The sequence below is a fragment of the Silurus meridionalis genome, chromosome 3, assembly GCF_014805685.1.
Source record: "Silurus meridionalis isolate SWU-2019-XX chromosome 3, ASM1480568v1, whole genome shotgun sequence".
NCBI classification, from domain to species: Eukaryota; Metazoa; Chordata; class Actinopteri; order Siluriformes; family Siluridae; genus Silurus; species Silurus meridionalis.
In genome coordinates, this window is record NC_060886.1 from 31,467,194 (window position 1) to 31,528,861 (window position 61,668).

The 61,668-nt window shown below is 41.2% G+C and overlaps 7 protein-coding genes across 11 annotated transcripts in view; 4 read left to right on the forward strand and 3 right to left on the reverse strand.

Annotated features, from left to right (window-relative positions):
• The window catches only part of gpc6b (glypican 6b), a 20,829-nt gene extending 19,394 nt beyond the window's left edge, over positions 1 to 1,435 (reverse strand). Inside the window, exon 1 of the mRNA XM_046840087.1 lies at positions 1,290 to 1,435. The gene's annotated coding sequence lies outside the window, so the exon portion shown is untranslated. The remainder of the gene's footprint in view (positions 1 to 1,289) is intronic.
• Positions 1,436 to 4,008: 2,573 nt separating this feature from the next.
• Positions 4,009 to 9,427, reverse strand: slitrk5b (SLIT and NTRK-like family, member 5b). The gene is given in 3 exon segments (XM_046839822.1): positions 4,009 to 7,054; positions 7,057 to 8,552; positions 9,098 to 9,427. Coding segments are annotated over 2 exon segments (2,469 nt in total). The 5' UTR covers positions 8,510 to 8,552; positions 9,098 to 9,427; the 3' UTR covers positions 4,009 to 6,038.
• Positions 9,428 to 14,746: 5,319 nt separating this feature from the next.
• On the reverse strand, positions 14,747 to 24,075 carry cog3 (component of oligomeric golgi complex 3). The gene is made up of 23 exons (XM_046839811.1): positions 23,832 to 24,075; positions 22,747 to 22,893; positions 22,567 to 22,628; positions 22,024 to 22,189; positions 21,589 to 21,663; positions 21,261 to 21,353; positions 20,649 to 20,774; positions 20,079 to 20,159; positions 19,701 to 19,744; positions 19,205 to 19,331; positions 18,971 to 19,062; positions 18,548 to 18,687; positions 18,248 to 18,408; positions 18,009 to 18,108; positions 17,656 to 17,747; positions 17,458 to 17,547; positions 17,234 to 17,354; positions 16,718 to 16,806; positions 16,434 to 16,568; positions 15,906 to 15,981; positions 15,652 to 15,779; positions 15,429 to 15,527; positions 14,747 to 15,314 (listed from the first exon to the last, which is right to left on the reverse strand). The coding sequence occupies exons 1-23, from the start codon at positions 24,027 to 24,029 to the stop codon at positions 15,285 to 15,287; spliced, it is 2,472 nt and encodes an 823-aa protein (XP_046695767.1). The 5' UTR covers positions 24,030 to 24,075; the 3' UTR covers positions 14,747 to 15,284.
• A 4,278-nt stretch (positions 24,076 to 28,353) lies between these two features.
• On the forward strand, positions 28,354 to 47,512 carry frmpd4 (FERM and PDZ domain containing 4). Of its 5 annotated transcripts, none has more exons than XM_046839691.1 (17): positions 28,354 to 28,757; positions 33,283 to 33,384; positions 36,858 to 37,018; positions 37,126 to 37,258; positions 37,793 to 37,838; positions 37,996 to 38,100; positions 38,203 to 38,310; positions 38,588 to 38,719; positions 38,899 to 39,018; positions 39,629 to 39,765; positions 39,885 to 40,011; positions 40,223 to 40,312; positions 40,537 to 40,719; positions 41,357 to 41,477; positions 41,585 to 42,526; positions 43,070 to 44,170; positions 45,961 to 47,512. In XM_046839691.1, the coding sequence occupies exons 1-17, from the start codon at positions 28,717 to 28,719 to the stop codon at positions 45,963 to 45,965; spliced, it is 3,654 nt and encodes a 1,217-aa protein (XP_046695647.1). In that variant the 5' UTR covers positions 28,354 to 28,716; the 3' UTR covers positions 45,966 to 47,512. The 5 variants fall into 5 exon arrangements, with proteins under 5 accessions (XP_046695647.1, XP_046695655.1, XP_046695670.1 ...); XM_046839699.1 differs by having other exon boundaries at positions 28,356 to 28,757; positions 36,858 to 37,015; XM_046839714.1 differs by having other exon boundaries at positions 28,357 to 28,757; positions 37,126 to 37,228.
• Positions 47,513 to 47,648: 136 nt separating this feature from the next.
• Positions 47,649 to 51,788, forward strand: tlr7 (toll-like receptor 7). Its single transcript, XM_046839733.1, has 2 exons — positions 47,649 to 48,084; positions 48,243 to 51,788. Exons 1-2 carry the CDS (start codon positions 48,064 to 48,066, stop codon positions 51,417 to 51,419), a joined length of 3,198 nt encoding a protein of 1,065 aa, XP_046695689.1. The 5' UTR covers positions 47,649 to 48,063; the 3' UTR covers positions 51,420 to 51,788.
• Positions 51,789 to 52,432: 644 nt separating this feature from the next.
• Positions 52,433 to 56,150, forward strand: LOC124379406 (toll-like receptor 8). Its single transcript, XM_046839744.1, is given in 3 exon segments — positions 52,433 to 52,689; positions 52,861 to 53,119; positions 53,122 to 56,150. Coding segments are annotated over 3 exon segments (3,120 nt in total). The 5' UTR covers positions 52,433 to 52,686; the 3' UTR covers positions 55,980 to 56,150.
• A 1,328-nt stretch (positions 56,151 to 57,478) lies between these two features.
• Positions 57,479 to 59,117, forward strand: tmsb4x (thymosin beta 4 X-linked). The gene is made up of 3 exons (XM_046840634.1): positions 57,479 to 57,570; positions 58,303 to 58,413; positions 58,582 to 59,117. The coding sequence occupies exons 2-3, from the start codon at positions 58,314 to 58,316 to the stop codon at positions 58,614 to 58,616; spliced, it is 135 nt and encodes a 44-aa protein (XP_046696590.1). The 5' UTR covers positions 57,479 to 57,570; positions 58,303 to 58,313; the 3' UTR covers positions 58,617 to 59,117.
• Positions 59,118 to 61,668: the final 2,551 nt, after the last annotated feature.

Genomic DNA, 61,668 nt, shown 5'->3' on the forward strand with positions numbered 1-61,668 from the left:
GTTTACCAGTGGCTTGTGCAGCCCGCCTTGGGAGACCCGCGCATGCGCAGTCGATCCCACAGCGAGTGCGCACGATCAGTTCGCGCGACCGAAAAACCGCGCATGCGCAGCACCTCCCCCCCATTTACGCGCCCCCCCGCTCCCTCTCACCACCGAGCCTCACTCCAACATGGCGGCTCCAGAACCTGCGGTGTGTCCGGATCATAAACTCACCCTCAACACACACAAACACACACACTCGAATAGAGAGCGGCCCCGGGCGGCAAACCGGGACCCCGGGCCATGTCCAGTAAAAAAACACGCCAAAGGGACAAAGTGTTAACATGTCAAACAAGAAACAGTAAAACCGCGAACTGTTTCCACACACAAGCTCGATATCTGTAGCGCTTCAGCAGAACCCTGACTGTTCTCCACACTTCAGTCAGGAGCTGCGGGTTACTAATACTGATAGTGTAAATAAACAAAGCGAACAACCTGATGGTCGGAAAGTGAAAAACTCCGCACGCGCACACTACGGCAAAGCACCCACCCGGCCTGCGCGCGCACACCGCGCTCCACCACGCGCACACGGGAAAGTGGAGGAAAACCAGAAACCGCGCGCGCTGTGTGCGTGTCCGTGTGTGTATTAATAAATCCCGGGCTTTCTGTCGGGAAGAGAACCCGTGCGCGTGCCGGTGTGTGTATCGCTGTGCATTAGCCAGAGCGCTAACAGGTCTCGTGCGGCCTGTAAGCCCCCATGTGCTTCCAGTGCTTTGTTCTGCAGGCACTTACAAAACTCACACACACACACACACACACGGGAGATCGTAACAAGTCTGAAAAGTACAAACTTATAAACTTGACTACACTTCATTCTGCGTCCAGCGGGACTCAAAGGAGGATGCATGCGCCGGAGTTTTATTTATTCCTTTTTAATATCCCTGAAGTTGCTGCGCGCGTGCATTTAGTTCCTGGCCGAGAACGCGCCGCGCGATGAACCGGAGCACGCGCCCGCTCGCGCGTATACTTCTTAATAGTATTATTAGTAGTGGAAGTGGTCTCCTTTCCAAACCACACTCCCCGTGCCGCTATTTCCAACACACACACGCGGCGGCGTGTTTATGAAACGAAAGCGCGCATGAGCACCGGCTCACGCCGTTCGTCGCGTGCGCACACGTACACGAAACACACACGCGCGCGCGCACGAGCGGCGATGCCCGGCGCCTTTTACTACAACAGGTTTCACGTCAAACGCACGCGCCCGCCGAAGATCCACCATCTTTTACAGACACACACACACTGGTACTTACCGTCCGCACACGCGAGGTCCGACACTGCAGGAAGAGAAAACACAGCGCGTGAGAGCCGCGCGCGCACCACCGACAGTACCAGCAGCAGCGACTCTCTCCCACACCGCGTGCTTGAATGAAGGGCGGCGCCCGCGCGCACCAAAAGAAACTCCAACTACCTCATTAGCATAAATCAGGCCCGTGGACCAATCAGAACGCACCTCTTTACTATAACGTACAACAGCCACAAGGGCAAAACATCCGCTCCTGACGTCATCACCATAAGTCACAATAATATTAATAATAACAATTATTTAATACGACGATTATTACTAATAATAATAATAATTATTATTATTATAATGCAAAACAGACACAAAGTATATAACGATTGGAAACTACAAGAAAATGTTCGTTAGAAATGTATAAATAATTTTATTACTGTTTCCTGTATTAACTTTTACTCCATTTTAATGTTCAGAGTTTATTTTACACTTTTTGTATTTTTATTTTCATTCATAAATAATTGCAATATTACAGCCTTTACTCTGTAGTGTTTTAATTTAATTAAAAACATATTTATAAAAATGTAAATATGTATGTAAATATGTAAAAACGATTATTATTATTATTATTATTATTATTATTATTATTATTATTATTATTATTGTGTCAGTAAATAATATTTTGAAACCATTTTATATATAATTGAATTTTTTATTGTGTTATAATATTTTTATTATATTAGAGTAAGTGTTTGGAACTGAAGTGAACTGAACTGGAATTATTGTGTTTATTTATTTGATTATTTATTTGTTTGTTTAATATATTTTGTTACTTATTTCCCCACATAAATTATTCTATTTGTTTCAGCAGCTATTTTGTCTTGAACAGTTTACTTTGTGCACAAAAACAAAAAAATAATAAATCATTAATCAGACACACATAACATCAATATAATAATAATAATAATAATAATAATAATAATACTAATAATAGATCAAAACTAAACCCTCAGTTAAAAATATTAAACATTAATATATTGTAAATAATTATTTAGAATGTATTAATTAATTAATTAATTTATTTTATGTTCATAAATGATAATTTTCAGAATATTTTTTTGTAAAATGTAAACTTTACTGATGAAATATTGAATGTGACTTAATAAAATCATCCTACACTGATTATATACTTTAAATTCTTTATTTACGAGTTATATTATTTGATATTTCACGCACGTTTCAGCTGAATCTGTGTCTAATCCAGGTGATGTATATCGTAAGGAATGAAATGCCGGCTCTCATGCTGTTTATTCTGCTTATAAACACAGTGATTTGTCAACAATTCCATCTTTTAGTTCCTGTATGAAGGTCACAGTTTCTTCATGTTCAGCAGCACGTCACAGTGTGAACGCCTCTGAAACAGGATTCTCTGTCCCTTTATCATTTCTTCTTCTCCTTATTTAGGGAAAATCCAAGAAATGCAATCCTTCTGCAGACACAGAAGGCAGAGGAAACCGGAGCTGATCTGAGTGAGTCATTTGGGGTGTTTATAGCGTTGTGTTGAATCAGTCACGTGTAGGAAAAGCCTCACGTCGTAACCCGTCATTCACGTGACCTCTGTAAAGGAAGCTTCATCACATCACTGAAACGTGTCAGTCTGCGGTACGGTACGATCACCACAAAGCAGATCACCACTGTTCCTTCCTTGTAGCACTTTTGGTAGATTCTGACCACTGCAGACCAGGAACATCTCACAAGAGCTGCAGTTTTGGAGATGCTTTGACCCAGACGTCTAGACGTCACAGTTTATCAAACTTATTTAAATCCTTACGCCCATTTTTCCTGCTTCTAATATCAACTTTAAGAAAAAATGTTCACCTGCTGCCTAATAAATAAATCCACACACTAACAGGAGCCATGATGATGATCATCAGTGTTCTTCACTTCACCACTCAGAACGTTATAATGGTATAATGGTATAATGGTATACTTGATCGGAGTAAACTGGATACTACTCAGGACCAGTATATATCATGAGTAGATGGATCTGAGTATGATGAAAGGAGATCCAGTGTAGACTCTGTACTATTGGGATAAATATAAAGTAGATGATTGACTCCATGTTTATAAGTTCCAGTATGAGCTTATGCTCCTCTGGTAGTAAACCATCAGCTGAATGAATTCACAGATAATGGACAGGCCTTTAGCGTAGACCTGAATATTACATCTACAATCGATCTGAGTCTGAAGACCAAGAGAGTCTTGAGTATGGGGTCTAGTCTGGAACCAAGTCTGAGCTTGAAGTTCTGACTGAGATCCTGTGTGAACAATTGGGCCAGAAATAAAGCTGATGAAGTTCTTTATGGACTCGAGATTAACCTACAGATCAAAACGTTATGGTCTGGTCAATAAATGATGCCTGCACTCTTAAATTTCTCTTCATGTGCTTCCTGAATGCTGGAACCTGCTTCCTGTGTGTTCTCTCTAATCAGAGGACGATGCAGATTTTACACATCGAGCTCATGGAGCCGGTGGTCATGTGAGTCATCTCAGTTATATAATACTCATTCTCTTTCCTCCTGCCCCATCCTGCATCTTCAAACCCATCAGAACCAGCAAAGACTCATGGCTACACTTCAGCACTTCAACGTTCTTCAGAATCCACAGTCTGGTGCCGTCGTACGAGGAAGACATTCGAGCCACAAACCAGCGAGAAATAATTACAAACACTGGTTTGTCACCAACGCAACGACCAGTGAGAACTTTATTTTCCATTTATAAACAAATTTAAAGTTCACAGTGACAAAATAGTGATTTTCTTTTCTTTTTTATGATAATGATCATTTTCTGTTCATTTAGTTTTCATAATAAAAAAAAAAAAACACAGCACTGATCAACACTTCATCATTTAGAAACCAAAATAAACAACCAGCACAACTTTCATATACGATTCATATATTAAAACTCTGATATATAATAATAATGATATACTCTGAACTGTATATACAGTATATATGAAACATAAGTGCAGTGTTCAGGCGAATTAATAACACACACACACACACACACACACACACACACACACACACACTAACATAAAAAACATCACTGCTATTGTCATCATCTGCACATCATTTATCACTTCATACGAGGAAGAACCACTGAACCACAGAAAGCTGAAGGACCCGTATTTTAACCTCGTCGATGCTGTAAAGAGAAAAAAACTAAAACAAGAAATTATTAGTTATCAATAGTTTTTGCAAGAAATATTAATTGTCACAATACCTGTATTTAATTATAAAAATATTTCAATAAATAAATGGTCCATTAAAAAATAAATCACACCAAATTAAATACTGAGGAAATTAAAATGAGAATTAATTTTACACAAAAATGTAAAAAGAAAAGAAATGATTTCTAGTTTTTTGCTCAAGTAATAAAATGGCTATAATTTATAACTGTTTTAATCAGCAACATGTAATTTAAATCTTTAATACAAATAAATTAAATTTTATTGCAATTTCTTTAATTAGCAGTGAATAAAGAGCAGAAAGGGAAAGGAAGCGTATTGTTTTTTCGTTTTAAACCCTGAATAAACTCGAGCTTTGTGACGCGGAGCCTCGAAAACAATCGAATAAACACGATGATTAAAACTTTATACGGATTTGCAGTGACCTTTCTCTGTTAGAGGTCGAGTGCACACAACAAGCAACGTAATGCAGCTCCTGAAGTCACCGAGCTGAGTGGAGATGCAACCTGACGTATCATGTGTTCAGTGGAAATAAACAATTTTGCATAAAATTAAAAATGACCCGATACCTCGCGGTGAAACATGGTGGTGGATCGCTGATGCTTTGGTGGCCTGTTATTTGGAGGGTTTCTTAAAATTACAATAAACTCAGGACCTTCCAGCCTCAACCTTACAGGTAGGTGACTTCTGAAACACTTTCTGAAATGCCCACCAGATGTGCTGCATGGAGGAGAAAACCAAGATCAAAGAGTATTATATGAAGTAATAATAATAAAAATAATAATAATAATAATAATCAACAACAATAATAATAAAACTAAGAAAAAGGTAAAGAGCATAAAAAGATGACAAAGATGAAGAAAAAGAAAATAATAAAAATAAGGAGAAAGAGGAGATGAAGAAGAAGATGATGATGATGAAGAAGATGATTATGATGAAGAAGAATATCCTTAAATGGTGGTCTGAGGTGTCCAAGCACTATTTCTTCTTTTAAATTGCAAAAAATATATAAATAAATGATTTAAAGCATTTTGACTTCTGACTTTTCCACCCAGATGTGGTTCCTCCCCAAACTGTTACCTCAAAGTCAGAGGCACACAGATGTTTAAAATGGCTTTGGATGCAGGAGTCTTCATTTTCTCTTCACTGGCCACTGGGGGTGCTGTTTACAAAGAAAGAGTTCTTGGACTCCTCAGATTACAGATTGTGATTGTAAAAGGGGTTCAAACCCGTATTATTATTATTATTATTATTATTATTATTATTATTATTATTATTATTGTTGTTGTTGTTGTTGTTGTTGTTGTTGTTGTTGTTGTTGTTGATATTATTATTACTTCACAACTGTAAATTCAGAACTGGTGTTTTGTACATACATAGACTTGTCATACTTTAGGAAGATTATAAACTGGTCTAGATAATTTTTTGGTCTCAGATTCCTAGAAATTCTTCTCAGAAGCTCCGTCCATACCAGCCCAAACATACAAGTCCAAAACGAAGACGAGATGTTTCAAATTAGAACTGCGTGAATGTTGTCCTTTTCTCATGAACTTCCAGGTAGTCCGGTTCAAAATTCGGCTGTGCTTTTAACTCCCAGTATTCGCCCCTGTTGGGGTTCACGTACACTGTCGTTTGCTGGAGTCTTTCTGGATGCAAGTACTGATGCGTGAGGTCGTAATCAGGAGAATACTGAGTGGTGCTGTGTTTGCACGGTAAAACGGATCTACAGGAGCCTTGGTGGCCTCTTGCCAGGATGTCTCGATAAAAAAAGTTATCATCTGGTAAAGGAGAAGGTCTGGTACTTGTGCTAAAATCCGAGCCATTTACGATGCATCTCAGTTCCTCGTCTGAAGTATAAGATAAAGCATTCTGCTCATCATAATCCGGGTATCTCTCCTCCAGAACATCATCGGTGGTGCATTTGGACACCGGAAGAGGAGGAACATATTCATAAACGTGACCTGCTGAAGTCCTAACCTTTCCTGCTGGTCTGTCAACATATATGATATTAAAAGAACCAGAGTCTGTGTTTTTGTTCTTGTCCTTTTTATGACGTTTGATCTTGAACATAGTGAACAAACCGGCACTAATGAATACGCTCGCAATGAAAATAAGGAGCAGCGTGAGGATGAGCACCGAGAGAGGAACCGTGGAATCCGGTGAACTGTAATCCAGAGTCGTCTCCAAAGTAACTGTGCTGCCCGAAAAGGAGTCTTCTGATGGTGGAAGAAGAGAAGTTTGAGGGTTTAAATCAACTTCGCAAAGATCATTTGAATGAACTAGGCGTAAATTCACTGCAGTGAACTTTAGTGGAGATTCACAAATCACATCCTTCACCACGGTTCCAGAGCTGAGCCCTTCCAACCATTTCTTCATTTCCACAATTGAGCAAGAGCAATCCCAGGGGTTCTCAAACAGATCTATCTGAACTAATGATGTCAGATCTTCCAAAACACCACTGACCGGTATGTTCCTTAGGTGATTGTTGCGTAGATTCAACCGTGCCAGGTTTAAACCTCTAAAACTCCCACTGGTAAAGTTTTGAGAAGGTTATTATTGAGGAACAGAAGTTGAAGTTTGGGTAAATGCTCAAAAGTACCAGGTTCTATTTCTCGGATCACATTGTACTCCAAGTAGAGAAACTGAAGGCTCTCTAAGCCTGAGAACATATCATCACTGAGGCGCTCAATCAGGTTTCCATTCAAATAAAGTCTTCGTAAGTTCTGTAATTCCACAAACGCTTTGCTGTGAATGATAGATATCCGATTATTACCCAGGTGAAGAAGGTCCAATCCGGGAGTGTCCCGAAAGTCTGAACTGTGCACTGAGATAATATAATTTCCCGTAAGGTACATCTTCTTTGGGTTGTACGGTTTGGGATTCAGATCTGAGATACGCTCAATTTTCCTTTCTTGGCAGTTCACATTCAAGCCGAGGTCTGAAATTTGTAGATTGCAGGTGCATACGGTGGGACACTCAGGAGAAACTGGGGGTTTGGTCTGGTACGCCACCACTGGGCCATGATTTTGTGGTTTGCTCGATGAAACCCTCGCTGTCGGTTTGGTTCGCAGTTTCCCTGATTGGCGGCTGCTTTTTGTTGGCTGCGTGGATCGTATGATATTTGACAAAGCGATCGCCTCCGGTTCATGCAACGTTTCAGCACCCATTTCGTATTCAGCTACAGCTTTTCTCGGGCAGAGTTCCTGCTTGGAGATCACCTCAAGGTCTCTCCCGTGAAGACGGAACGGCGTTTCGCACACGATGTCTCCTACTAACGACGTATATGAGGTACTTTCCAGCCAGTCTTTGAGGCCAATAAGCTCGCAGGTGCAGTTCCAGGGATTCTCTTCAAGCTGTATTTCTACAATTTTGGATAAATGTTCAAGAAGTCCATTATAAGGCAGAATTTTAAGCTGGTTCCCTCTAAGATCCAGGTGGGTCAAAGGAACAGACTGAAAAACATTTCTGGGTAAAGAGTAAAGCAAGTTGTCATTCAGAATCAGGACGTCTAGACAGCAGAGCACATTGAGGGACTTGGGCTCAATGCGGCTGATGTAATTATAGTCGACCTGAAGGTACTCCAGATGTTCCAGACCGATAAACGTATCGTCCCTGAGCACTTCAATTTTGTTGTTGTTTAAGTGCAAGCGTTTTAGTCCACTAAGTCCGTTAAAAGCTCCGCTCTCGATTTCAGCTATATTGTTACTGCCCAGGTGCAAGATCCTGAGTCCCTCGTAACGTGAGAAATCGTCAAACTGAAGTTTCCTCAGCAGATTTCCTGTGAGAAACAGATTATGCGTGTCGAAGCGCAGGAAGCCGACTTCAGAAAGACTTACAATTCCTCGTCTCTCACAGCTGGTTGTGGAAACTCCATCTTTTTCTTCGCAGACGCACATCCTCTCGCAGACTTCCTCATAAATATCGAAATTCTGGCTAAAAGCGATAGATATGGTGATGAAAGATATCAGCAGGATGAAGACGTTCATGTTTAGCAGTGAGAGAGGTGACGATCTCTTCAGTATCGTCCACCTGTCAAACAACAGGGACAGAGAGACATTACAGATATTAGCTTTACCTCGTACAAAGTGCTGAAAACCCGTATGAGTTTTATTACAGACGGATCTGATTTAAAGCGACACTGCAGCTCTGTAAAGACGTACTGTTCTGGAAGCACCTTCTGACCAATCAGACGCAAGCTTTTACACAGACACTGTATTGTTTATTTCAATTCTTCTATCGTTTCTCACATTTCTATTGCCTTTATAAAAGTACAGTTTTAATATAATCTATATATCTCTAGATATATTTCACAATTCTCAAATGTTATAAACTTGTTTACGTATGAATCGTTGCTCACTGAATAATACAGATGTGAATGATACAGATGTGAATGATACAGATGTGAATTATAACACGGATAAAAAAGAGAAATATTGGTGAAGACACGCGTGTGAATTTCGACGCAACCCGAAAGCGTTCACTATGACCCATATCTCCTACATGCAAATTCCCTTTTTCCATGTGTAATTTTGGAGCTTTTCATGCCTCTGAGTAGGAAACGAGGATCTGCTTACCGCTGATGGAGAAATCCATGGAACGCTTGTTAATAAACCAGAACTGTTGATTCATAATGATGATGTGGATGATGAATCCAACAACATCTCTGATGTCCTTCTCCTCTCGCCTCTCCTCTCCTCTCCTCTCTCTCTCTCTCTCTCTCCTCACTCTATCTCTATTTCTCTTCTCACTCTCTCTGGCTCATCTTTCTCGTTTAATCCTCCCACTTCTTTCGTTCCTATTTTCTCTTCAAGTCAATTATTCGGAATATTTCTCTCTGTGATGTGTTTATGTAACAAGGCTGATTTACAAGAACAGGACATGAGCTGCAGTCTCTCTCTCTCTCTCTCTCTGTGTGTCTTACTGCTCCCTCCTTCTTCTCTCTCTCTCTCTCTCTCTCTCTCTCTCTCTCTCTCTCTCTCACTCTCTCGCTATTTCTCTCTCTCAGTCTTACCGCTCCCTCCCTCCTTCTTCTTCTTCTTCTCTCTCTCTCTCTCTCTCTCTCTTTTCTCTCCCTCCTTCTATTAGCCAGTCTCTGATTGGTTCTCGTCTCTTGTCTTATCCTGATTGGCAGCTGAATTCTTTTACTAGGTAAAAAAAAAACATTGTGCTGCATTTGCATCACACAATCGCATGGGTTACATTTCACAGAGGAAAAAGGGATGAGTGTGAAGAAAGCTTCACCTTTTCAATATGAGATAGATAGATAGATAGATAGATAGATAGATAGATAGATAGATAGATAGATAGATGTCATGTGATATGATATTATTATATATTATTTGCATTGCAAAATAATTGTCAACTAATAAAGATATAATACATACAGACTTACAGATACAGAGGCCACGCCTCGGTTACTCATACAGACAGATACAGAGGCCACGCCTCCTTCACTCATACAGACAGATACAGAGGCCACGCCTCCTTCACTCATACAGACAGATACAGAGGCCACGCCTCCTTCACTCATACAGACAGATACAGAGGCCACGCCTCCTTCACTCATACAGACAGATACAGAGGCCACGCCTCCTTCACTCATACAGACAGATACAGAGGCCACGCCTCCTTCACTCAGACAGATACAGAGGCCACGCCTCCTTCACTCATACAGACAGATACAGAGGCCACGCCTCCTTCACTCATACAGACAGATACAGAGGCCACGCCTCCTTCACTCATACAGACAGATACAGAGGCCACGCCTCCTTACTCATACAGACAGATACAGAGGCCACGCCTCCTTCACTCATACAGACAGATACAGAGGCCACGCCTCCTTCACTCATACAGACAGATACAGAGGCCACGCCTCCTTCACTCATACAGACAGATACAGAGGCCACGCCTCCTTCACTCATACAGACAGATACAGAGGCCACGCCTTCACTCATACAGACAGATACAGAGGCCACGCCTCCTTCACTCATACAGACAGATACAGAGGCCACGCCTCCTTCACTCATACAGACAGATACAGAGGCCACGCCTTCACTCATACAGACAGATACAGAGGCCACGCCTCCTTCACTCATACAGACAGATACAGAGGCCACGCCTCCTTTACTCATACAGACAGATACAGAGGCCACGCCTCCTTCACTCATACAGACAGATACAGAGGCCACGCCTCCTTCACTCATACAGACAGATACAGAGGCCACGCCTCCTTCACTCATACAGACAGATACAGAGGCCATGCCTCCTTCACTCATACAGACAGATACAGAGGCCACGCCTCCTTCACTCATACAGACAGATACAGAGGCCATGCCTAGCATATGAAAATGGAAATATCATGCTATCCATAAATACCTAAGTGAGGAGACACTGCTGGTGTTTCCTTTGCTAGCTAGTTACACCTCAGAAAAACATTTGTGTTAGCATATATAGTTAGCTAAGTTCCACCTAGCCAGACAGGTAGCACTAGCCATGTTATTCCTGAGGTAAAATTAGCTAGCAGAGGAAACACTGGAGTAACTAACTAACACTAACCCTCAGTTTTCAGTGAAACAACAAAAACAGAAAGAGAGAGAGAGAGAGAGAGAGAGAGAGAGAGAGAGAGAGAGAGAGAGAGAGAGAGAGAGAGAACAACTGGGTAATCGAGCAAAAGTGAGATCGATAAAGAGAGAAAAGGAAACAGAGACAGGCAGACAGTAAGACAGATCGAGGTAGCGTGAGACAGATGAAGAGTGAGACAGAAAGTAAGACTGGAGTAAAGTAAGACAGGAGTAAAGTGAGACAGGAGTGAGACAGAAACAGAGTAAGACAGAAACAGAGTGAGATGGTTGCTATCATTTATAATGGCTCAGAATAAAGAACACATTGTAAAGTCACCGTTCAACAGTTTCTCTCTCACTGTTAGAGTTGAACATAAATATATTTTACAATCTTTTGCTGTAATTAATGATCCAGATTTACAAGTGACTGCATCACTGAGTCATGAGTGAAGTTTGGACCTGAAGTGGAGACGTCTCAGTGCTCAGTGCTCGCAGAACTGAACTGCTCACACTGCTTCCCCCTGAGCAACACTTCTCTACCAGAGAAGAAAACACTGCTCTAGTTTAGAATTTATTTTATATAAATGTCTATAAACACAACAATGAAAAACTGTAGAGTCTTTAAAGTACATTTAACATTTCCCAAATTATTACAAATGTATATTTTCTAATCAGGATCACGTGTTAAAGAGCTGATAAAAGTGAGAAATTGGTTTGAAACTGTTTAAAAACAGAAAAGAGCAGAGAACGTGGACATCACACTCGAGTTGTGCTTCTCTTAATAGTTCATGAAGGTTTTCAGCTTAAAGGGGAATGTCTGGAGGAAACCGTTAAGAAGAGCAGTCAGCCCGGGTGCAAAGACCATCATCACGAGTCAACCGGTACTGACTGGAGATACGAGATCCGACACGGCAGGTAGGAAATAGGTCAGATTCGGCGTGAAACTCAGAGCGCTGAACAGTGAGAACTCGCACAGTGGACTGGTGTCTCTGGGGTTAGAGATGCACAATATATCTGTTTAGATGCTTTTTCTCTTTTTGGACATCCCAAATTTTACACCAAGTACACAATGATCCAAAAAAATGTGTTGTAGACATCAAAAATAGAACAAAAAGAAACAGGTCCAACATCTCACAGAGAACTTCAACATTTTGTGATGAGATCCAGATTTCATGCTCAGGTACTAAAAGATAATCCATAATTCTAATCTAAGTATTAAAGATAATTCTCATTTTTAATAATGTTCGTTTGTCTTGAAATAAAAAAACAGCTGAAATTCAGTAGTTTTGTTCAATCTCTTGAATTAGAGCTTTTCTCATGATAAATTTTACACCATGTACACACTGATCCAAAAAAAAAAAAGTTTTGAAATAATGTTCTTGAGAGAGATGTATATTCTTTCACTGTAGAAGGAAAGATCTAGAAGAAATAGCCTGTGCTGGAACTGATGATGTAAATGGACTTTCCAGATTAATATGTCAGTTAGCTCTGGATTATTTCTGGTTTCACTGTGGAAGAAAACTCCAGAAGAACTGTTCTTTCCTTCAGGGCGTGATGTTAAACTGTGGCCAGTTTAGCAGTAAAGATCAGCAGGTCTGCTAATGGAATATAATGAGTAGATGGATGTCATGGTCGTGTTTACAGGACACTCAGTCGTGATGTTTCTACACTGAAGCAGTAAAGGACTGAGGATTCTGTACGTTTATTCTTCTCGTGGATTATATTAGAAGAAAGGCAGAGCATCATTACCCATAAACACCATCAGGGTTTCATCCTGCCCCTGTGTGAGCTGCTCATCTCAGAGAACAGCTGTAATTACAGCACATCTGTACATGGAGCTAGCAGCTCACTTCAGCTAACATTCATTCAGCTAACCATTTTCACTCCCAATAAACTATATATATAATAAAATTAATGATGTAATAAATCGGTTTTAACTCAATATTTACCCAAATTTAACACCTGCAGTGCCTCCGGGACACTTAGCTTCACTTTACTCAGTGAAAATTAACTATGCAAAAATACCCGCAAGATATGTTGCATTGCATTACACACACAACCAATAAACATTACACACACAACCAATAAACATTACACACAACTAATAAACATTACACACAACCAATAAAAATTACACACACAACTAATAATAATTACACACAACCATTAAACATTACACACACAACCCCAAAATCTATTACACATGTAAATACTGATTCAACTCTGAACACACACAGAAAGAGGGGAGAGACAGAGAGAGAGAGAGAGAGAGAGAGAGAGAGAGAGAGAGAGGCAGAGTGAGACAGAGAGAGAGAGAGAGAGAGAGAGAGAGAGAGAGAGAGAGAGAGAGAGAGAGAGAATCTGAGAGCAGATGAGAGTTATATAAGTGATGATGAGTCAGACATCACCGGCGGCTCGCTGATCTGATCCACGTTTCTCCTGATTATAGCGAGGAGACACGGACCACACTGAGGAACACAAACATCATGCACTAAGAGGAAAATGGTGTAGAGAATCACACACTAATAAAAGACACATATAATTCACTCCACAAAGCGCTCATCATCATCATCATCATCCTCACACCACAGAACTCAGAGGAAAACAGCACTGATGCTATTCATTACTAGCTAAAAGGAAATATTGTTGGTGTTTGCTAGCTAGTTACACCTCAGAAAACCTGTGTGTGTTAGCATATATACCTAGCCAACTTCCACCTATAGAGACTGACAGACAGGTAGCACCATCCACGTTTCTCCTGAGGTAAAACACTGAGAACAATGAAGTAATTCTACTGTTTATCAGTGAAACAGAAACAAACAAAAACACATTTATAGCGAAAAAGTGAGACAGGAGTAGAGTGAGAGTGAGACAGGAGTAGTGTGAGAGTAAGACAGGAGTAGTGTGAGGGTGAGACAGGAGTAGTGTGAGGGTGAGACAGGAGTAGTGTGAGAGTGAGACAGGAGTAGTGTGAGGGTGAGACAGGAGTAGTGTGAGAGTGAAACAGGAGTAGAGTGAGACAGGAGAAGAGTGAGAGTGAGACAGGAGTAGAGTGAGAGTAAGACAGGGGTAGAGTGAGGTGAGACAAGAGTAGTGTGAGTGAGACAGGAGTAGTGTGAGAGTGAGGCAGGAGTAGAGTGAGTGAGACAGGAGTAGTGTGAGAGTGAGACAGGAGTAGTGAGAGTGAGACAGGAGTAGAGTGAGAGTGAGACAGGAGTAGAGTGAGAGTGAGAGAGGAGTAGTGTGAGGGTGAGACAGGAGTAGTGTAAGAGTGAGACAGGAGTAGAGTGAGACAGGAGTAGTGTGAGAGTGAAACAGGAGTAGAGTGAGACAGGAGAAGAGTGAGACAGGAGTAGAGTGAGAGTGAGACAGGGGTAGAGTGAGAGTGAGACAAGAGTAGTGTCGTGAGACAGGAGTAGTGTGAGAGTGAGGCAGGAGTAGAGTGAGACAGGAGTAGTGTGAGTGAGACAGGAGTAGTGTGAGAGTGAGACAGGAGTAGAGTGAGAGTGAGACAGTTGTAGTGTGAGAGTGAGACAGGAGTAGAGTGAGAGTGAGACAGTTGTAGTGTGAGAGTGAGACAGGAGTAGAGTGAAAGTGAGACATAAATAGAGTGAGAGTGAGACAGGAGTAGAGTGAGACACATACCAGCTGACACTAAGGGTCTGTAATTGAGATGTTTTATTGGTTTCTCCTCTCAGACAGGACGTTATGTGAAGAACGAACATCAGCTGAACATCTAGACAGTGTGAGTTTAATCTGTACATTTACATTCATCTGAACAATCGATTATAAAAGAAACAAATAAAAAACCCGACACTCACACTCATGTCCCTCACACTCACGTCCCTCACACTCACGTCCCTCACACTCACGTCCCTCAACCCCCTGTCCCCTACAAGACACGCCTACACACACCATTGCTGTGACACACCACTGCCATGGCAACAGGATGAGGTGGTGCTCAGGAGTGTCCTGTTCCTCTGGAAACTTGGTGTGACTCTGCAGCCGTGTGTGTTTTCTCTCTCTCTCACACACACACACACACACACACACACACACACACACACACACGCTCTGCAGTCCTCTCTATATACAAACCTTTTAGTGTAAAAAATACAAAACATTAAGTGTAACAAGTTCATCTTCCAAATCCTGTGATCTTCATCTTCATCACCACCTCCATCCAGATCTCAGTCCTCAGTTATTTACTGACCGACAGCAACAGATTCACCTGCAGAAAGACAAAACATCTCACACACATGTACCTCAGCTGATATTTATAAACATCTCTCACTCTCTCTACACACACACACACACACACACACACACACACACACACACACACCTGTTCCATGGAGGGACAGGCGATGATCTGCAGGTCCTCTCCGCTGTACTCCTCTTGCAGCAGTGCATGGAGCTTCATGAACATCTGCTGAATGTTATTCTGCAGTAAGACAGAAAGATGTGTGTGTGTAAGCTCAGCAGTGTGCTGATGATGGTGATGATGGTGATGATGATGGTGATGATGGTGATGACGTATGGTGAACACGTGAGCATGTGACTCTCACCCTGACAGGTTTAAACAGGATGAACTCCGTGTCTTTGTTTGCCAGGTACAGCATCATGCTCTGTAACGTCAGCGGCAGTTTGGTCTTCATCACCCGGTACGTGGACATCACCAGATCGTTGATCTTTGCTACACACACACACACACACACACACACACACACACACACACACACACACACACACAGAGGGAATGAGAAATGATCACTGTAGACCTGTTTGTGTTTGTTTGACAGTGTAATAAACAGGACCTCACCAGGCTGAGCCCAGGGCTGCTGGGAGAGCTGGTAACTCGGACCTCCTCCAACCACCATCGACTTCAACGCAGACACCTAAAGGTCCAGAGAAACATCATGGATATACATTACATGACTAAAAGTATGTGCACTCACTGTCCATCTCAGCCCTGTTCCTGCATGAGGATGCTCCTGTACACAAACCTGATGAAGAGAAGGTTCAACCGAACGAACTCGATGCTCTTGCAAACCCTGTCAACCCCTCTGGAAATAACTCGAACTGAAGACTCCTTTCTTACACATCCCAATATCAGTGGCTGATCTCAATGTGATCTCAAAGTGCTGAATGTTCACCAAGCCCACAGCCATGCCCCAAAAATCTAGTGGAAACCCTTCCCAGAAAAACAGACTGAAGATGGAATGAGATGTTCACCATGAACATGTGGGTGGGAGAATCAGGGGTGCACAAACTTTTGGCCAGGTAGTGCAGCGCTACATGTCTTGTCTGTGTGTGTGTGTGTGTGTGTGTGTGTGTGTGTGTGACCCACCTTGGTGAGAAACTCCTCCAGGTTTCCCACGAACATGCGAGTCTGCTGCTGGATAAAGTGCTCACAGCTGGACTTCAGGTGCCGGTCCACGTCCTTCTTCGAGTCAATGTAGTGCTCTTTGATCTCTGGGGTTCCCTATTGTGTGTGTGTGTGTGTGTGTGTGTGTGTGTGTGTGTGTGTGTGTGTGTGTGTGTGTGTGTGAGAAACAAAAGCACACTCGCTCAGAACCACTCACGTGATGTGATATGAGAGATCAGGAGAATGTGGCTGTGAGGAGCACGTACCTCCAGCAGGAACTCCAGGATGGCGTTGTGGCTGTTGAGACGGAAGAAGTTGGGCATGGCTTTGGGGTTCAGGATCTTAAATGCAGCGTCTGAGCAGAAAAACGATCAGATTTTAATGTTTCTGCTGAGATCTAAACCATCACACTGAGCTCAACCTGTATCTTTACAACCAAACACTCTGAGACGTGGGTCCAGAGAGACACACAGATGGATGGATGGAGAGAAAAAAAAAAGGATAGCCAGTGAGACAGAGGGGAGAGAGACATTTGGTGAGACAAAGAGAAAGACAGGGAGAGAGGGAGACAGATAAGATAGAGAGGTTGAGAATGACTGTGGAACAGGAGGATCTGCAGGAGAACTATCATGTTCTGTAAACTCACTTTACTTTAGACATGATGTCACTAACTGAAGAATACTGTTGCTAGGCAACCGGCCACCATGGCTGGCGTGAGAACTTACTGTCTCTCAGGTACGCTCGCTCTGCTTCTGTTCGCTTGTGTAGGAAGCCTCACTCACCCCTGGTTTTCTTCAGGTCCAGTGAGATTTCTTTGATGGAGAAGTCGGCGTGGAAAGGTGCGATCTGCTCTCTCATGATCAGGAGGTGCTTGATGAGGAACAGCTGCCCGTCGATTTGACTCTGGACGATAAAATATTTTACACTTACACTCCAAGCCACACCATGAACCCTCTAGTGAGCAACGATCACTAAAATCACCCCTCACCCCTGACCTTCTCCTCACCTTGTTCTTTATGATGAATTCTGAAGCTTTAAGCAGAGACAGGATGCAGGCTGAGAGAGCTTCCTGGGACAAACCCTGAAACACGGTCCTCTGGGAAAACAGAGTCAAAAGATCAGAACACGATCAAATACAAACCCATCTACAGAACTCCCCTTTAACACTCTACATCTGTGTGTGTGTGTGTGTGTGTGGACTCACATCAATGCAGCGGTAAAGTTTAGATAAACACAGTAACGTGCGCCTGACTGTTGGATACCACATCCCGTGTAGATCAGCAGGAGAAACACCTCCTACAGGACAAAAGCACTTAAACAGTAAAAAACAGAAAGCTCCGCCCACTCACTTTAAACACCAATGATATTTCAAGCCACACCTGCAGACACCTTCACTCGAGTTCCCCTCGTTCCCCAGACCCTTATGATCAGGCCACACCCCAGAAACCTCCAACTGAACCATACCCTGGACACCTCCACATATTTAGGCCACACCCTCATCAGATAACATCTGAAACTAACTAATAATAACTAAAACATAATAATGAGCGTACAGACCTGTAGTTCCGATCCTCCTGGAGTTGGACTCCTCCAGCTGGACGTCAGTGAAGGAGGTGTCGAGTTTCACCTGCTCCTCTTTCAGAGACTGAGCAATTTTCTGAAATATGTGTTTGCATTTAGAAGAAGAAAAAAAAATCTGATCTGAATTCTGAATGATCTGTTAATCAGATACACGGATGGGTGTAGAAAGTGTAGGTGTGTGTGTGTGTGTGTGTGAGAAAGTGCGAGAGCGAGACCTCCATCATCTGCAGTTTCTCAGGGTAGGCGAGGTCTCCAGGTGCAGGGTTGTACCCACTGATGTCGGTCTGGATGTAGATGTGTGTTCTGTATACCAGGCGTTCCTGAACATCCTCCAGCATCTGTTGCACCACTGTGTCGAGCGCACACAACTGTACCACTACACACACACACACACACACACACACACACACACACACACACACACACAGAGACACACACACACACTATCGTCATCCCTGAGCCAGTATTCCCAGTCTTTCCCATCCGAGCTCCACATCCTTGAGTGAAATCTTTACCGTTGTTGTGCACGTGGTCCTCCAGCATCTCGTTCTTCAGAATGCTGCAGAGCTCTGACAGAGTCTCCAAATGGACCACGTGGATGATGAGCGGCCGCAGGACGTCATACAGAGACATGCACAGCTTCTCCAGCAGCTCGCTGAGAGCAAACAAACCAAAAGTTAAAGAAGTCATCAAAACTGGACCAAAAGAAAATCACCACACCATCCTCACAGAAACCCCCCACACACACACACACAAGATTAACTATAGTGCTACCACCACCATGCTTCACCACAGTGAGGGAGGGTTTTTACCAGACATGTTCATTTCTAACATAGCTATCCTAACACTCCAAACATGATCCCTCACCTAACACTTACACACACACACACACACACACACAAATGAGATGTTGAGAGAATCATCACAGCGTCACTCACTCCAGCTTCACTGTAGGCTTCGAGAAGAATTCGTTATAAAGTTGATGTTCATCCTGACACACGTGAACCATGAAAGCACAACCACTGCGCACCTGAACGCACACACACACGCGCACACACACACACAGCATTAACAGGAATAACGTATGAACATAAACAGAAGAAGCAGAATTATAGTGAGAGTGTGTGTGTGTGTGTGTGTGTGTGTGTGTGTGTGTGTGTGTGTGTGTGTACTAGAGCACAGTGGTCCTTGTTGTTCTGTCCCGTCAGCTCAGTTATGGTGGACTTGATGCTGGGAGTGAGTAGAGCTTCTCTCTGGTCCAAATAACACTGATGAACATCATCCAAGAGTTGCTGATACCTAAACACACACACACACACACACACACACACACACACACAGTCCAAAGCAATAATTAACAATGAACACATGTAAAGTCAACCATTAATTAAATGTGTGTATATGAGCTGCTCGTTAACTAATTTAGTGACTGTGGCTCCAGTGGCTGTGTGTGTGTGGGGAAATAGTTTATTCATCTGAAGAGAGGTTGGAGGATGTTCTTAGCGAGGTAGATCCTCATAGGGAGGAAGTTCCTCATAGGGAGGTAGATCCTCGTAGGGAGGATGTATTTTGTTTAATATCTCCACTCAGAGTCTCTCTTCTCATGCTGAGCACTGAAACAGATGTGCTGCTGGTTTGAGTTACTAGAAGATTGAAGGAAACACTTACTCTGGGATTTTCTCGGATCGCTGTTCAATCTGCTCGATTAGTGTCTGAAACCAGAGACACATCCATAACCATCATCATCTATAACGAGGAACATCACTGTTTCACTGGAACTCATTATAAACCTCCTAATCCCTCTGAGATGTTTTACCTGCAAGCAACTCAATTCACTGAAAATGCTTCAGGTCACAGCAATGAATTATTAATAATCATCACAATTATTCCTTCATGTGCTTCAGATTTACATTTTTATTTGTGTTAATATTCTGTTTCTGATGCACTCGAAATGTTGACTTTCTGTATAAATACTGTATAAATACATGTTTGGATACGTGTGAAAGGGGATGAGGCTGTGTGTGTGTGTGTGTGTGTGTGTGTTACTCTGAGCTTTGGTGCTGCTGCTCTGAATTTCACGTAGTAAAGTGTGAAGGCGTTGTCCAGGTTCGCTGTGCTCACAGGGTCCTGACGGGATACAACACAATGGTTATTTATATTTATAGCATTTTATGAGTATCAATTCGTCTCAGTGTGTGTCACACACACACACACACACACACACACACACACACACAGTCTCTCTCTCCATACACTTGTGCACAGACTTATGTGTGTGTGGTTGTGCGTGTGTGTAGCTCTGTGTGTGTGTGTGTGTGTGTGTGTGTGTGTGTGTGTGTGTGTGTGTGTGTGTGTGTGTGTGTGCTGTGTGTGTGTGTGTGTGTGTGTGTGTGTGTGTGTGTGTGTGTGTGTGTGTGTGTGTGTGTGTGTGTGTGTGTGTGTGTGTGTAGCTGTGTGTGTGTGTGTGTGTGTGTGTGTGTGTGTGTGTGTGTGTGTGTGTGTGTGTGTGTGTGTGAAGCTGTGTGTGTGTGTGAAGCTGTGCTAGTGTTCATGTTCCTGCTGTAGATCACTACACTGATATAAGTGTGATGGATCCTGGTTGTGTGAGTCCCTCACCCTCTTGGTGAGATGATTGGTGAGGTTCTGTAGCGTGTTGATGATGTGAGTCTTCAGGAGATGTAATGCTTTAGATAAACACTGCCTGAACTTGGAGAGGTACACCGGATAATCCTTAAAGTTCGGCTACAGAAACCAGAGAAGTGGCAGAGTTTATATTCATTACTATAATAATAATAATAATAATCATAATAATAATAATAATAATAATAATAATAATAATAATAATAATAATAACACATTTCAATAATTAATAATAATAAAAATATTATTATATAAAATAAATACATTCATTTAATAATAATCCTATTTTATAGAAACATACACCAACAATAAAAAAAACAATAATTCATACATAACAATTCATACCAATATATATATATATATTAATGGCTAATTAAATATTTATTTTAATTACATTGTGCTCAATTACATTTAATTACTTATTATATATTTTTTGATTAGTTATTAATACAAAATAAATGTATATTAAAATCATTATCATTTATAAAATTATAATAACAGATATTATTAATAATAGAAATATATTTATAGAAGAGTTTTTGAGGAAGTAAAAAAAAATCAAGGTAATGAGCAGGTTTTGGAACTCACGTGTGATGAAACGTACTCGATGCAGTCGTCAAGTTTGGAGAGCGTGGGGATAAACACCTCACTGTTCACCGACAGCGTGGGAGAGTTGAGTTTCTGCACATCACATGACCATGAACACGTACAGGTTAAAAACGATTACCTGTGTGTGTGTGTGTGTGTGTGTGTGTGTGTGTGTGTGTGTGGACGAGTCGTTAACATGGAAACATTAACGTATAAGAAATGGTCAGAGCTGCTGCTAAAGAAACTAAACATCTTCTGACCAATCGGAGTTCGTCGTTACGTTACGTTAGAGAGAAAGTGAATGACGTGTGATTGACGTGTACGTTACCGTGTTTATGTTCTCCAGTTCATTGAAGTAGGAAAGTTTCTGCTGAATGCTCTCTGCCAAATCCACCAACTCCGACTAGAGGAGGAGAAAAACAAGACCAAGATTATGTTCAATTTGATCTTTAGTACCCATCAGACAGAAAAATTCTACAGCTAATCAGAGATAATAAATACTTACAAAATCACTGAACAATTAAAAATATATTAATAAATAAAGATTAATACATTTTGTCTTTATCTTTTACACTAAGGGTTGGCTTGCACAACAGCGCCCTCTAGTGCACTGTGTGAGCAGGTTAACCACAGAGACGAGGTATTTGGAATGACATACATAGCGCGCGCGCACACACACACACACACACACACACACACTCACACACACACTCACACACACTCACACACACTCACACACACTCACTCACACACACTCACACACCTGCTCCTTCAGCAGCTGTTCACAGGCCTCATGCAGTGTTCCTGTCTTTGTGGAAACAAATAAATATTGTTTTTGTAGAGAGTCGAGGTGACCGAGAGCCTCGTTTACATCCACCAATATGGAGTCACACTGCTGCTGATAACAACTCAAACACTCCCGTGTCATTCTGCAGAGAGAGAGAGAGAGAGAGAGAGAGAAAGAGAGAGAGAGAGAGAGAGAGAGAGAGAGAGAGAGAGAGAGAGAGAGATACGTTAATAAAAATATTAATTCAATCATTATATTCCAGCAGTGAGGAAAAGAACGAGAGAAGAAAAGATGAGTGGAGTGAGATAAATCTGAAGTATTGGTGGAAAAGGCAGAGAAAAAGAGAAAGAAGAAAAGAAAAACAGAGGAAGTGAAACACAGCTAGAGGTTTTCAATGCATTAACGACCAGAGGCTTGTTGCTATGGTTACAGCAAGAGTTTTTGATCAGCCAATCAGAGATAAGCACTTATGTGAAGGTTCGAATAGATGTGGGACGTCTAAAACTCCTCAATACACACCTGTATTTGGTTCCTTCTTCTTGGTCCATGTGAGTCTGCAGTTTGGAGAACCAGGAGAAGAACTACAAAGAAACATCCAGAACGTCATTAACACACATCCCACAATGCCGTGGGGGAGAGTCTCCATCTGAGGGACTGCAGCAGGTTTATCTGAAGGTGGTAGATCTGAAGCGTTCCTACCTGCTGAGCTGTTTCGATTCTCTCGTTCTCCACCTGCAAAACCTGGAAGCCCTTCGTCAGCACATCCTCTGTGGAGGCAGGAACGGCGGCTGTGAACGGAGAGAGCAGAGAGCGAGAAGACAGGACACACAGGTCCTCGATCGGCAACTGGAAAAGGAGAAACCACCGAGAAAGAAAGAGAGATTAGAGAGAAGAACAAAAGGGAAAAACAAAAACAACACTGATCTACAGCAATTTCACTGAAGGGGCGGGACATATCAGTGAGGAGGCAGGACATTTCACTAAAGGGGCGGGGCATGTCGCTAAAGGGGCGAGACATAACACCGAGGAGGCGGGACATTTCACTGAGGAGGCGGGCATTTTAGTTTAAATAAACATTTTTCAAGAACGGAGGTGCACATTTGAGTAAGAGGTGTGTTTTTTTTTTTTTTTAGTTAAAATGAATATAACTGTAAAGAAGCAGGGATTTTTAGTTTAAAGAGTCATATTTAAATTAGAAGGCGGGGCTTTTCGGTTTTAATTAACATATTTTATAACCGCTTTATCGCTGTAAAGCTGCTTTGAGACAATGTCCATTTGTAAAAGTGGTACACAAATAAAAATGTGTTGGATTGAATATTTGAGTAAGGAGGCGTGGCCTGTCAGATGAACTGAACAGATCAGAAGAAGGGGGCGGGGTTCCGGAGTCTTCTCAGTGACAGTGTGAATGTTCTCGGGTGAAGTGCAGCTCGTCACTGATAACTTTGTGTAATAACAGAATACACATGATTTATATTTCTATATAAAGATTCACATTCAGTCTCAGTGTAACTCAATAATAAATAGAAATAAACTGATAGCTAACATGAACAGCTCTACGGCTACGTCCCAAATCGCACTTCTATGATGTATATCTACATAATTCGCTATAATAATCTAAAATCAGACATTAATGTATAAATGTATAAATATAATATCTAATTAAAGTGCATGTGTTCCGGTTTACGCGCTATACGCTTTAATACACTAAACAAATCTCGCACACTCTGAAGTGCAGTAGCTCGCGGTTTGGGACGCAGCCCTCTCCGGCGGTGACTGACACTCACCTCTGCGGGAATGGGGAGAGTCTCGGCGGCGCTGCGGATCTCCAGGACCGAGTCAGTCTGCCTGTCCGTGAGCGGCGCCGTGGGCTGGGAGCTCCAGTCCCAGAGAGCGAGCTTCTCTCGCATCTCCTTTTCCGCCAGTTCCGGGAGAGACTGCTCCGTGGACGCCATCTTGCTGCTTACATCAACACTCAACGTCATCAAAAAAAGCTCCGCTTCCGGGTTCAGGGGCGGGGCTACTCAGTGACGTCAGAACCCCCGAAACGACACGTGATTGGTCAGGAGTTCACCAACGAGCGGATTGATTTTAATGATTAATTCTTCATAATTTTGTACAACAGCCAGGAAAAGTGTATAATATGGAATTAAAAGAGATAAACTGTAATATAAACTGTTTAATGATACTAATATATTTCAATGCCATTTTTCTACAATAAATACAAATAATAAATATATAAACATATAGAACATATTTATGATACCCTGTGTGGAGAACTGCATCATGGTCCTGAATACGTTCGTGATTAAATGTTTACATGGCCCTCCTGTCAATCACCTCATAAACACACCCCTTTAATGATTATGAGCTTTTGTTTGTGTTTTTATGGTATATAGTGCACTCTAAACTAATATGTACCATGGCAGTCCTTGCTATTGTTAACGCTATAAAATTCCAAATGTATTCGTATTCTTCACCAAAATCAGGACATATTTTGACACAATTTTATTAAACACACCTTTAAATATGATTCCAGCTGGTACATGGTGATGAAAATCTAATGTCTATTTCCTCTGGTCGATCCACCAAGTGTAGATCCGGTGCTGAGGGACGGACTGTTTATAGCTGCCAGAACTTATGAGAAGTTGTTTGGTTAATGTTCCACAGCATTAAGTGGCTATAAACTGATAAAGAGTGACGTGTCGATTTTCCTCTTCCTCACAGAAAAAAAAATATCAATATTTATCCTGTAACAGCACAAGACAGAGCTAGCTCATATACGCTAGTTCATATACGCTAGCTCATATACGCTAGATCATATACACTAGCTCATATACGCTAGCTCATATACGCTAGCTCATATACGCTAGCTCATATACGCTAGCTCATATACGCTAGCTCAGCTTTGTTTATTAGTTGCGATCGGAATGATGTGATTCAGTGAGCGCTCCTGGTGTCCTGCTTCTTCACCTCGACTCTTACGCTGATTTGAGCATCCACACTTTATTTCCCAAACCTTCCATAACACAGTCACAATCTGACCTGAGAGCACTTTTCTGCCTCTCTCTCTCTCTCTCTCTCTCTCTCTCTCTCTCTCTCTCTCTCTTTCATTCTCCACGTCTGGCTCTCTTGTTCTCACTTGCCACGAATCAGAGTGCAGATGCCCGCCATTGATTCACCGTGCACTGGACTGTAACGATATTTCATTATACAGGCTCTCTCTCTCTCTCTCTCTCTCCTCTCTCTCTCTCTCTCTCTCTCTCTCTCTCTCTCTCTCTCTCTTTCTCTCTCTCTCTCTCTCTCTCTCTCTCTCTCTCTCTCTCTCTCTCTCTCTCTCTCTCTCTCTCTCTCTCTCTCTCTCTCTCTCTGCCTACGGGTGAGTACAGAGCACAAAGTGTGTTAGTTTTTCTAGCAAGCTCAAACTCCAGAGCATCACCAAAACCCAGAAAACAAAAATGAAGCTAAATAATATAACCAGAAAGCAATAAAACCCAACACACACACACACACACACACACACACACACACACACACACACACACAAAGAGCAATGGAAACGCACAATGAACTCGGCATCTTCACAATCATACAGTAAGTATGGATTTATTTTCCCACATGAAACCAGTTCTATATTCATTCCTCAGGAACGGATATGATTTATTACTGTAGAAACAGAACTTCAGGGTTTTAGAGACTGAATGTGACTGCTTTTGTAAGAGGAATATAAAACACTACAGGGTGTGCTGTTATAGGAAAATGATCCACTTCATAGGGGTTACAGTGACTCTGTTTCACCCTCAGCTCAGTCGAGACATGAGACATGAGACAGAGACATGGAACCTGCTAACAGAGCTTTTTTCACAATAGTTGCACCAGCTAGTTTAATTCTGCAGACTGGATAGAACTCGGTTATGTGGTGATGCTGTTTGGATACAAAACACTACCAAATTCAATTAAAAAAGAAAGAAATACCCTCAGTTGGATTTATAGTCAATGGTAAAAATGTTGCTATTTGTTAGATATACGCTGAAGTTTTGTTTATTGGCTCGTTTTTCTGGATGTCAGACAGCCACAGCATAGAGTGCTCATTGCTCCATTTATCTCAAGTGAGTTATTGCTACACCTAGTGGTCAAACATGAGAATTTCAACAAACAAGCACTAATAAATGGAGGCCCTTTGGGGTGGGATTCACGCTACCCCACTTCACCCCATTCTCAGTAGATACCTTCACTAGAGAAATTAAAACAGATTAGATGTGTGATAGATAGATAGATGATAGATAGATAGATAGATAGATAGATAGATAGATAGATAGATAGATAGATAGATAGATAGACAGATAGACAGACAGACAGACAGACAGACAGACAGACATATATAACTTTATTGTCATTGCATATTACAGGTACAAAGGAACAAAATGCAGTTTAGCATCTTCCAGAATAAATAGTAGAATTGTGCAAACTGACAAGTGCAGATAAATATGTTAATATATGCACAACAAATAAATATAAAGGCTCTGGGCAGTGTGGAAATGTGAAGAATTATGTGTAATGTGTAACGACAGGGTCAACCTGGTGTCAGATTCCCCTGCAGATTGAACTGGATTAAAATACTCCACAACAAAGATTGTTTCACAGAAGATCAGAAAAAAAAATCAATTAATCAATTTGAATAAATGATATACAAATATGTAAATCTGTACAAAAATAAAATAAAGAAGAATCTTCGAAGTAAAATGAATCATCTAAAAATTCCGATTTTAATTGAATAGTGGATCAATACTCAGCACAGCACTGTTTTATTCACTTCTTCCTGCTGATTCAATACTCATACAAGGAACTAAATGAACCGATTGAATTGCCATCTCACCTCCACACAAGCCATAATGTAAAAATGTACCCGGAATGATCAGAGGAAAAACTGTACAAAGCTCATTGAAGAGTTGAGATGTTTACAGATCACACTGGATCCCAAGCTGAATCCAGGAGAATTACTTCATTATATAATTTATAATTAGGCATATAGTGTTGTGTTCTCACCAGTCTGAGATGGAGGGCAGCTTATTTATAAAAGTGAGAAATAAAAAAAAAATTAGGTATTGCACCTTTTAATAAACAAGTAAACGTGTAATTGAGCAGGTCAAATACATCAGAAGGAATCAAATGAATCAATTATAGCAAAATGAACTGAAACGAGAATATGATTCTTTTAACACTGAAAATCTGAAAATAAAAATTCATGAGCAGTATTTTGCTCCATATCTTCTTGTGAAGGACACATTTCACAATAAATTTGCTGAAACTTTCCTCTCCTTGAACCTCCTTGTTCTTCTTTCACTCCAACATCATCTAACTCAGAACATTTCAGACATGAGCTTGATAAAGTCTGTGTTTTTTTTGCTCATAATGGATGTTACGGTGTGTTTTGGCAGAGCTAAATCAGTTTAGTCTGGGGCAGTGAGGGCCGGATCGATCAGACAGATTTATTGAAAGGTTACTTTCATTCACTTCCTCCATCTACTGCTTTTCTCTCCTCTGTTCTTATGTCGAAGGAGTCTGGACCAGAAATAAAGCTCAATTAGTAGATATATAGATGGATAGATAGATGGATAGTTAGTGGATTTGTTCCATTTTCATCCCTCCCACATTCATCTGTCTCTCTCTGCACCTGCTAGTTATGAATGACTCACAATTCATTTATTGGGTTCTAAGTGAATCATTTACATTGAATCGATCCTCGAATCGACTCACAAGTGCAGGCGATTCATTTGAGTGCTGTACCTGTGATGATGACCTCGGATGATGAGATGGTGATTATCAGAACATCCTGGCAGTGACTGTATTCCCATCAGTAGATCAGGTTATAAATATAAGTTTGGAGTCGTTCAGTGGAGTAAAATATTTAGAGGACTCTAGAAGCTGAGCTGTGATTGAGACAAGGCCGCTGATCTAGACTTCAGAACTGTAGAAATGTTGAATGAGATGGGATTGAAGCACGAGCTAGCTGACTGCTATGTAGAAAACAGTGAGATGGTGTTATAATTAACTCAAGTGATTATACTGACCCAAACTCTGATCTATTATCGAATCTGAAGTCTAATCCTATTTTCTCTGATCATTTACAATGAGCTCGTAATAAAAAATAATAATAACAAAAATCCCGCATGAACCGGTTCAAACGAATCGACCTTTGAATATAAATCTTAATAGGAATGAAGGAGTTGTTCTGGCGAATCGGTTCTCTGAAGTGATTCATTACGGACATGCTGTCTTTCCATCACTCCCCCTCTCTCTGTCCTCCCACGCTGCCTTCTGTTCTGCATCCCTTCTTCTTTTCTCATCCCACTCTCACATGAAGAGCACGAGCGCCTATCCATCCCTTCTCTATCCATCCCTATCTCTCCATCTTTCTCTCTCTCCATCCCTCTCCCCCCATCCTCCCCCTGCATCATGCCCGGGTGCCGCGATGGCACTGACTCTGACATGGTGCCAGTTTAGCGGCAGGAAAAAGATGCCGTGAGAAAAAAAATGCCGTCTGGGGGCAATAACACCGCGCCGGGGCAGACCTTTCAGACCACCGCGGTCCTCGCGCGCGCCCTCGCTGCCGCTTTCCCCCGCTCCGTCTTTCGCGCGTGACTCCGGGAACCGAGTGAAACGGCGGACCTGATGGACGTGTTCAGCTTCGTCAGGATGCCCAAGCTGTCAGGGTGAGTCCGCCATTTTCCGGCGTTATAGCGTCTTCTGGGAGGCAGATGGAGGGATAAGGAGAAATGAGAGATGAAAAAAGAATACAAAATGCGCGGGGTGTTTGGAGAGGGTCGTATATGCGTCTGCTTTATTTTTTCCTCCTCGGCGCGTCGTCAAAAAGGGTTGTGTGTGGTGTAGAAACGGGCCTGGTGCGTTTTCCTGCGGGGTCGTGTGTGCTCTGATACCCGGTTATAATCCGGAGTGAGAGGAGTGTGAACGCTGATCTGAAGTGAACATCTGAGAAGGGGGACACTGGAGCAGAGGAGCCTCCATCCTTCTGTCCCTCTGTCCCTCAGTCCGCACTGTCTCACCTCACCTCACTGACTGGCTGGGTGCGCGCGCCGCTCGCGGACGTCACCTCAGCATTCCCGCCTTTTCCTTCCCTCCACCGCACGCGCCGCTCCAGAGATTCTTCTAGAGCCGCATTTAAATAAAAACAATGTAACGGAAATAACGGAAACCCCTTCCCGCCTTATAATCCCACACCGCTCAGGCCTCAGGCACACATTTGTGTACATCATTACTATAAAACATTCCTAGCAAAATTCCAGCCTGAAACTTCGTAAATGTCTTTATATTGAATTATCGGTGACGTGTTTGGCGTATGTAGCATGTGCTGTAGCGTGTGCTGTAGCATGTGGTGTATTTTCTGTGAGAACTTTGCAGCTGTTTGGCGTTCTGAGGTGACACTGTTATCAGCTGCTCGCACACTTTCACAAGAGAATACATTTCCAATGTATAAATCACGTTCCATGACACATTAGCGCCTGAACATCTCGCTTTCCATTAACAATCGAGCGCCATGTCAATGAGAAGTAGTGGCGACGTCAATCTAACGCTAGACTGAACGTACTCTGGTAGATTTGGATAGATGGCGATTATAAGTTGAAGAGGTATTCACGTGAAATTTGAAGTTGTGTTTGAAATTATAGTACAGATGAGGAGGAAGGACATCTGGATAGACTAAAGGACTAAAGTGCCGCTGCATCGCTCTCTTCAGGATAGGAGCGATTGCTGCAAATCGTTATACTCCTAGGCAGTTGGAATGTTCTTAGGTGAATTTAGCTCGGAAAATTGTGAATTCCCAGAGCAAATTCATCTCTGCATGCCTGGTCTCAGGGCTTGAGAAACATTTCAAGAGGATGTACCTGAATTGCTTCTGTTTAATGATGATGCCGATCTCATTCACATATCTGAACTTTTCCCAACCTGGAATTCCGAGTTGCATGGATATAATCAGGTCAAGACTAACTGCCTGAGTTTGGATTTTTTAGAGTTTGGAGTTGAATCTCATGCAGCCTCTGCACTACTATAATTGACAATCATGTGCTGCTTATAAATATTGATATCTCCAGTGTTCATTTGTAAATTTATCAGTAATACATACAGTAACAGAGAACTTTTGAGGAACTCAAATACATAATCATAAATCTGTAGATAAGCTTTTTGATTTTAGGTCCCACAGTTTTCCCATTGTGTCACCTTTAGTTCTGTGTTTTGCTTCTGCTCTCATCTCTGTCTTGTGATTGGTTTGTTATCACATTGTGTTCACCTGGTATTGTATGATTGTTGGATTGTGAACATTAATTGCTGTTGGATTGCTGAGATTAATAATTGCATAACTTATAATAACGTAAGCTATCAGTCTTTCAGTATCTAATTTCCTGTATTATTTTTCAGTATTATACCCACATTATTTAAACCGGTGTATACTTGTTTAATTTTCAATCTCTTATACAATGCATTATGAGTAATTACTTAGTTAATACAATGCACACAAAAGTCAGCCTTAACGTAGCAACACTTCACTGGAGAGTGGGTATCACTTTGCACTTTTAAATAATTGAAAATGGCCGTGCTCAGGAGTGGAGGTGAAACTCATCCTGTTCACTGACACCAATCACTGGCCAGGTCACCTCGAGCCACTGAGAAGATCCCACACTTATTTGCTCAGAAAAAAACAGCCAATCAGAGAAAAAGTAATATGTTATGTTAATAAAACATTTTAATAAGTAACTTCATATAGGACTATTTCCTATTCTTTGTGAATTATATGCTCAGTTATGCAAGCAATTATGAAAGTATCTTTATTAAATTAAAAGACAAAAACACCGTGAATTGGCTGCAGGTAGAATATAATGAGTTAAATCATGTATTTCTGACGATCTCTCGGCTTTTGTCTAGCAGTGCCCTTTGGCCTGTAAGAATATGAAGTGCATGCCGCTCCAGTTCTCTCAGTGTGCTGTAAGTAAAACCCAGCTCTAGAGCTACACACACTTCCATTTCAGGAACAGTTGTAGGAGATAAAAATAGAAAGTCAAAGTCAATGTCAGCTATAGAAATGTACAAGTAGTACAATTTATGGATAAAAATAACAATTACAACGAACAACTATTGAGAGATGTTAAAGCCGAATCCAATCTATGCATAAGGCTGTTAACATTCAATCCAATCCGAGCATAGAAATGTTAAAGCACAATTCAATCCAAGTATATACCTAATAACATAGACTCTAATCTGATCACAGACCTGCTACAGTCTAATCTAAGTATAGAGATGTTAATGTAGAATCCAGTTCAAGCTAATTGTTGCTAATGTATAATCTGTAATGAACGTAGAGCATTTAGAGCAGAATCTAATCCAAACATATAGCCATCAATCCAATCTGAACATAAATCTGTTTTAATCCTAGCAAAATCTAATATGATCATAAAGCTGTTCAAGTATAATCCGATCTAAGAAGAGAGCTCATAAAACCAGAATCTAATCCAAACATTAGAGCTGTAAAAAGGTCCAATCAAAGTACAGATCTTTTGAAACAGAATCCAAACCAATACACAATGTCCAATTCAAATATCAAATCCAATCTGTGCAGAAACTCTGTGCTTGTGGTAGATGACTGAATGAGTAGATGAACAGATGAACGAATGAACAGATGGATGAATTAATGAATGTCAATGAGGTGCGTAATGTATTTGGATGACGGATGAGGAGAGAGAACAGGGACGAACATCAACCAATCAGAGTGTGAGATTGTGATAGTGGGCGGGGCCTACAGAGGAATACAGAGGTTCTTGTGAGGTTCCTGAGCGAGTGTGGATGAGTGGGAGTGAAGAGCAGAAGCAGGCTGAACTGAAAGGGAAGAGTTAGACTGCTCATTAATTGTTCAGCGCACATTCCTCCACACACTGCGTCACTTATTAATGAGTGTGGAGAGTGTTGAGTTTCACCACGAGCATCAGACACCACAGCGTCACAGCACCAAGACCAGGCTCCGAAGGATTACACACACAACACACTAACATCTGTAGAGGAACATGAGTTCATCTCAACCTGCGTGTTGTTCTAACCATGCGCCATTTCAAACGGTGAGTCACTTTATCTCTTCATCTTCATCTCCTCATTTCTTTCTCATCTGTTTATCTTCATCTTCTCATTTCTTTCTCATCTGTTTATCGTCATCTTCTCATTTCCCCATCTGTTCATCTTAATCTTCTCATTTCCTCATCTGTTCATCTTCATCTCCTTATTTCTTTATCATATTTTGATCTTCATCACCTCATCCCTGTGTCTTCATCTTTTCATCTCTTCTTCAGCTCTTTATCTTCATCACCTCATCTCTTCATTTTCATCTCCCTACCTTATCTCCCTACCTTATCTCTTCAGCACTCCCTCTCTTCATCTTTTTATCTCTTCATCTTTGTATCTTCAGCTTTTCATCTCCATCTCAGCTGAACCTGCAGGATGTATCTTGAGCACCTGTGCTAATCAGTGCCCTTGGCTTTAATCTGATAACTTACCCGTATCACATCTGTTTCACACATATCACATCAGCATCACACCTGTTTCACACCTGCATCACACCTGTTTCACACCTGTTTCACATCTGCATCACACCTGTGTCACATCTGTATCACTCACTTTACACAGTACATTATTGATTTTCATTTTAAATAATTTCACCATGTGATACAAAAGTATTTAAAGTAAAATAACATTAAAAAGTATTTAAATATAAATGACAATAAAATATCTCTAAAAAGTACAAATGATAAGGGTGCACTGTTGAGTTGAAATGTTCAGGCTTTAGAGTGAAATTATGTTTGTTGTATTTATTACAGTTTTATATGTTTTTTATATAAACAAACTAATAATTTAATTTGATTGGATTATTAATAAAAAAACCTCTGGGTCTCTTACCTCTGTGCACACAGGGTCCAAGTGTATAGGTGTGTATATGTGTGTGTGTGTGTGTGTGTGTGTGTGTGTGTGTGTGTAAGGTAATAATAAGGTGTATAAATAAATCTGTATTTAAATGTTTAATTTTATGAATGAAGTTAAAAATGGCCGTCACTTCACTCTTATTAGTTCTCCATTTAAAGAACAATAAAAATAGATATTAATTTACATAAAATAAATTGTTTAGCATTGTTGTAAACATGTTAACACACTTCACACCCTTCTCAATATGTTTAATGTTTTCAGCCACAGGACCAAAGCCTCAGGCGGCTGGTCGTCTTCGTCTCACGCTCCTGCAGACGGCTGGGACACGTTGTCCAGTAGAGACGAGCGTGACTTCTTCATCGAGTGAGTCAGAGGCAAATGTGCAAATTAGCTAATTTGTTACCGGGGTGTGATCTGGTGTCTCACTCCCTCACACACACAGACACACTCACACACACACTTTACAGCTCTGTGATTGGTCGTCTCTGTTTTTAATGACATTGTTCCTCGGCTTTTTAAATCACGTTGTAAAGAAACGGGTGATGGCACAATAAAATGCGCTGTTCCGATGCTCATCTCAAATCCACCAATACGAGCAAACTCATGGAACAGCTTCAGCTTTTTAGACCACAAACGCAAAATATAGCATAAAATTTGTGTCGTTTCCAGTAATTCAAAATTGAATGTGAAAATTGTTTGCTATTTATTTACTCTTCATCTCAACGTTAAGGAAAAGCAGTGAGTTTTATAAACAGACATGCTGGTCGGAGATGCTGTTGAGGTTTAACCAGAGACAATAAAACTGTGTGATTTCAGTTTAAAAGGGTCACATGACCAAAAATACGTCATGGAACATCTCGCTTTTCCCATACAGTCCTCACTACAACAGAAGTGGGGTTTCTGCTCAGGCAGATCCACGCCTGTGCGACCTGCTCGGTGTTAAAGCTTTATTGTTCCGCACAAGAAAGGCGAGTCTGAAGAGACCCCTAATCTGTGTTGGGCGTGAGCGACAGCGTGTGGGCGAGGGCCGGGTCCCAAATTACAGTCTTTAAAACAAGGCCTTCCGTCGCTGCAGCTCACAAAGCGCCGCGCCAAGAACTGTTTTTACTTCATCAGGGATCAAAAGACGAGCAGCGCAGCAGCAGAGTCTGGGTGTAACCTCGCTAATGTGTCTGATTAGCCTGGAAATGTGGCGCTTTGTCGCCTGATGACTTTAATGACAGCCATTCCAGTGAACATATGTGAAAGTGGGCGTGGCTTGTTAGCAGGTGGCTATGTCAATTCACTCGAACATATAGACAGCAGGATATAATCCCACAGCGGGTTACACGTGACTTCCTGCCAGCACATATGTTTGTGTGTGTGTGTGTGTGTGTGTGTGTGTGTGTGTGTGTGTGTGTGTGTGTGTGTGTGTGTGTGTGTGAGTGTGTCTCCAAACAAACTATGTTTCACTTCATTAAGCACCTTGTGTGAGTTTGTGTGACTGTGATGAAATGAAGGTATGTAGGGAAGAAAACAGAAAAGAAAAGAAGAAAAGAAAAGAAAACATTTGTAAATCTTGATTTTAATAATCAACAATAACTAAAATAAGGAGCTGTTTATAAACATCAGGACATGCACTTAACATGTTCTGTGAAATAAATTAAAAAGTGAAGACTAACAGGGTGATATATACAGATGATGTTGAGAAGGTTGAAGTCCTGGTTGTGGTATTTGTGTGTGTGTGTGTGTGTGTGTGTGTGTGTGTGTGTGTGTGTGTGTGTGTGTGTGTGTGTGTGTGGAGCTGTAGTGATGTGAAGACCAGCTCTGCCCTCACTCCCTCATGTGAAAGATTAATTGTAGGTCTTTAGTGTGTGTCAGAAGCTGTGAAGATCTTCACACAGCCACTGCTCTAATTACTGAACAGTACAGAGAGAAGGAGAACAGAGCAGAGGAATGAAACAGGGATGAGTTTTATACCAGGATCCATTTCGTATCGTGACGTCTATAATTTCATGGGTTTTCTTTTTACCAGAAATTCAATTTGAACATAATTCCACCCTTCAAGGCTGTCTGAGCATCCTGCAGATCCAGGTCAAGAGTTTCTTCAAACATCAGATTGAAGAAAAAGTGTTTAAAAAATAAAAGATCCAGCTCTAACATCCATACCACAGAGGAAGTCACAAAGATCTCACTTCTTCCCCTCATCCTTATGTGTAATATGAACATGAATTGAAGCCCTCGACCTGCATCTACACAGGCTTCTACTTCCTGCTTCTGTCAAACGGTTGGCTGATTGGATACAGGCAGGTGTACAGGTGTTCCTAATAAAGTGGACAATGAGGTCATTCCACAGCACTGGTTAAAGTCCTGATTGTTCAGAAGGTGTTTGTTAATTTCTCTAGCAGCTGCTGAGGAAACGACTTGTGCGCTAACATTAGTGAGAAAGAAGTTAGAGGAACTACACTTGTTTCACAACATGAAGTGTGAATTAAAATGGATAACAAAACCTGAAATGCTCTTCAATTCATTTTATATTATTGGAAAAATGAGGAAATAGGCAACACTTGAGGAAGGTTTTTCTAAGATTTTTAATACAATGATTCAATCCAAAAATGAGAAGAAACCAAAAATGGTCCCAAAGGTCATCATACACAAAGAGCTAATCCCAACACGATAGACGAGTGTGAACAGAGTCAAAATAACATGATCCCAAATTAAGACAATCACTAAAATAGTGAATCCCAAATAAATGGACCCAAATGTTTCCTTTCTTTACTGGGGGTCTGTTCCAGAAAAGACCACGTGCCGGAGTGACTACCAGTTTTATTGTGGAGATTTAATTATGATTTTTTGTGTATTTATTTAACCTCCTGATGCTGGATTAGTTTATTATTTTGTTCTGCAGTTTTTAAAATAAACATAAAAAAACAAAATGTTCTAAATAACATATAAATATATTCATTAATAAATATAATTATATAATGAATAAATTATAAATAATTATATACAGTTTTTATATACATATATTATACATATATATTATATACAGTCAACCCCCAATAATTTGCAGCTCTGAAAATTTGTGGTTTCTCATTTGGAACGTAACTACAGCAAGTTGCTGATTATCTTAAAATTCTCGGGAATCCACAGCGGGACCGAAGGTTCAGGAATATTAGCAATAACATTTAAAACGATGTGTTTGGTCAAATACTGCACATTATTAGGTTTATAAAAGGACATAATGTCTAGATGAATTTGCTAAGGTACCACAGGGGCTGCAGGAGTAACTCTTAGAACGTAACCCCCCGCGAGTTCTGGGGACCACTGTATAATGTAGCACTCTCAGCGCAGCACAGTCTCATATGTAACAACTAACAGCATGTGGTGTTAGTGAATCGCCTCTAGAAGGCGCTCTTGGTATGACAGCAGACAGGAAGCCGGAAAAACTATAGGTTTGGATTTTTTGCCGATAGCCGAGAGTACCAGCGATCAGCTATCAGTGGCTCGACCTCTATTAATAACTAAGGGACATTTTAGTTAAAAAGCCGACCTTTATTACCAAATACAGATATAATAAGAGAAAAACATATATTTAAAATAAAATTTTCCACTTCATTGTTCAGTGGGCCGTTCAACAAAAATAAAATGATTAAAAAAGCAGTTAATCCTAACATCAATCTGGACCCAAAATGTAATGACCCCAGATGAGTCGATTCCATGGCACAGGAGTCAATTACACACACAAAATGATTCACGTAACAGAAGGTAACATGGACATGTAATATCAGCGTTTCAGTGTACATTCGGGCAAATAAACCTCTTTCTCTCTCTCTCTTTCTCTCTCTCTTTCTCAGTCACGTCTCCCAGCCCAGTTCCTTGGAGGAAGTGCGTCTGGGGCTGGAGGGAGATAAGTTAGCTCCTCGGAAAGTTGAGATGAGACGAGACCCAGTGTTAGGCTTTGGGTTCGTAGCAGGAAGTGAAAAGCCCGTCATAGTTCGTTCTGTCACTCCAGGTAATAGTTCCTGTTTCCTCACACGTATTACCCAGACGAGCCAAGCGAGGGACAAACGTTTCATTCTCACGGCATTGAACAGACTCTCACAGGTTTCATTTCATCCACAGGAGGTCCATCAGAGGGAAAACTGGTTCCTGGAGATGAGATCATTATGATCAACGATGAGCCAGTCAGCAGCGCTCCCAGAGAGCGAGTGATCGACCTGGTCAGGTACTCGAACGCCTCAACTCACGATTACAGGCAGGTGTGAGAGACCTGCTCCTGTCTTACAGAGGGCACTAGACTTTATCATAGAGTCAAACTCCACAATCAATCTGTCCCCAAAATCAACAATTTCTAATACATTAGATCTTAAAATGGGTTAATTGTAAAATGAGTGAATCCCAAATGATCAAAAAACACACATACACACAAAAGATTACATTAAGAAAAATTATTAATCGTAAAATAAGATGAAATTATTCCTAAATAAGGTGTTTAAAAAAAGAGTCAATACCAAAAAGATTCACTTCTACCCAGAACGAGTCGATCTGACAATGAGAAATGAAGAGTTGATTCCAAATTTTAATGATTTCAAAACATTCAATCCCGTAATGAAGTGATCCAGGAAATGAAATTATAGGATTATCACAGCATTATCTAGAAATGATTAAACTGTATATTTCATTGTTCCTAGTGAGAGAAAGTCCATGCAAACATTAGACACAGGATCTGCACAGTGCTGCTGTTTTCACGTCTGAACATTCGTACTGTTTTTACTTCCTCCTGTTGTAGGAGTTGTAAAGAGGCCATCGTACTGACTGTCATCCAGCCGTATCCTGTAAGAGTGGTCTATTCTCTATCCTATACACTACATCCATCTAATTATCTTCTTTAATATATATATATTACTGTATATTGAAGCTCTAACGACAATAGATGTTTTTTATGTTCATGTTTTTCCAAAATGTTCACCTTTTTTTTTTTTTTTTTTTCAGTCTCCCAAATCCGCCTTCATGAGCGCCGCCAAAAAGGCAAAGCTGAAATCCAACCCTGTGAAAGTCAGATTTGCAGAAGAGGTCATCGTTAACGGTCAAATTCCTGTACGTAAAAAAAAAAAAGAGCACGGTTTCAACTAATCTGTTTACAGTTTCACATTAATCTCTATATTGCGTTATTTATCTACAGTGTCTGATTGATTTCAGGAAACGGTGAAGGATAACTCACTTCTCTTCATGCCAAATGTTCTGAAAGTGTACCTTGAAAACAGCCAGACGAAATCGTTCAGGTTTGACAGCAACACCTCCATTAAGGTATTAAAATCCTGGTTATTACATTTTTACTTTATTAATGATGAAAACACTGCGTCATGTGGGACAGAAATATGAAGGTTTGATATTAACTGGTCAGTGATTGTTGTTTGAAAGCTACTGAACCGTTAACAATCAGGGTTGAGATCATCTGAATATTATAGAAGTGAAAAAAGCAGAGCAGTGCATGGATTTATCTCAATAAACACTAATGTTTTGCTCAATTTTTTTAAACACATTAAATATTAACTGATATTTGCATCTTTTTTTTTTTTGGAAGGACGTCCTACTGACGCTGCAGGAGAAGCTGTCCATCAAAAGCATTGAGCATTTTTCTCTGATGTTGGAACGAAAGATGGAAAATTCAAACACAAAATTGGTTCTGCTGCACGAGCAGGACATGCTGAGTCGGGTACGTCTAATCTGAACTACAATTATTTAGAGGGAATCAAATAACACCTTGAAATATATCGAGTAACACGAGGGAAGTGCATCCAAGTGCAATGGCTGATGGGAAATGTAGTTTGTGACCATAAATAATAAAAAGTGTGGAACGAATAAAACTCGGTGTGTATGTAATTCTTGTTCCAGGTGACTCAGCAGCCTGGATCTCACAAGATGAGGTGTTTGTTTCGCATTGCTTTTGTACCACGGGATCCGGTGGATCTTCTCCGTCGTGACCCCGTGACCTTCGAGTATCTCTATGTGCAGGTGAATGTGAGCTCTAATCATCAGAAGCTGCAGGGGATAAAAACATTGTTGCAGTCAGAAATAAAGCTGGTTTGAGGAGCTACAAACTCATGGATTAATGGTTTAATGGTTTAAGAGGTTGGAAGTGGAGCAGGGGCTCTGGAAATTCGAAGGTGGAACATTGGTGGTGGAGTAGGGTATTGGGATGTTAGTGGAGCAAGGTTCTGAGAGACTGGATGTGGAGAAGCAGTATGGGAAACTGGAGGTGGAGCAGAAGAATGGGAAGTTGGTGGTGGAGTAGGGTTTTGAGAGCCTGGAGGTGGAGTAGAGGTCTGCGAGATTGAAGGTGGAGCAGGGGTCTGGGAAGTTGGAGGTGGAGTAAGGTTTGGAGAGACTGGACATGGAGAAGCAGAGTGGGAGACTGGAGGTGGAGCAGAAGAATGGGAAGTTGGTGGTGGAGTAGGGTTTTGGAAATGGTGGTGGAGTTTGAAAATGGAGATTGGAGGTGGAGCAGGGGTCTGGGAAGTTGGAGGTGAAACAGGTGTCTGGCAGACTGGAGGTGGAGCAGGATCTAAGGTTATTACATTAAAATACAATGATGTGTGTGTAATCCTCTCTGTGTGCTTTTCAGAGCTGTAAGGATGTTGTTCTGGAACGGTTCGGTTCAGAGCTGAAGTACGACACGGCTCTCCGTCTCGCCGCTCTTCAGATGTACATCCTCACCATCAGCACCAAACAAACTCAGAAAGTCTCCTTCAAATACATCGAGTAAGTGATTCTAAAATCACGTTTTCTTTCTATCTGTGGCAGAATCCTGCACCTTACAATCTACTGCTAGTATTTACTCTAAATGTGCATCATAAAGATCTTTCTGTGTGGGTCTGCAGGAAGGAGTGGGGGTTGGCTCTGTTTCTTCCTCCAGCAGTTCTGTCCAGCATGAAGGAGAAAAACATCAAGAAGGCCATAGCACACATCCTGAAAACGAATCAGAACCTGGTGCCTCCTGGGAAAAAGGTGAGCATTCGGTATTGCGCTATACCCTGGGGTCCGAAATGTGCAGAATACTGCCCCTAGTGATCATTCACAGGAAGTAGTGCAATAAACTAGTGATTATATTTATCCTGAGCAATAAATCTCATGTGTGTGTGTGTGTGTGTGTGTGTGTGTGTGTGTGTGCGCATCTTGAATTGATTGATTGATTGAATGATTGATTGATTGCCTACAGTTGACAGCACTGCAGGCCAAAGTTCACTACCTGAAGTATCTCAGTGACCTGAGACTGTATGGAGGAAGAGTGTTTAAATCCACACTGCTTGTGAGTTTGTGTATTTTCTTTTATAACTGTATGTAGATGTTCACTACACACTAAACTCAAATTGGAATATATAGAACTTTTATACTCATTATTAAATCATTTTATTTAGATGTAAGTCATCTATTGTTTAACACTAACATCTAAATCAATAGAAACATTGTGTGTGTGTGTGTGTGTGTGTGTGTGTGTGTGTGTGTGTGTGTGTGTGTGTGTGATGCCATTAGCAAGCAGAGAAGCACACAGAGGTCACACTTCTTGTTGGACCACGACATGGAATTAGCCATGTCATCAACACCAAAACCAACTTGGTGGCTCTGCTGGCCGACTTCAGCCACGTTAACCGCATTGAGATGTATACTGAGGATGAGAGGAACGTCCGAGTAGAGCTCCATGTGCTCGATGTAAAGGTAAAATGGATGGATAGATGAAAGGATGGATGGGGATATGTTTGGATAAATAGTTAAATGATGGATGGATGGATGGATGGATGGATAGATGGATGGATGGATGGATGGATGGATGGATGGATGGATGGATGGATGGATGAATGGATGGATGGTACTGTAGGAATGATGGATAGATGGCTGGCTGGATACATAGATGGCTGGCTGGCTGGATGGATGGATGGATGGATGGATGGATGGATGGATGGATGGATGAATGAATGGTTAGAGGGATGGATGACTGTAGGAATGATGGACGGATGGATTAGGATGTTCCATATAGTAAAGGTCATTTAATGGTTGTTAGTTAGATAGAAGTTAGATAGATGGACAGATGGAAGTATGGATAGATGGGGAGGATTTTGAAAGAGATGAAAGTCATGGTGGTGCATAAATGTATGAGGTTTTTATTTACGTTCTCAAGAGGAGGCTGGTGTAGTTATTTGAGGCACTGACATTAGAAGATAGACATATAGATGATGATCGTTAAGGAGGTGCTCCAGGTGCAGCTGCTGGTGAGATGGATGGATTGATGTTTTTACAGTATTGTTCTTTTATTCTGCTTTCAGACGGTATTTAGGATGTTGTTGTTGTTTTTCAGCCCATCATATTAATAATGGAGTCGAGTGATGCGATGAATCTGGCATGTCTTACTGCGGGGTACTACAGACTGCTGGTGGATTCACGACGCTCCATCTTTAACATGGCCAACACCACATCTGGTAATAATGGACTTGTGGATGCATGTGTTCATGAAGAACACATGTTTCTTTACTGTTGGTTCCTGTGGTTTCTGGCTTTGACTACTGTACCTTGTGTCTTTTGTTAGGCCACGATTCCCAGGAAAAGCACAACTTTCAGGCGATTGAGTGGAACTATGGCTCTTGTACTGGGTGTGAGGACCACACTGGCAGGATCTCAGACTCAAACCCCAGTCCCATGTATATTACTGAGCTCCACCAGGTGCATCAGGCCAGCAGGGGCGCATGTATGCAACCCCTCGCCCACACGCAGCCCTTCTTCAGGAGTAAGTCTGACGAATCCCCCAAAAACGCCAAGGTGTCTTTTATATTTGGAGACGCTCCATTGGAGAACGTGAATCCCCAGCATTTGGGGTACCAAAGGTTAATGGAGGACATTCCGGAGGTTTTGAATGATCAGCGTGCACTTTATCTGCACCAGGATGAATATAAACCCTTGGATCAGTGTTTGGACATGGATGGCTTCCAGTATGGGAATCACATGGTTTATGGCGATGGTAAGATCTTTGGTAGTGCAGAGGGAATCGAGGAGCCGCTCCTGCATGAGATCTGCTACGCCGAGACCACAGACGATGCGGAGGACGAGGACGACATTAGTTGTGAGGACGACATGTCGATGATGGCGATGGCGGATTCTCGAGAAAGAGCTCTGTCTCTTCTTTCCCTGTCGGAATCCAGCGACGATATCATCGACCTGACCTCCCTTCCCCCTCCACCAGAGGGAAACGACGTAGAAGACAACGATGTGCTTTTGCAGTCGTTAAACTTGGCTATAGCTGCTCCACCACCTGGATTCAGGGACAGTTCAGATGAAGATGAGCACCAAGGAGAACAAACGAGGAAGAAAAGAAACTCAGACATCCCAGTGTCGCTGATAGACTCCGTGCCGATGAGCGTAGATGGTGGGAAGGAGGAAGGGTTGGATGATGCTGTTGTTTCCACACTGCAAGCACTAGAAGCTTTGGCAGCCTCTGAAGATCCGACCCACCCACATTCAGACAATAATTCAGGTTCTTACTCGATCGTAACATTCATTCATTAATGAAGTCTTCCAGCCATTTGTTCATTTCTCCATCACACAAACTTCCATATTGTTCCGTTTGTTTATTTTTCATCGTACGTGGACGTGAACTCATTGTTTTGTTTGCATTTTTCCTGATTTATTTGTTTATTTTGTTCCATTGTTAATGTTGTAAACACATGCACCAGTTTCATTGTCTTATAATTTTATTTTTTTGTACAAATAAACGATTTAAAATATGTGCCGTGGTGTGAATGCTTGCTATGACATCATCATGGTTTCACGGTTAAAAATGTGCTTCCTGAACTTCCAATTCCACATTCGTTTCCTATGTGTTGTTAATAATGAGCTCCACTCTTCTGGGAAGATGTTCCACTAGATTTCTGAGGAGATTTAATCAGCTACAAGGGTGTTGAAGTCACTAATGGTCACTTGATGATACCGTGAAACCGTGATCTTTTAGATCCTTTTAGATAATTGTAGTAATGAAAAGAGAAATGTTGGCTAAACCATTTGTCTTTCTGTGGCACAGGTGTAGAAATATCTCGATCCTATAGCCCTGAGTCCGCTTCGGATTCAGGAAATGAGACTAATTCCTCCGAAATGACTGAAAGCTCAGAACTTGCAGCAGCTCAGAAACTCTCTGACAATCCCCTGAAAATGTTCGTGGTCACTGCAGAAGGCTATCAGACTCTAGAAGCTGAAAAAACGGAGTTTCGCTTGAGGGCGACGTCTAGAAACCAGGAGGAAGAACTGAAGTCCACAGCTGTAGCTTCATGTCAGGCACTCCATTCAGACCACTTGGAAATGGAACCTGAAACAATGGAGACCAAATCGCTGTCTGATTACTTCAACAAAATGCATATGGATGCCATGATGGGCAAGAGAGCAGGAAAAGTTGATGAGGCAGATCGCAGAATGGGAACATCCAGCAAAAACGAAATAAAAACACTCGGCTCTAACGTAGAGGACGTGATTGGGAGATACAATAATGTGAACTCAAAAGAACCAATTCACACAGGGTTTGACCTCCAAAGGACACCATTTCCATTTCAGGACAGGAATGGACAATCACAACAGATCCTGAACTGTAAAGCAGAGGAACACGTTTACTCCAAAACGCCAAAGTGTGGCTTGAACACAGTCACTAGTAATCTCAGAGGATCTTTGATAGATCTGAACACTCGCACAGCTGCAGAAGAGGCGTATTTAATCGAGCAGGCTTCACAGCAAAACAAGGTACCGTCATCTGAAAAGGAAGTGACACGGTTGTACGAGTACCACTTACCGAAGAGGATGTCCTCACTCCAGAGTGAAGGAATTCATTCCCTGCAGAGCTCTCAGTGTTCCTCCATCGATGCGGGATGCAGTACAGGAAGCAGCAGCTGCGTGACGCCCATGGACTCGCCACACTGCACTGCCGAGAACATCCACCTGATCACAGAATCATCTCTGAAAAGCCTCGCGTACCCAAGCGCTGAAGACAAAGCCTACAGTCAAAGTCCACATCGCAAACTCGTCCATCAGACTTTAGATCCTGCGTTTTTACGGAAGCACCATGCAGCCCCTGGTACAGAGGCCAACGTGGGACGTGAAGGAGGCCAGAGGATGGCCAAGATCAGAGAAACTACAGGTATACTGTTGAAAATCTTTTCATATACGCTCATATTGCAAATAGCAAGACATATAAATAAATCAATTCATATATAAATATACAAATACAATAAACGTATTATGGGAGTCCAAAGATAACACAGATAAACACGGGTTTTATATAAATGTGACTATAACAATGCAATAAAGGCAGAATGAGGTAGTGTGTGTAACAGTGAAAGAATGTTGTAGTGTGTGTACCAGTGAAAGAATGTTGTAGTGTGTGTACCAGTGAAAGAATGCACTACAGTGGGCAGTAACAGTACGAGGCATCATGAAAAACAAAGTAAGTTTACAGAATTGACTGTACAGACATGCTAAAGAGTTAAATTGAATGGGATGGATGTAGAGATCATTGTTTATTTATAGACATCAGCAGTCTGTCCAAATACACTCATGTGTAAACACAGATCACATCAGGGTTGCTGTGTTACTGAGAACAACTTCTTCTTTCTTCTGCAACAATGCCACTGTCTCTAATCCATACAACATCTCAGGTCTCACCACAGTCCTATAAACTTTCTCTTTCACTCTCACAGATACTCTTCTATCACAAATCACTCCTGCTATCACTCTTCTCCACCCACTCCATCCTGCCTGCACTCTTTTCTTCACTTCTCTAACACACTCTCCATTACTTTGCACTGTTGACCCCAGTTACCTGAACTCCTCCACCTTCTCCACCTCTTCTCCCTGCAACCGCACCCCTCCACTGCCCTCCCTCTCATTCACACACATGTACTCTGTCTTACTCCTACTGACTTTCATTCCCCTTCTCTCCAGCGTGTACCTCCACCTCTCCAGGATCTTCTCCACCTGCTCCCTCCCTCTCATTCACACACATGTACTCTGTCTTACTCCTAACGACTTTCATTCCTCTTCTCTCCAGCGTGTACCTCCACCTCTCCAGGCTCTTCTCCACCTGCTCCCTACTCTCACCACAAATCACAATATCATCCACAAATATCATAGTCCACAGAGACTCCTGTCTGACCTCGTCCTTCAACCTGTCCATCACCACTGCAAACTGGAAAGGGCTCAGAGCCGATCCTTGATGCAGTCCAACCTTCACCCTGAACCAGTCTGTCACAGTCTGTCACACTGTCCTGCACCACCCTCACATACTTCTCTGCCACACCTGACTTCCTCATACAATACCACAACTCCTCTCTCCACCCTGTCGTACGCTTTCTCTAAATCCACAAACACACAATGCAACTCTTTCTGATCTTCTCTATTTTTCTCCATCAACATCCTCAAAGCAAATAATGCGTCTGTGGTGCTCTTCCTCGGCATGAAACAATACTGCTGCAAAATGTTGAAATAGGCGAGTGTAAGAATTCCACTTTGACATATTGTGATGTCTACCACTGGGTCAGAACATCTCCAAAACTGCAGCTCTTGAGGGCTGTTCCCCTCTCTGTATGGTGTCCAAGCAATCTGTAGGTGATGATGATCCAGGTGTAGGTGTGCTGTGTTACACGATGTTGACAAAATGAGAAAACAGATCCGCTTTAATTACATCTTGACATATTAAATATTTCAGAAGCTTTATTTCGACCTGCACATTTTTCAAATGATCAAAAATATTTGAACATCTGACTCCAGTTGCTCCAGTTGCTTTTTGTTTTGTAGTTAGTTTAAGTGTATTTACTGTAATTCCAGAACATATCCATGTGAGTTTATCATTTTCTTTGCATTTACACAATAAAATGGTGAAATCTAGACTTAATTTCTTGGTAACACTTTTCCTCTTTTTCTCCTCTACAGTGTAACATGCCGTCATGGCTCTGAAACGAAGGCTCATCATTTACACTCAACACATCTACAGTACACTGATCCTGACCATTCACACCTGGCACGTGCCAAATCCAGGAGTCTGTACAGGTCTGTAGAGGTCTTCCCCTTTCACGGACTGGATCTCTGGTTGCCTCAGGAAGGCAGAACTGGAATTTCCCTTCAGCTTCCATGGAAAGCAGTGGCAAATGCAGTTTTTTTTTCTTCATGAAAACTATTTTGGCTCAGGGAGCATCGTTGGAACTTTAAAAGAACCAAATGTGTAATTGATTCTGGACAGTTTCAGAAATAAAACCTGACCTTTTGCGTTTTTGTGGAAGATGAAGTCGGACTGGATAGCGAGACATGTCGTGGGGTTTTCTTAGTAGAAATGTGGAGAATAAATCAAGCAGGAGTTACCAAGAAAACCGTCTCCAGCTCTCACAATGTCCCAGTTCTAACAGTGTTTTCAGTTTGTAGTATGAAATGGTGATGAAGAGTGAAGGCCATGGTGTTGTGCTGTGCTGTAACGATAATAGAAAAATCTTCAGCCGGCAACAATAAAAAAAAAGAATTCTTTGGTTGTGAGTCGAAGTCTCAGAGCGTCATCGCACTGATTTAGTGCCCTCACAACCAAAAGCAGCTATGACTCTTTTTTAATCTTTCCACAGAGACGTCTCACCAATCAGGAGCATCTGTAAATTCATGTATGTGGAAGAGGGCAGAAAGCGTGTATTCTGCAGCTCTGCATTTCAAGTGTCACAGAGAAAAACACATATTAGTCTTCATTTGAGAGCCTGATGGTGGTGGTGGTTGGTGGTCTTCAGGTGAAGTTCTGTCCAGTTCTGTTGTCATTGGTTGCAAAGACTCACAACCCAAAAACTCTTCTATAAATGTTGGGCTTTAATAAGGGAAATAATCTCTCCTACTTACAGAAGCACTTGTTGCCGTGTACAAATTACACTGGGCTGATGGCAATCAGAAAAGAAAAACTTTCAGCACAACAATAAAAACCAAGAAAAATCATGAAAACCACGAAACCCCGTCTTTGACTTTTCCATGTGAGATTTGCAGCCATCTTGATCTCATCCTGGGAGAAAGTAAAGAAAAGGATGCTGATTTTCAGCTCCTTCAAAGCCATAAACTGCCCCGTGATCATCACTGACATCCTCACGTGGTGCTCGGTAACAATTCATTCAGTCTGACTGGTGTGCTTTTATTAAACTCTATGCCTTGTGTATATTTTATGTAAACTGTAAAGAAAAATTAATTATATACTACGTAGAATTTTTAAAAACAGGAAAAATCTAGCGTTCTTAAACTTTTGGGTTATGCCTATGTTCCAGTGATGATATATATGAAAAAAGATGACGTTCTGGAATGTTCAGAAACGGCACATTCGCAGCTTATTTGCCTGTTAATTCTGTATAAATGCTTTAGTCATAGAATAAAGAACAATACAAGACATTTTTTGCATATTTATGACATTAATCAGTTGTGATTTATTTGCATAATCAAGCGTATTAAATATTTGGAATTATTTGGATCTGTTGTCGTTATTTTATCTCGCACAAATCGCTTGTTTTAGTGAATATGATTAACCTGAAACTTGGCACTGCAGGTTGTTTGGTCCCCAGTGACTCTCAGGAAAAGCTGCAGAAGAATTTCCCCTCTTATTGTGGTTTTGCTTTCATTTATGCGTAAATCGTTCAAATGAGTACCTTCTTTACATGCCAGTTCTTATAATCTTAAACATTTGTGTTAAACGTTCAACTGATTCAAGATTTTATATACAACAATAGAAACAAATGATTATTTGCAATATTATTCCGTTTATTATATAAACCTTCATTCCGCACAGTTATTGTGTTGTATTTTTTTGTTTTGTTTTTTTGGCCCGGGTTGAACCTGTGTTTAGGTGGTTTAATAATGAGGAAGTTACCCAAGTTATATATAACCACTCTCACTTGTCTTTATGGTTTAGAGTTCTCATGGTCAAAGGGGGAAAAAAACACAAATAGGTAACAATTGCTCAGAATTTGATCTTCAGAGTCTCAGCTCGCAGTGTGAAAGACGTAGAGGGATCGTCAGGCTGTGATGACAGAGCCCAAGAAGAAGGTGAGCTCTTCATTCTGATGATCCCTGTCCTATTTCTTTTTATATTGCACAGATTTAGTGTATATTTTTATACATGTCACATTCAAATATATTTTTGAGCAGGTTGTTGCTTCTAAAGTGTGTTATGTTAGCATTAATATGCGCATTGTTCCCCTTAGATGGCAGGAAGGATCGTCATCCTTAAAATAGCCATCCTTCTGCTTTTCTGTCCATCTGTGTGCGGGGAAACCGAATGGTACCCCAAAAGTCTGCAATGTGACGTGTCCAGAATTAGCAACGACACCGAAGTGAAAGTGGACTGCACCAGCAGGGAATTAACATCCATTCCTCCGGGGATTCCCTCCAACACCACCAACCTGACGCTTACCATCAACCACATCCCTCACATCAACAGCACGTCGTTCCTCGGCCTGAGCAACATCACAGAGATCGACATACGCTGCAACTGTGTGCCCATTAAGGTCGGCCCGAAAGACCACATATGCACAAAAAGCATGCAAGTTGATAACGGAAGCTTCTGGCAACTAAAGACTCTCAAGTCACTTTATCTGGATGGAAATCAGCTCTCCAGCATCCCGAAAGGACTGCCTCCGAACATAGTGCTCCTCAGCCTCGAGGTGAACAGCATTTCTTCCATTTTGAAGGAAAACCTCACTGACCTTGTCAACATCGAGACTCTGTACCTCGGCCAGAACTGTTACTTCCGAAACCCATGCAATAGATCCTATTACGTTGAGGACGATGCGTTTCTGCAGCTCGACAAACTGACTTTGTTGTCGATCAAATCCAACAATTTGTCTTTCGTGCCTCGCAGATTGCCGTCGAGTCTAAAGGAGCTCTACTTATACAACAACAACATACAGAAAGTAGCAGCGGAGGATTTTCACAACCTGACCAAGTTAGAAATCCTGGATTTGAGTGGGAACTGTCCCCGCTGTTATAACGCGCCTTTCCCATGCGTCCCCTGCGCTAACGGCGCTCCCATTCAGATTCCTGAAGATGCCTTCCTCAATTTGGTTGAACTTAAAATCCTGCGGCTTCACAGCAACTCTCTCACGACTGTGCAGCCTCGATGGTTTAAAGGCTGCAAGAAACTTCAAGTGCTAGACCTCTCAAGCAACTTTTTAGCAAAAGACATAACACACACCTCCTTTCCTCGTTCACTGCCTTCCCTAGAGGAACTAGATCTCTCTTTCAATTATGAGCTCCAGAGATATCCTTCATCACTAAACCTCTCTCCGTTTTTCTCCTCACTGAAGTCCCTCAGGATCCTGAGGATCAGAGGCTTTGTGTTCCAAGAACTCAAAGAGAAAGATATCCACCCTCTAACTTCTTTGAAGTATCTTGAAATGATTGATCTCGGGACGAACTTCATCAAGTTGACAAATCTGAGCATCCTCACAGGGCTGAAAAGTTTCCACATCATCAATTTATCGGACAATAAGATTTCATCACCTTCGGAGGCCGAGCATGCAGCTGCCCTGACGATGACACGTGGCTTTCTCAAGCAAGACGACACTTCCCCAATGTCACGAGGTTCTCAGTACCGAAGTGAAGAAGTGAGAGAGATTCACTATTTCAGATATGATGAATATGCACGAAGCTGCAAAAGTAAAGATAAAGAGCTAGGGACTTTGAGTCCTTTCAACACGCAGTGCAGCTCGTTTGGAAAAACGCTGGATCTCAGCAGGAACAACATTTTTTTTTTACATTCAAGATTCCTAAATCTGCATGAGCTCCGGTGTCTCAATCTGTCAGGAAATGCAATGAGCCAAGCTTTAAATGGATCTGAATTTGTTCATCTTAAAAATCTACAATACCTGGACTTCTCTCACAATCGCCTCGATTTGATGTTTGACTCGGCGTTTAATGAGCTGAGCAATCTGGTTGTGCTGGACATCAGTTACAACAATCATTATTTCGAAGCAGAGGGTTTGACCCATATGCTAAATTTTACTAAAAATCTCAGCAAGTTGACCAAGTTAATAATGAACCACAATCAAATATCCACATCCACCAACACAGAGATGCAGAGTAACTCACTGGAATATTTGGAATTTAAAGGCAACCGCCTCGATCTGTTATGGAGAGATGGTGATACAAGATATCACAACTACTTTAAAAAACTAACAGCCTTAAAATCCCTCGATATTTCTCACAACAACCTGAACTTTATTCCTAAACAGATTTTTCAAAACCTTCCGCTAACACTCACAGAATTCAACATTACAAACAACAAGTTGAAATCCTTCTCCTGGGATGGTCTTAGGTTCTTGAAGAACCTGGAGGTTTTAGACCTCAGCGGGAACCACTTCACGAGCGTTCCTGCGAAGCTCTCCAACTGTTCGAAATCTATTGTGACACTGGTTTTGCGCAAGAATCAGATCGTGAGGCTGAGCCCAGAGTTCCTCCAGGGTGCGTTTAGCCTGAAAAAGTTGGATCTGAGTTATAACCAAATCAAGTATATTGAAGAGTCGAGCTTTCCAGAAGATGTCATAGACAAGCTAGAGGTCCTGTTTTTAAACAACAACCGGTTTGTGTGCTCCTGTAACGCCACGTGGTTTGTCCGATGGATCAATCGCACTTCTGTGAACATTCCTCAACTGGCCACTGGAGTCACCTGTGCTTCCCCTGGCACTCAGCATGGCCAGAGTGTTATCTCTCTCAACCTCCAGGCCTGCCAGCATAACTCTCTGTCCATCATTCTCAGTATCCTGAGCACGTCCATGATCCTGAGTGTCCTCACCTTGTCCATTTCCAGCCATCTCTTTCTCTGGGATGTGTGGTACATCTACCACTTCTGCCTCGCCAAAATCAAGGGCTACCGTCGCCTTCTCTCTGAAAGCACAGCCTACGACGCCTTCATAGTCTATGATAAAACCGACACGGCGGTCAGTGACTGGGTGCTGCAGGAGCTCCGTGTACAACTGGAAGAACACGGTGAACCGAGGCTTCATCTTTGCCTGGAAGATCGTGACTGGCTTCCGGGTTGTCCCCTCATCGAGAACCTTTCTCAAAGCATTCAGCTTAGCAAACGTACTATATTTATCCTGACCACTCACTTCATCCGGAGTGGCCACTTCAAGACCGCGTTCTACCTGGCACACCAACGCCTCATGGATGAGAAGGACGACGTCATTGTTCTGATTTTCCTGGAAAGATTTTCCTCTACGTACTCCAAGTACCTGAGACTCAGGAAGAGGCTTTACAAACGATCCGTGCTGGAATGGCCGAGGAATCCTAAAACGCAGCAGTATTTCTGGTTTTGTCTCAGGAGCCTCATGGCCACTGAAAGCCAAAAGCACTACAACAAGCTCTTCCAGGAAACGCTGTAGCAGATTTTTACTTCCATGCAGTGTGTTAGGTTTTGTGTTTCTTTTATGGGTCACCAAATGTTTTTTTACTTGATGTTACCTTTAATGTGATAGAAGGAAGTTCCTGTTACCACTGATGCCACAACGAATACAAAACTTTCGTTTCCTCAGCAGTTGCTCTTTTTTTTCTTCAGGTTTTAGAGATTTAACTCTAACCAGGTACTGACACTGGAGACTCCTTCCATAATATGCTAAATATCAAAAATGAAACATGATGAGTTGCTAATCGACATCTTTTGAGCAATCGCAGAATAAGTGCTCAATAGTACAAAAATGGTTTCAATTATATGTTTTGTACTTTTTTTTGTCTTTACACTTTAGTTGTGTTTTTGTATTGTTTGAAAAATAAATTAAATCTATTATAAATTGTAATTTTTTCCCCAATTGTGTTCAATTATTGTATAAAATACAGAAATACAGTGACATTATTTCTATCAGTTTAATGTGTAAACCTCTATATCTGTATTCACATTCAAACCTGAAGTGCTCGTGACCAAAACTTATTTTTAGAAATCTACACCGAAATCTACAGAAACCCCCTCGTAGCTGTAGAAAAGTCTGCATTGTCAGCATGATGCATGAATTCATGATGCATGAACAGTTCCTCAAACTCAGATACATCACGCTGCATTTTTTTTTATATCGCACTTGTTGTTTAATTTCCGCCTGCCATAAATCTACTTCAGACATCCAGCATAAAACTGATCGCTGTCTTTAAGAGTTATCGGCTGAAATGTCGTAGTGTTGCACCACGTAAACTACACCTTGAGCGAGGATTGAGGTTGTCTTTACTCTCCAGCCTTCTGCATTTATTACAATTAAACTGCCAAATTTTACAAATTAAAATGATCCGTGAAACAGATTAATCTGTAACGAGGAACGAGAAGTGAATCCCCGGCACTTCCCCCTGCTTACAGAGGACTAAAAATAAGCCAGTTGTTTCTGAGGTAAAGCTCAGAGACTCCGTGTAGTGATTTGGCCAGACAGAGCAGGTCGTATCAGAGCATTTGATGTAAAGTTTTGGGGAAAAACCAATGATCTAATTTAAGTTTGCTGATCGCCAGGTGGCAAAAACCTTCAGTTTTATTATAACAAAGTAGAACAAATGCTGGCTGGCAGTTAGAGTAAAACTTCCTGTTTTCCCACAGAGGCGACTCTGTATGAATCTCTCCACATCACTCATTTGGCTGACGGCTCATAAAGGAACAATACATGAAATATCGCTAACATGGTGAGAACATTTTCTCAGAATTATACATTAGAATATTGTTCTTTTCTATGACTTTTTACTCTCTTAAATGTAAACTGTGCACTATAAATAAATATAAATATAAATGTGTATGTATAGCTGACTTAAATATTTATTACTGCTAATTATTTAGCAATGCTTTTTATTTTATAGGAGGCTTGGAAACACTGGATACTGTTAATGTCCTGGGTGATACCCACATTTCTGTTCGGATTGCCAGTGTGCACATTGGATTTAAAATTCCTAAGGACCAGTCCATGTGATATCCACCAGAATTATACTATCAGCACTGTTACATTTGATTGCCATGGCAGAGGGTTGCAGATGTTACCCCAGATATTTAAAAACACCACCCATCTGGATGTATCTGAGAATAAAATCAAGAACATATCAGTAAACTATCTAAAAGACCTGCAAAACTGAAATATCTCAATCTAAACTGGATGAACCACAATCGACACGTGAACATCACCGCAGGAGTTTTTGCAAATTTGACCAACCTGGAAACCTTGATGCTTAACGGATTTGGTCTTTCAGAGGTTCCTGCACAGCTTCCGAAGTCTTTAAAAGAACTGAGATTGGACAGTAACAAAATTTCCTCACTAAGAGTCCAAAGCTTTTCTGAAGTGATAAATCTGACCCATCTTTATCTTTCCAAAAACTGCTATTATGGTAATCGCTGTTTTATGCACTTTGAGATTGATAATGGAACTTTTTCAAACTTGGACAAGTTAATACATCTGAGTTTGTCATATAATAACCTCACTAACGTCCCCAGATATTTGCCTGCCTCCTTAATAACACTTGAACTTGCTTCCAACATGATATCTTCAATCGGAGAAGACGATTTCAAGGAGCTCCCAAATCTCAAAACCCTTAAAATCCAGGGAAATTGTCCACGATGTCACAATGCTCCATATCCCTGCATTCCATGTGTCAACGGCTCTATCGATATTCACGAACGAGCTTTTGACCAACTAAGAAATCTTGAATTGTTGCATATGGCTGGGAATTCTATTTCTGTCATCAAGAATGCTTGGTTCAAGAACATCCCAAATCTGCATGAACTCTACCTTTCTTACAATTTCCTGATGAGTCAGATCGAGGATGGAGCGTTTTTAAGTAACTTAAAGCTTCTAAAAAAACTAGATCTCTCTTTTAATTATGGATTACAAGCTTATCCAGAAACTGTGCACCTTTCACCAGCCTTTGCTAACTTGTCCAGTCTTCACACGCTGCACCTCCAAGGTTTGGTTTTCAGAAAGATTCAAAAAGACTCTCTGATTCATCTTTATGGTTTGCAAAATCTGACTACGTTAGATATCGGAATCAATTTTATTGTGAACGTGGATCAAGACGTATTTACACAATTTCATAGTTTAAACCTGCTGTACCTGTCGGAAAACCGACTGTATCCCGTCACTAACTCCGAGGACAGAAAACCAGGGAATAGCGTAAAGCCAATACGCTTTAGCCTCCCAGGCCTGACAAAGACGAGTTCTGAAAGAAAGTTAGAACCTTATCAGCCTATCAAAGGGCTCGTTAAACCCGAGTGCTTCGCTACTGGCCGTGTGTTGGACCTGAGCAGGAATAATCTGTTTTTTATTTCCCCAAAGCAATTTGAGGGATATACGAACATTTCCTGTCTCAACCTATCCGGAAATGGCTTTGCTTCAGCATTAAATGGAACCGAATTCACAACACTGCCAAACCTGAAATATTTAGACTTGTCCTTCAACAAGATTGATTTGGCCTACGATCACGCTTTCGAGGAATTAAAGGAGTTGGAGGTGCTCGACCTCAGCTTTAACCCACATTATTTCACAGTGCCTGGTGTGACCCACAACTTGAATTTCCTGAAGAATTTACCAAAGCTGCGAGTCTTAAATATGAGCTCCAACAGCATTTTTACTCTAACAACCAAGTACTTGATCAGCGACTCGCTTGCTGAGCTCCAGTTCCAGCAGAATCAGTTGGGAAGGCTTTGGCAAAAATACATGTGCATGCAACTTTTCTGGAACTTAACAAATCTGACGCATCTCGACATATCGTACAACAACATCAAGACCATCCCCAAAGATGTTTACAAGTACTTACCGGTCACACTAAAAAGATTCAGACTGAACCACAACGGCCTGACGGACCTGAACTGGACTTTGATGAGTACCTTCACGCAACTCGAGCAGCTGATTCTCGGCTACAACAGCTTGACGTTCATCACCAGAAACATAACCCAGAATATCCCGTCTCTGCGTTTCCTCGACCTGAGCCATAACAGAATCTCTCAGCTGGCCAACAAATTTCTCCAAGATGCTGTTAATCTGCAAATGCTGGATCTGAGTTATAATAAATTAACCACCATTAATCGGTCCACCTTCCCTTCCAAGGGAGAAAATGTTTTGACAACTTTGTGGCTCGATAATAATCCCTATCGCTGCACCTGTAATTTAATGGACTTTGTCCTTTGGATATTTGACAGCAACGTGAAAATTCCCAAACTGGCCACTTTGGTGAAATGCAATACTCCGACTAAAGGGGTGAAGGTGGTCCACTTTGATATTAAAGACTGCATTGATAACAATGTTGTCGTCCTGTTCTACAGCTTCTCCACTTTTCTTGTTCTGAGCGTCACTGTTCTGTCAACATTGATGCATATCTTCTACTGGGACTTTTCATACGTGTTCTACTACACAAAAGCCAAATTCAAAGGGTACCAGCACTTGAGCTCTGGAGACAATGTCTACGATGCCTTTGTTACCTATGACACCAAAGACCCACAGGTCTCCGACTGGGTCCTGAACCATCTCCGGATTCAGCTGGAAGAACAAGGAGATCACATCCTTCCAGTCTGTTTGGAAGAACGTGACTGGCTGCCCGGTTGCCCCGTCCTGGACAGTCTGACCCAAAGCATTCGCCAGAGTCGCAAGACGGTCTTTGTCCTCACTCATTCCTACGTAAACAGCGGCTCATTTAAGATGGCCATGTATCTGGCGCACCAGCGTCTGCTGGATGAAAACGAGGACGTGATCGTGCTGCTGCTACTCGAACCCGTGCTGCAGGACTCACATTTCCTGCGTCTGCGGCGGCGACTCTGCAGCCACAGCGTGCTCGAGTGGCCTCGGATGCCCGCCGCGGAACCCTGGTTCTGGCAGTGTCTGAGAAATTCCATCCGGGTCGAGAACAAGTACATGTACAGCAACATCTACTCCAGATACTTCTCTATCAAAAATAAACCCAAAGAGAAAGAATCAACTACACAGTATTGTGTGTGACATTATACATTTCAACACTTTCACTTTCTGTCCCATAGCCAACATTTATTCTATATTTCTCATATAGTAGTTTTTTATGAAAAGAAATGTCGGTGGTACTGTGTGATTTTATAAATAATACAATTGATCTGTTGTTGCTTTTGTAGTTAATAAAATGTCAGAATTTGTTTCACATTACATTTTGTTTGTCTGAATTATTTGAAAATTTTTTTAAGTATCACTGTTATGTTATCATATATATACTGTATATATTTACACTGTATTGCCAAAAGTATTCGTTTGTGTGCCTACATATGCAAATGAACTTGAGTAACAGCCGATTCTTAATCCAGTGGGTTTAATATGATGTTGACCCTTTTGCAGCTAGAACAGCTTCAGCTCTTCTGAGAAGGTTTTCCACAAGCTTTAGAAATGTGTTCATGGGAATTCTTCAACATTCTTCCAGAATTCTTCCAGAGAAGGTCTGGATCACAGTCTGCGCTCTATTTCAAGGTGTTCTATCAGGTTGAGGTCAGGACTCAGGACGTTGCTTTGTGCACTGGTGTGCAGTCATGTTGGAACAGGAATGGGACGTCCCCAAACTGTTCCCACAAAGTTGGGAGCATGAAATTATCCAAAATGTCTTGGTATGCTGAAGAGTCTTTTCACTGGTGTCCGAGCTCAACTCATGAAAAACATCCCCACATCATAATCCCCCCTCCACCAAACTTTCCTGTTCTCCTGGCAACCGCCAAACCCAGACCAGTCCATCGGATTGCCAGACAGTGTGATTCGTCACTCCAGAGAACACGTCTCCAGTGCTCTAGAGCCCAGTGATGGTGTGCTTTACACCACTGCATCCGAGCTGGCATTGGTGACCTCTGTGCACTACATGTCTGAGCATCCGCTGACCCGCTCTGTGATTTTACGTGGTCTTAAAAATCGCTTCCACTTTGTACTAAAACCACGAGATTTCACAACTGGACTTATTGCACAGGTGGCATCCAGTCACGGTACCATGCTGGGATTTACTGAGCTCCTGAAAGCGACCCATTCTTTTCATTTCAGTTTGTAGAAGCGTCTTAATGCCCAGGTGCTTGATTTTATACACAGGTAACCATAGAAGTGATTGGAACACCTAAATTCAATGATTTGGATGGGTGAGTATGTATGTATGTATGTGTATATATATATATATATATATATATATATATATATATATATATATATATATATATAAAACAGCAATAATTATTTGTACACACAAATAATTCTTGCTGTTTTAATTACATATTTTTATATAATAATAATAATAATAATAATAATAATAACAATAATAATAATTATTGTTATTGTTATTGTTATTGTTACTATTATTATTATTATTATTATTATTATTATTATTATTATTTACATAATAGCCAGCAGATGTCGCTGTCGCATGCTTTCTCGGGGCGTTGGCTGGCTTCTTTCTCATTGGCTGTATGCAAATCAGATGTGTGACGACAACAGGCTTATTTGCATATAGACTATAAAAGGCTGGAGTCCGCCTGTGTGCCTTTACAGCGCTTTGCTCTTTCTTCACATCTCTATTCTTCTGCTCTTAACTACGGTGAGTATTTATACTTTATTCAATCCTATTTTTAATCATTCATTAGACATTATTTACAGCAGCGTAATGTTCTCTCAGATCTCCAAATGATCCAGAAAAATTCACCATGTGTGTGGTTTATTATAGAATAAAATCGTGTTCAGTAAAAAGCTTTTGCTACATCGTGATTAATGACATCAAGTTATTAAGGTGTAATAATGATGACTAATGATCTTATTAACAATGTCACTGGTTGAAAGGGCGGAAAAAGAGCATCAGGAGCGACGTTCTCTTTGTTCAGATCCTTCTCTGTGTGATGTGATGTGATGTGATGCAGGGTTGAGAAGGAATCAATCAACACAATCAAATATGGATTATAATAATCACAAAAATATAAATAATAGTAATAATAATAATAATAATAATAATAATAATAATAATGATTGATGATTAGTCGTGTAGTGTCGCTCATAGGGCGGTGTCAGATACCAGACTGGGTCATAATGCAGCAGGTTTAAATGGAAAATAAAATAAATTACAGAATTAAAGAATGCATATTATTAATGAAGCTCACAAGCTTGTGCATTACCAAACATCTGCTTAGAATAGATTCTGTTGTTTGTGTATTTCTGGATTTCCACCAAAATCAGGATGAGAATTTTTTTCGTAAAAAATGACCATTTTTATTGTGGATATTTATTTATCGCAAAATGACACCCTGTAACCTTCGCTTTTTGCTTTTTATTGTTGTAGAGATCACAATCATGTCAGACAAACCCAACCTGGACGAAGTGGCCAGCTTTGACAAGACCAAGCTGAAGAAGACCGAGACACAGGAGAAGAATCCTCTGCCTTCAAAAGAGAGTACGATTTCTTATTTTTTCCCAAAAATAACGTGAATTATGAGGATTTATGGCAGGAATATAAAGGATTATTGTTTGTGTAATCTCTGATCTCTAGCACGCAGAGCAAAATTGTACATTTATATGTTTATATACTGACAAATAATTTTTTGTATTTAATTTCCTGCAGCCATCGAACAGGAAAAGCAGGCAGGAACGTCATGAAACTTCCCATCGAGACTTCACTATGCACTGCACTGCCTTCATCTCTTCACCTTTTCTTTTTCTAAAAAAATGTCTCATTTCTTAAGACCGAAAAAAAGCCCAAAACCCTACGATGCGTTCTGATTGGATGAAACAAAACTCTGCCCCGTGGCCTCGTGCATCCTTAATATTATTATTATTATTATTATTATTAAACAACTAAAAGAGAAAGAGCTCACCCCTGCGAAGGAAGACAGACGAAGGAGTTCATAAAGAGGATGCAGAGGAGGCGGGGCTTTGGCTTTAGCTTCAGGGCGGGGCTGAGAGTTTGATTGACAGCTGCCTGGGACTTTACAATCCAAACCCTGTGGCTGATTGCTGAAGAAAATCATGCAGTGTTTTGGTTAATTTCTTTTTTTTTTTGCAAAGTTCAATGTTTAAGATTATTTGATAATCTAAAGTTTAAACCTTGGAATGCACAATATTTTGTTTATGCAAATAAAAGTTAAAAGAAAAGCTGTACATGGTCTTGTTTGAGATTTGTGTTTTGAAGAAAAGCTAAAAGATAATGATGAGTTTGGAGTTTGTGAAGTTCAGCTTCTCTTTTTAAAACTATGACCACCAGCGCACCACCTCTAGGCCTTCAGAGAGATATGTTTGTGTGCTTCAGGATCTTGGAATAAACCTGAGCTAGCATGGCTACGCTGAGCATTCGTCATGTTCCAGATCAGGATTCAGCTTTACTGACTTAAATTTTTTTATTATTCAAAGTAAATAAATTAATCATCAGTATTTAAATAATTCCTGATTTACATTTTTACAATAACACATTCAGACTCCTTTAAAACGATCCATGAGCGAGACGATCTGAGACAGAGCGGCCATTTTGAGCAGCGTGTGATGCTAAGTGTTATTCAGCGTGATGTAGCAGTTACGCTGTGCTGAAGGTGTTGTGATGGGAACAGCTGCGGTCAGATAGCTCTAAAATTGTTGCTAAAAAGAGACCCGAGTCCTGTTTACTGTTAAAAATTTTGGTGATAGTCGGGTGTTGATTCTTTTTCTCTTCCTTTACATAAGGAAATGAGGTCATGCATTTCCTAACATCTGTACATCTGAGTTCAGGCTCGTATTCTGCAATTACACTTTTTGTTTTCGGAGATGTATCTCATTTTTTATTTAAATAATTTACTACAAATATAAGATCCTTGGCAACTCTGCAATTCGCAATGAAAACCTGCAGTAAACATGTCTGAAGAGCAAACATGATGGTGGAGAAGGGGTAGCCTGGGGGCAGCGTGAGTCCTGCCCCGACTGACCTTCACTCATTAGACTGCAGTTCCTGGTTTGACCACTAGGTGTAAGAGTAACTAAAGGAGGGGAATTGTTTTTTTAATGAGGACTTTAAAAGGTTAACGTTTTTGTTGCCCCCTTGGATGTGTGTTTGACCTGCACACTACAAACACATTTCCTTCTTTGGATTTTCGATAAAAGCAAAAGTATTTATTTATAAAAGCTGTGTTCAAATCACAAACAACACTTCCTGTTCTGCGCTCGTGAGTAGGAGAGAGAACATTTAATAACACTGTTTATTACATTTCTTCATTACATTTCACACACACACACACACACACACACACACACACACACACACACACACACACACACACACACACACACTTTTGGATGTCAGCACATTTGATGAATTATCTGTTTGCCCTAAATATCTGTGAATAGACCTCGTATTTATCACTCCCACAGCACTGCTCTTACTTCCTGTTTGTTGCGTTTTTTCACTACTTTAATTATGATACACACACACACACACACACACACACACACACACACACACACACACACACACACATACGTATAAATATAAACCAGTGAACTACACATATACATTCATTTATTTATTAATTAATATTATTACCTTTATGTAAATAAAATCACAATTGAACATTTTTTAAATAAATAAATATCTATGCACACACACACACACACACACACACATGCACACACGCACACACACACACACACACGTTCAAGGCAAAAAACAACAAAGATATCAGTGTGTTAGACAAACACCTTGTGAATTTCCTGAGCCAAAAAAGGAAGTTAGCATTTAGTTAGCAAGTCTCTCTCACACACACACACACACACACACACACACACACACACACACACACACACACACACACACGCGAAGTAAAAGGAGAGGAACTGACAGTTGACCAAAATAACTGAAGCGAGCGGAAGCGTCACAGTTCCTTCAGTTCAGTTCCTTCAGTTAGCTTTAGCATTAGCATGATATCATTAGCAGCCATTTTGTTTTGGTGAGGATCACACATGGCTTCCTGCAGAGTGGAGATAATGGATCTTCATCATGTGCATTATATGAGCAACAAAATGTGCACTCCTGACCATCAGACCCATACTTCTTGTTTTTTTATTTTTTTATGTTAAACTGTTCTCACACAAACATCATGTAGAACATCTCTGATTCCAAAATCCTGCATGAAGATGCTCCTGTGTATAAACCTCAGCTCTGTGAAGCTCCATTATGTGTTGGTGTGAACAATGGAATGGAAGAACTTGAGTGTCCTGCACAGAAGGCTGATCTCCTCAACCCCATTGAACACCTTCTTCTGAACTGGAACACACTGACTGAACCCTGTACCTTCTCAACATCTTACCAAGCTGAATGATCTTCGCTCCCTACAGCCTCAAATATCACTCTTGTGCCAGCATGATCTGGAGCTTTCAAGGGCTTTCACACTCACACACACACACACACATGTTACCAAGACTCCTGTTTCCATGGCAGCAGACGATTGCAGTGAAGCATCTCACATGCAGCACAAAACAAATTTCACTCATAACCCACCTCAGAATATTCACTACATGAAGAACACACGAGGTTCAGCTCCAAAAACCTTCAACATCCTTTAATAATTATAGAATAGAAAGCGAACATCATGGACCTACAGCATGTGGTGGTGATAATGAGCATGGATCTCAGGTTCAAGGCTCTATGAAGCATTTCAGAGCTGGTTTCCAGGCATTACGTTTGATT

Excerpts from the sequence above, each read along its gene's own strand:
- tmsb4x (XM_046840634.1), top strand. The coding sequence starts at position 58,314 with ATGTCAGACAAACCCAACCTGGACGAAGTGGCCAGCTTTGACAAGACC. Across the intron at positions 58,414-58,581 it reads TCCTCTGCCTTCAAAAGAGA|CCATCGAACAGGAAAAGCAG; the intron begins GTACGATTTCTT and ends AATTTCCTGCAG.
- tlr7 (XM_046839733.1), top strand. The coding sequence starts at position 48,064 with ATGACAGAGCCCAAGAAGAAG. Across the intron at positions 48,085-48,242 it reads TGACAGAGCCCAAGAAGAAG|ATGGCAGGAAGGATCGTCAT; the intron begins GTGAGCTCTTCA and ends TGTTCCCCTTAG.
- frmpd4 (XM_046839691.1), top strand. The coding sequence starts at position 28,717 with ATGGACGTGTTCAGCTTCGTCAGGATGCCCAAGCTGTCAGG. Across the intron at positions 38,311-38,587 it reads ACAGCAACACCTCCATTAAG|GACGTCCTACTGACGCTGCA; the intron begins GTATTAAAATCC and ends TTTTTTTGGAAG. Across the intron at positions 39,019-39,628 it reads TCGAGTATCTCTATGTGCAG|AGCTGTAAGGATGTTGTTCT; the intron begins GTGAATGTGAGC and ends TGTGCTTTTCAG.
- cog3 (XM_046839811.1), bottom strand. The coding sequence starts at position 24,029 with ATGACGTTGAGTGTTGATGTAAGCAGCAAGATGGCGTCCACGGAGCAG. Across the intron at positions 22,894-23,831 it reads CTCTCCCCATTCCCGCAGAG|TTGCCGATCGAGGACCTGTG; the intron begins GTGAGTGTCAGT and ends CTCCTTTTCCAG. Across the intron at positions 17,548-17,655 it reads AACTTTACCGCTGCATTGAT|AGGACCGTGTTTCAGGGTTT; the intron begins GTGAGTCCACAC and ends CTGTTTTCCCAG.